Genomic DNA, 72,089 nt, shown 5'->3' with positions numbered 1-72,089 from the left:
CAAGAAATGCCCCCAACTCAGGTGGTTTACTTAAACTTTATGAAAATTCAAACAGCTTAATTAATTGATACAAAGAAGTTTAATTTCAAGAGAGATAGTATGTGAATAATGTCCTCCAAAATTTTATGTTAATCTAAGACCTTAACATATAACCTACTATAGAAATATGGATATTTTATATGATTGTGTCTTCATAAGAGAAAGAAGAGGGAGACTGCAGCATAGAATCAGCAGTTATAGACACAGGGTAGACCATGTAATAATGGAGTCAGAAATCAGGGTGATATGGTTGCAAACATGGGCACACTGAAGACTCTCTATAATTAGCAGAGGCTGGCAGAGAAAAGATAGGAATTTCCCCCTAGATCTTCCAGAGGGAGTGTGGTCCAGATGACACCCTCATTTTAGATTTCTACCCTCCAGAACTGTGATGAAATATATTTTTTAAAAATTAAGCCACCTAATTTGTGACAATTTCTATGCCAGCTACAAGAAACTTATGTATGAGGTAGCATGGCTATAATCCCAAAATAATATAGAATAAAATGAGTAAATTATGTTGATATTATGATTTTTAGATAGAAAAAAATGTCCTTTTCCCAGAAGTATTAGCAAATTGAGTCTATAATGCATTTTAAAACTTTATGTCCATATTGGGTTGACACATGAAAATATAAATATTGTCAATTAAGAGACAAAAATGGCAATAGCTGTCTCATAAATTTGAAATGAGATTCTATTAAATTCAACATTTATGATTTGAAAAAGCAAATGCTTTATCAAAATAAACTAGAGGAGGAATTTTCTAACCTCATAAATTATATTTACCAAACATAAAGTGAATATTTAAAGGCATTGTCAGTAATATCAGGAATCAACCAAGAAATCCCTCACATCATTGTTATTTAATCATTAGATGCTATGGATAATGCAGTTTCTACATAAAGAAACGAGACCTATAAATTGAAAAGTTATATTATTTGCAAGCAATATAATTTTCTAAAAAATCAATCTGTCCATCACATTTTCTTTTGAGAAAATCTGAATCGATTTGTAATATAATGCATTTAACAAGACTTATGCACATAGGTTAAATGCATGAGATTATTATAAATCGTATATAGTAAACCATGGAAAGTGCAATATTTTAAAGGATGTTATTGATAATATTTGGCACTCAAAACGTGCAGAAGTTTTTATGTAATAAATTGAAAAAAATGTGCAAGAATTAATTGAATATTTATAAAATTGTCCATAAAATATAACCTAAATATTCTGACAGAGATACTAGATACCTACAAATAAAAAAGCAACTCATAAAATCTTAATTCTTGATAAAACTGTTGTAATTTTCATCATAATAATATCTTTCAAAGAAGTCATAAACTTATTTTAAATTCATATGGTAGTGAAAAAAAAACATTGAAAAATAACTAAAACAGACAAACTATCACAACCATATATCACAATGCTTATAAAACTGTATGAATTGAAATAGCATGGCCACTAATACAGAATTATACACATCATTCAATGGAACAGAACTAATACTGTAGAAATAAGCATAAATATTTCTACAATCTTGCTATATTTAAAAGTACAATAGTAAAGCATTAGGAAAAAGACATTCACTCTCTGACATTGAACCAATTGAGTTATGTCATACCACACATACAGGACCAATTGAGTTTACACCACACATAAAATCATTATTAAATTTGATTGAATTCTGGATATATTAAGAAAAACTTGTCATAATTTTGTAGCACCAGGAAAAACCTTATTAAACATTACCTGAAAATGACTGATGAGTAAGACCATATCAAAATATAAAACACATTTTAGACTACATTTAAGATCAAAAATTTTAAAACTTTGTATGAATGCAATAGAAATGTAAAAAGAGCCTAGGAAAAGATAATTGTATTTCATAAAACAAAGAAAACGGTTGTACTGAGAATATGAAAATAGCTTCTACAAATCAAAAAGAAAATTAAAAAGCATTATTTCACTGAATATAACTTATTTTTGACCAATACCTGTGTTTCAATATATTTGAACTTATTAACAATCAAGGAAATGAACATTAAACCATCAGGTACATTTTTTCTCATCCATTAATATAGGCAAAAATTAAAACTTTCATAGCAATGATTAGAGAAAAGATTGGAAGAAATAGAACTCTACCTCCATTTCTAGTTGTATTGTTAGATTTGTAAATTATTTTTGCAGACACTTTTGCAAAAAATTAGGAAAATATAAAAATATGCTTCCCCAGCAAACTTACTTTCAGAAAGAAAGTTTCATGGATACTCATGAATCATGTATGTGACATCAGAGTATATGTGAGAAAAGAAAATTATTTTATATATTATATATATAAAAGTCTGGAAAAATATGTACTGCACAAGAGTTAAATCTAATGTGCTACATAGATTGTATTTACTATATAGATTACATTTTTTAATGTATTTGAGAAGATATATTTTAAAATCTAAGTGTTGAGTGAGGAAATCAAACTGATAAGCAATACATACAATTTGTTATCATTCATGGACACTTAAAAACACCAATAATGTTTTATAAATTTTGCATATTAGATCATAGGAAAAAAGAGTCCTAAGTGTAGATTAAATATATAACACCTAATTAAAGACAGTGGCGTAGTTCCAATGAGAGAGGAAGAGGAATGTAATAAAAGGAAACAAGGAGGAAATCAAATTGAATTTCTACATAAATTCCAAAAGCAAGTCCTAAATTTTATGTTTTCTTTTCTTTTTTTTTTTAATATCTTTGTGTTTTTCATTTTTTCATATTTCATTTCTTTACTTTTAATATTTTTAAAGATTTTCCCTAATTTTATTATGGATTTTATGCATACTTTCCCTCAACTGACTCTTCATTTGATACTCTGTAAAACTTTTATATTTCTTGTCATTTCCCTTTGAAATCATTTTTATTTTCTCCTATGAAGGTTTTTTTTCATTTCCTTGAGTATACATAGTTAATGTTATTAAATTCTCTTTTCTTTTTTTCTTTTAAGTTTTTTAATTTAACACTGTTGAATTTTGACTCAAAATATCAGGAGAGACAAATAAAACCTGAGATAATTTTCAGATTAGTCACACATCAGTGCTTACATTCATAAACATTGTGAAAGACTGCTTATCACAAATTATTTCCAAGGAACAGAGAGACCAAAAGTCTACTAAAAGTGATAAAATAAGTGGCTCTTCCTATGACAAATGAGGTCGTTATAATGTAACCTTCCTAGGCTGCGGTTGTGGCTCAGGAGTAGAGCGCTCATCTAGCACAGCAAGGCCCTGGATTCAATTTTCAGCACCACATAAAAATAAGTAAACAAAATAAAGGTATTTTGTCCAACTAAACTAAAAAGTAAATTTAAAAAAATGTAAACTTGCTTTGACATGTGCTTACAATGCACATATATCCCCACAGACTATTTTTTTTTCAAAATTTTCATTAAAAAATCCAGATATTCCTTTAGTTAACCTAATAGGGATATATAAACACCCAAATTATATTCTATATTCTAATAGACATTTTTATTTGAGTGATTATCAAAATATCCTTATAATTTTATAAATTTTTGCATTAATTTTCTGAATACAGTTTTTATTTTGAACCCATGTATTTATTTTCCCTGTATCCAAATATGTCATCTTATACCTAGTTAATACTTTACAATCAATACTATAAATGAAGAATATTTGTTCATTCAGAATACTTTCCCTACAAGTATAAATGACTTTTAGCATATTTTTAAAATAAGATATGGTTTGCACATTAGAGCATAATGCATCATATTATAGAGTCAGTATTCAATCTTGTATTCTGCAAAATATCAAACCAATTAATTGAACCACAAATTAAGTAAAACCTCCAGTCCTTTGTTTTCCTTATCTCAATTTCTTTAAATTTTTGTGAAACCTCCATGCCCTTCCATTCAGGCTCCTAGTAATTTCAATTTTTTTTTGAAAGCATGAAGGGTGTTCTCTTAGCTTTTCTCCCTTCTTGCATTGTCCCCCAATGCATACTCTGAAATATTAACTCAGAAAAGGGGCTTTAGTACTTTCAGAATAATTGTGATAAATTTTAGAACTAATTTTCATGCTTTTTGCAATGCTTTTGTATTAAGCATATTATCTTGAAGCATGTGTCTTCTGCAGATATTTCTTTAAGCAAGATGATCTTTATCATTATAGTATATTCATAAACATTATTATCCTAAATATTGGTGATGCCTGAATAATCATACTTACATTTTCATTTTAAAATTTTACTTCTTTTTATAACTAACAAATGATATTCTAGTCTCTGTTCTCTGCTTTTCCACTAAGAATTTTTGTACTTCTTTCTCAGACATATATATGTGGAATTCATGAAAGGTATTTCTTTTCTTTTCTTTTTTTGTTTTTTGGTCTGTATATGTCTCACTTTTCTCCTAATCTTGTTTCTAATCTTTACACTGCATGATTTGCATTATGACAGAAGCTCACTCTTTTGAAATCAGAATCCATGGACTCCAATCTATTCTATCACCGGGTGTACCATTTAAGATTTTTTTCCTGAAACATTGATCATAGAAGAGATAAAAATAGCACATGGGTTTCAAAGTCTTGGGATCCATAAACAAGATTTCAAAGCTTGGTTTGACATTTATTATCATACAAATTGAACAAGGTTGTGTTCAATGAGTGTGAAAAGACTCCTGCCCTGTCTTGTGTTTCCTTTTTCTATTCTCTACATTCCTGGCAGGTGCATCTCTCCAAAACAGAAGGCTGATTTTGCCAATGCTTGTAAGGGCAGGCATATTACCACAAAGCACTCCAGACATCTGTAGCATATTTCTGCAATAGAATTATAAATGATGACTTACCTTAATTGTATTTTCCTCAAACTTAAAAGACCCCAATTAATTTTAAAATGCTGAGGTTCCTCAATGTTCAATAAATATTATTCATGTCTCAGCTGTTTTTTTTTACATTGTAGGATATATAATGAAATGTATTAGTAAATTTCCACATATGAAATAAAAATCATTTCTGACCAACTACTGCTCATAGTGAAATCTTTTTATTCATAAAATGATATCAATAAACACAATGCTCTTCTTATGGAAAATTAAGAGTTCTATCTTAATCTCTTTTTCTGTGATGGGCAGACTTTTGCTGAGTAAATGAATGAAGGAGAGAAAGAAGTCAGTGGGTGAGACCATGTGAAGTTGATATTTCTTCTCAGAAAGCCCCAATTTACTCTCCACAACAAGATGCTTATTTACTTTGTATTACTCTGATCATTAATAATTTCTCCCCATTCCCTGCCTTTTGTTCAGTCTCGTATTATTTGTAACATTAAAAATAAATAAATAAATATGAAGTAAATGATTTTAAAGAGCTCATGTTTCAGTTATTCAAATGAGGAAAAATATTTGTGCACACAATTAAAATATGATATAGAATAGCTGGTAGGAAGCAGTAGAAGCCAGAGCATTGGGTTATTAGCACTCTCTTGGGAAAGTCCAGGAAGTGCTTTATAAAGAAGAGTGCTGACTGGTATTATGATTAGGTGTTCTCCAGCCAGTTTAGCAGGAGCAAATATTCCATGTGGACCAAACAGCTATGCAATGAGGCTAAACAGGGATGTTCAATGACTACACCAGACCAAATTGCAGAAACTAATGAAAAAGTTGTGAAACTAAAATGAAGGAGCATAGTTCCTACAAGCATTTATGGGCTAGGTAACGAAGAAACTGAAGAGTCTGAACAATATTCTGTAAGTGAAAAGAAGCTATGAACATTATAGAGCATGATTGGCTTTATATTTTATAAGAGAGCTAAAAGTGAAATACATGTGATAGAATGGAAGATGAGAAGTTGAGAGCACATTGCTTTAACCAAAAATGATAAACTTTTATAGAGAAGATATCAATCCAACAAAGCCAAATGACCAAATTGTGAAAACTTAGGTGTAAATAAATACAAGAAGGTACTGATTTTAAAAAGTGCAAATATTATGATATTTTCTAGCTCTAAATATATGAATGCTCAATTCTACTGCAAAAACAAAAAAAAATTAAGAAAAAATACCTTACATTTATCTCTTCTTTATGTGACATATATATTATAGCATAGACAACTTAGATTTATTTGTTTGTTACACACTTTATGTTGTTCTTGGTTATGCTATTTATATTGTAGTTAACTTCCAGCAAGAACATACACTACACATAGTTATGAGTAGACTGTTATGAGAACCAAGATATAGGGAATGACCTTGTGACAACAGTCATTTAAAATTGCCAAGAAGCCTATAGATCCTGGTATAAAGTTAGCATTTCTATCCTACCTGCTGATAACAGCCAAAGAGGTGGCATCCTTATTTCTTCCTAGAGAATGAACATGTGGCATTGGAAGACAGAAGGATCTCAATTGTTTAATCTCCATTTTGCTAGGACCTGAGGGGCCAAATTAGTAACTCACTTATCTTCCTTTTGCATATATGAAACAAAATTAGAACTTATATCAAAGGAGATAAAGATAAAATAATATAAATATTTAGACATTTATCCTGGTGTTTGCCTTCTGAATTAACCTCTTTCTCCCAGTGTCATATGGATCCAAGCAACTACTGGTCTTCTGTTGGCCTGGATCCTTTTCCTATAAGCTGGCAACTCAGTGGAGTGAAACACTGGCATAGTGAGGATCAGATACTCCAAAAGAAAGAAATCATAAGAGGTTGGTCACATGATTTATCCCTCTCCACACTCTTCTTCATTAGGAAGAAATTCAGGAGGCAGAAAATAGAGGGACAAGTGCTCAGCTTCCAAACCCTAAGGAATGGAAGAGAACCCTTCATATCCAGTAGCTCTCTAACAGAAGTTACAACTCCATTCACTCAGAGGACTTTGGGGTATGTGCAGAGACAACTTAGGTTTGTTATCTGACTGGTGAATGCTATTGTCATTGCTTTTCTGAAGCAAAATGTTGAACCCTCTCTCACAATCTGACAAAATAAAAATTCATCTTGACCACATGTTGGGAAACATTATTAAAATCTAACTCTGAAGGGACCATTAGGCCTCACTGAAGACTACAAACTTTTTGTTATTTTCTTTGTAAACTATTTTGCCTACCACTTTATTCTTTTCCTGGATGTGTATTGTGTTTCAACTGTCTTCAATGAATTACCTGCGTTACTAGAGAGAGTCAAGAATCTTATAATCATTTTACTTGGAAGTGTCCATATTGTGTGTCTACAATTTAGATCATTCCAGACTTATGTCAGATGATTCAGAAATGTGCTTACAAAATGTGGAAACTTGAAACATAAACTGAATAAAGTATAAAATAGATTCTCAAGAACTGAAATGAATAAACCCATGAATTGAATATGGTTATATTGAACATTTGTGAAGTCATCTTTGAAAACATAGTCCATCAGGATTAACAGTAAGCATTTTGGGGAATTTCATTTGATCAGTTCTACTATCCAAATGACTGAAGTAAAGCTTTGTCATATATCTGTTGTAAAACCTGTATCATGCAGTGATAATAAACTGTTTTGAAATTAATAATAATTTTAAAAATCCTCTTAAGAATTCATATCTTCTAATAGGTACAGCTAACATAGTCATATAAAGTGAAGTAAATGTTCTTTTCTATTACTTTTATTCTGTTAAACTTCCCAGGACATTTGAGCACTTGCTTTTGTGTTTGTTGTTTGTTTGTTCCTTTCTGATGTTTATTTAAGATACTGAGATTAGCAAAGTGCTTTGTACTCCCCACCCAAACTTTTAAAAGCTTTCCTACTTTTAAGTTTTACGGTCTTATTGTCTTTAGAACTATAATTTAGATGATTTTTTGGTGATTTTAAATTATAATGCCTATTTACATTTAAAATTTGCAAAGAAAATGAACTCATATATGGGCATTCAATAACTTCTAAAATTTGATAGATAATAGAGACAGATGCATCCAAACCATATTTAACACATTATGTAAAGTTGGTAACATAATCAAGAAAGTCTCTTCACAAATAATGAGAGTTCACTAGTCAGTACATGAAAACTGCTGATCAAAAGCATAAACTACAAAAGAAGAAAAATAATTAAAAGGTGTAAGAGATGAAAGATACAAAATCAACTAAGCAAATTATATATATGTATATATATATATATATATATATATATATATATATATATATATATAAATAGAGAGAGATAGATAAATAAGCTTTTAAAAGTTCCTAATGAAATTAGAATGAAGTTAATATATAAATATAGGATAAAATTAGTAATATGGAATAGAACACTGAGGTTTCTATGATCTTGCATATTTTATCTTCATTTTATTTGGCAAATTAAAAATTATATACCAAAGGATGTAACAGAATGATAACAGTAAGAGTAAAATGTTTGACAAACTCATATATATATATATATATATATATATATATATATATATATATATACACCTGTATATCTAGCAACACTTTTTTTCTTAAATATTATCAAATGACTTCGCATTTTTGGATTTATTCTGAGTTTATTGCCAGAAATCATAATGAGTATTTGCAGTCACTAAATCATAATAGTAGTTGCTCATTACCTATACAGTTGTTTGCAATATGACAACCATATAGTTAATGAGCAACTACCATTATGATTTAGTAGTTTTTGTTATTGCTTTTGATTTTTTTTCTTCAGTACTGGGGATTAAATCCAGGGATGTGCTCGTGCTAGAAAGCATTCCACTACACCTCCATGCTCAGGGAAGTTTCTATTACAGAAAATTAGAAAAGATCACATCAGTACTATATTTTTTATAAAGATATACTCTGTTTTAACAATTTAATCTGTGAAACAGCAGAAATCTTAGAAATCTCAAGGATCAGAAATAGGTTTAATCTCTCTCAGTGTGTTAATTTTGCTTTCCACGGGTTAGACACTCTGAGAAATAACACTTCTCAGTTGAGTAGCATTGGAGTAGTCACTGGACTGAGGCTGTGGCTCAGTGGTAGATCATTTACCTAGCATTCATGACGTCATGGATTCCTTCCCCAGAACCACAAAAATGAAAGAAAAAAAAATCAAAGCAGTCACTGAAGGTCAAGCTCTACTAATTTGTCAAGATCCCTGAGCCATGTGGGTATTTATAAGTTAGTTTACACTCACTTCTCAGTGAGAATCTTTTCTATTACTTACATAACAGAGTAAGAATACACCTCAGAGATTCAGATTTTTCAAATCTTCACACCTGGATAAGTCCCTATTTATCACAAAATTTCCAAGATACATGTTCATTACATGATCACCAAAAAATATTCTAAACAACTCTATGTTATATTTATTTGGTGGGGCAGAATAGTGGGTTTTATTGTGTCATATTTATATATGTACATAATATAATTTTTATTGGTTGCTCAAAACATTACAATGATCTTGACATATCATATATCATACATTTGATTCAAATGGGGTATGAATTCTTATTTTTACCACGTGTACAAACTGAAGGATCACATTGGTTATACTTCCACATTTATACATACTGCCATACTAGTGTCTGTTGTATTCTGCTGCCTTTCCTATCCCCTTCTTATCCCCCCTCCCCTCCCCTCCCCTCCCATCATCTCTCTCTACCCCATCTACTGTAACTCATTTCTCTCTCTTTTTTTCCCTTTCCCCTCACATCCTCTTATATGTAATTTTGTATAACAATGAGGATCTCCTTCCATCTTCCGTGCAATTCCCCTTCTCTCTCCCATTCCCTCCCACCTCTCATCCCTGCTTAATGGTAATCTTCTTCTCATGCTCTTCCTCCCTACTCTGTTTTGAGTCCCCCCATATATCAAAGAAGACATTCGGCATTTGTTTTTTAGGGATTGGCTAAGTCCACCCTACCATTATTCAGGCTCTGCAATCCTGTTCTTTGTAGCAAAAAACATTCTAATGTTTCTGCTTACATTTAAGTTACTTACCAACTTTGATAGCTTAGATGCCTAGAGAAAACTTGAAAATCTTTCTAGGGTACCCAGTGGTTAGGCACATGTGAACACTGAAATTCCTATTAACTCTATGCTATTTGGAAATGTTCTTATATTTAACAAATGCAAGTCTTTACATCATATCTCATGAGCTACCGAAGGCTAGATCAATGATTCTTCTGGTACAAATTGTTTATTAACCATTTACACTAAACAAATAAAAGAAAAGTTAAGGAATATTTGATGTTTTATTAAATAGCTTGCAGAGCAATTTAGGTATTTTAAACCTTTCATAGTGAGTTATGTGGGAATTGGTTTCTAGTTATAGGCAGTAATATGCATGTCAATAATCAATTCATCAGAAAAATCAAGTATCAGTCTTTCACCAGAGATAGTTTGAGAAACTCTTATCTTTGACTGTAGTGAGTCAATTTTAGGATGCCACACAATATTCTGTGTTTAAATATTTCAACTCTATTTCAAAATGGAAAACTAATTGAGAGAGTAAAAAATAGATTTATGAGAAGAGTAGAGAGGGAGGACAAGGAAAACCAAAAGACAATATATTAAATAAAGATATAAGTAGCTTTCCTTAATGAGGATATTTGATGAGTTGTTAAATTTTTAATGTTACAAAATGGAATTATAAAATATTTGTTGAATCATTATCTCTATAGCTTTTAAAGTACAGATCAGTCTTATCTATTTTATCTTGTTTATATGTAAAATTCATGAAAACTAAGAAGTACATGGGGCACAAATATCATATTTTTATATTTTTGTAACATGAAGCTAAGCATATGTCATTTGTATTTTTACAATCCTACCTCAAATGGTAACTACCATTTTTTAAATATACAAAATTGAACTACAATCATCCAAAGGTAAGTGTATTCATTTCATAACATTCATTGCAGAGGTTATAATGGTTATCTATATGGTTGGTACATTTTTATTAACAAACAACTATTAAATGTTATTTCATATGATCCCCACAAAAATTATGTTAAGTAATAAAATATTTTCATTTTGTAGAGTAAAAATTAAGCACTAAGCATATAGTTAGTTTGTGGCTGGAAAGAAAATGGTTGAACCAACATAAAGCTTATTAAACTCCATCAACTGACAGCATAGTGCATATGCTTTTCAAGCCCTCATGGAAATATTCACTGAGACTGAGAATATTCTGGACCATAAAAACATGAAGAAATTTAAAACAATTGAAATCATGCAGGTTCTATTCTATTCTCTCATCATAGTTGAATGTAACTAAAAATCAATAAAATGAATGCCATAAAAATTCTGTATGCACTTGGAAATTAACATAATTTTAAGTGATCCATAGCTCAAAGGGAAAACCTAAAAATAAATGATAGAATAATTTAAACTGACTGATGTGAATACTAAGGCATATGAGCTCCAATTAAAGCAGTGCAGAGAGGAAAATATATAGCATTTAGCATTTACCCTTCAAAAGTCTCAGTTTAATAATGTAAGTTTCCACCAAAACAAACAAAAACAAACAAACAAAAAAAAAAACACCTAGATAAGAAAATAAATCCAGAGAAAACAGAGGGAAGGAAGTAATGGACACATTAGAAGAAATTAATTCCATTACATGTTATTCCATTTATATAATATTTTTGAAATGATAGAAATTTAGAGGAAAAAAACTCAATGAACCAAAATGCTGATCTTCAAATAAATCAATAATGTTTATAAAATTGATAATGCAAGGCTAAACAAAGGGGAAAGAAAAAGACATAAATTATTAATATCAGGAACAAACTGGGATATAACCATAGATTCTGAAGTCCCTAAAGGTATTAAAAGCAAAATGTAAATAACTTTGTGCTCATAAATATGACAACTTTAAATAAAAAAATGGATACCTGTATAATCACAAATTACTAAAACTCAACCAATTGAAATAGGCAACCTGAATAATTCTATAACAATGAAAGATATTTAATTTGTAATTTAAAACTCCTAATAAACAATTATGTAAGTTCAGATGGTTTTACTGAAGAAGTATTCAAAGTAGTGAAAGAAACATTCAACTAATTTTATGCAAACTCTTCTAGTGAATACAAAGGGAATAATTACCTTTCAACTCATTTTATGATAGTAATTGGTATTGTCTTGATAGAAAACCCAAACCAGAACATCTTATATACTGAGTTACAAAATCCTCACCAGAATATAACTGTTCAAATCTATCAATGAACAAAAACAATTATACATCAAGATTACAAGAGATTTGTTCTAGGTATGCATAAAAATTTCAACTTTTGGAAATTAACTGATGTATTTTAACACAACAAGCTAAAAAGGGAAAAATTATGTGAAGAAAAGCATTTGACAAAATCCAATACATATTCAATATAAACAATCTTGGGGACTGCCATAAACAAGCCCTCTCCCCATGCGGTAGCCTTGACCTTGGGACAACAGATAGGGACTGAAGACAGATGCATCACTGAACAGGCAGCCCACACTTTCAGCCCCAACTCTGAAAGTGATTGCATCCATCTTTGGACACCCCACAGATCTTGAGTTATTTCCATTATTGCCACCACTACCTTTAGTTGCAGTAGCATTAATTGGGACACTGGCTGAGGTCTAGAAGCCCAACACAAATGTAAGGTACAGGCAATCTGCAGAGGCTCTACAAAATTATGAGGTAAAAACTCTAATACCTTAGATCCACACTGCAAGAAAGGAGGACACATAGACAATATGAAAAAACAAGGGGAAAAAGTGCCCCAAACAAACCAAGGTGCTACTATAATAGAAACATGGGCAGTGAAGTTGATGAAATGTCAGAGAAGGAGTTCAAAATGTACATATTTAAAATGAGCTACAAATTAAATAATGACCTAAGTGAGCAAATATAGGCAAAAAATTGTTCACTCCAACAAAGATAAGAGAGCAAATATAGGCAACCATTGATCACACCAACAAAGAGATAAGGGAACAAATACAGGTAGTAAAAGATTGCTTCAAGAAAGAGAGATTCTTAAAAAAAAGAAAGAAATCCTTGAAATGAAGGAAACAATAAACAAAATAAAAAACTTAATAGAAAGCATCACCAACAGACTAGACCACTTGGAAGACGGAACGTCAGATAATGAAAACAAAATATATAATCTTGAAAATAAAATTGACCATATAGTGAAGATGATAATAAACCATGACCAAAACATCCAATAATTATGAGATAACATCAAAAGACTAAATCTAGGATTTATAGGGACAGAGGAAGGTGAAACCAAAGGAATGTACAAGCTCTTCAATAAAATAATATCAGAAAATTTCCCAAACATGAAGAGTGAATTGGAAAATTAAATACAAGAGGCTTGCAGAATACAAAATGTTCAAAATTACAACAGATCTGCACCAAGGCACATTATAATGAAAATGCCTAACATACCGAATAAGGATAAAATCTTAAAGGCCACGAGAGAGGAATCAGATCACACATAGGAGGAGCCCAATTTGTATCTCAGCAGATTTTGCAACCTAGACCCTCAAAGCCAGGAGATCCTGGAATTACATATACCAAGCTCTAAAAGAGAATAGATGCCAAAAATAATCTTATATCCAGCAAAATTAAGCTTCAGATTTGATAATGAAATAAAAATATTTCATGATAAACAAAAGAAATTACAGTGAGAAAACTTGCACTAGAGACCAATCTCAGCATAATATTCCAGAAGGAGAAAATGAAAAACAGCAATGAAAATCAGCAAAGGGAAGAACTACTCTAAAAGAAAGGACAATCAAAGAAGAAACCATGTCAAATTAAAAACCAAAAATAAACCCAAAATGTCTGGGAATAACAAATAATATTTCAATAATAACCCTGAATATGAATGGCCTAACCTCATCAATCAAAAGACATGGAGTGACAGATTGGACTAAAAAAAAAGTCCCAACAATAGGCTGCCTTCAAAGACTCATCTCACAGGAAATGACATCCACAGAACTGAAGGTGAAAGGGTGGGAAAAAATGTAGCATCACATAGATCACATAAAAAAGCAGGGGTTTCCACTCTCATATAAGATAAAGTGGACTACAAACCAAAGCTAGTGAAAAAGGATAAAGAAGGTCATTTCATACTACTTGAGGTATTCATACATCAATAAGGCATAAAAATCATTATTATCTATGTCCCAAATAATAGGGCATCTCTGTGTATCAAATAAACCTTTCTCAAATACAAGAATCATATAGACCACAACACAATAATATTGTGTGACTTTAATACACCTCTCTCACCACTTGGTAAATAAACCACACAAAAACTAACAAAGAAACTATAGAACCTAATAATACAATCAACAAGTCAGACTTGTCAGACATACATAGAATACCCCCTCCATCAATGAAGCAAATGCACTTTCATCTCAGCACACATGGATCCTTCTCCAAACTAGTCCATATGTTATGCCATGAAGCAAGTCTTAGCAAATACGGAAAAATAGAGATACTTCCCTGAATTCTATCTAAATGTAATGAAATGAAATTAGAATTCAATGATAAAATAAAAATAGGAGCTTCTCCAATACCTGGAGACTAAACAATATGCTATTGAATGATGCATGGGTAACAGAAGACATCAGGGAGGATATTTAAAAATTCTTAGAAGTAAATGAGAACTCCAATACAACTTATCAAAATCTATGGGACACTACAAAGGCAGTGCGAGGAGGAAAGTTCATTGCATGGAGTTCATTCATTAAAAGAAAAACAAATCAACAAATAAAGAACCTGACATTCCATCTAAAAGCCCTAGAAAAAGAAAAACAAACATATACCAAAATACTAGAAGACAGGAAATAATTAAAAATCACAACAGTAATCAACAAAATTGAAAAATACAAAACAATTCAAAAACTTGACAAAACAAAAAATGGATCTTTGAATAAATAAATAAAATTGACAAACCCTTAGCTATCCTAACAAAAAGAAGGAGACAGGGAACTCAATTACTCAATTTTTGTAAATTTGTGATGAAAAAGGAAATATTAAGACAAACACTATTGAAATAGAGAAGATGATTGGAAACTACTTTGAAAATTTATAATTCAGTAAAATAGAAAACTTTAAGACACCAACAAATTTCCACAGACCAATATTCCAGATGAATATTGAAGCAAAAATTTTCAATAAAATTCTGGCAAATCGCATACAAAAACATATTTAAAAAATAGTGCTCCATGACCAAGTGGGGTTCATGCCAGGGATGCATGGTTGGTTCAAGATAAAGAAATCAATAAATATAATTTATTATATCAATAGACATAGAGATAATCATCATATGATTATATCAATTGATGCAGAGGAAGCATTTGATGAAATACAACAACCTTTCATATTCAAAGCACCAGAAAATCTAGGAATAATAGGAACATACCTCAACATTGTAAAAGCTATCTATGTAAAATCTAAGGCCAAAATCAATCTAAATGGAGAAAAATTGGAAGAATTTTCTCTAAAAACTGAAACAAGACAAGGATGCCCTCTTTGACCACTTCTATTTAAAATAGTCTTTGAAACTCTAGCCAAAGCAATTAGACAAAATAAATTAAAGGGATAAAGTAGGAAAAGAACTCAAACTATCATTATTTTAGGATGATATAACTCTATACTTAGAGGATCAAAAAAACTCCACTAGAAAATTTCTAGCCTTAATAAATAAATTCAGCAAAGTAGCAGGATACAAAATCAATACCCATAAATCAAATGCATTTCTATACATTAGTGATAAATCCTCTGAAGCAGATATTAGGAAAACTTGCCCAAACACAATAGCCAAAAAAATAATAAAAGAAAATACTTGGGAATTAATTTAACAAAAGATCTAAAAGACTACCACAATGAAAACTACAGAACACTAAAGAAAGAAAATGAAAAGACCTTAAATGATGAAAAGATCTCCCATGCTCTTGGTAGGAAAAATTAATATTATCAAAATAGCCATACTACCCAAAATGCTATACAGATTCAATGCAATTTCAATTAAAATTCTAACATAATTCCTTACAAAAAAAAAAGCAATCATGCAATTCATTTGGAAAAAACAGGAGACCCAGAATAGCCAAAGCAATCCTTAGGAAGAAGAGTGAAGCAGGAAACTTCACAATACCAGACCTTAAACTATACTACAAAGCTATAGAAACAAAAATGACATGGTATTGGCACCAAAATAGACATGTACATCAATGCTACAAAATAGAAGACACAGAGACAAACCCACATAAATACAGTTATTTCATACTAGACAAGAGTGGAGAAAAGATAGCCTCTTCAACAAATGGTGGTGAGGGAACCGAAAATCCATATGCACCAAAATGAAACTAAACCCCTATATCTCACCATCCTAAAAACTCAACTTAAAATGGATTGAGGACCTAGGAATTAGACTAGAGACCCTGCACCTAATAGAGAAAAAAGTAGGCCCAAATCTACAACATGCCATTTTAGGACCTGACTTCTTTAACAAGAGTCCTAAAGCATAAGAAATAAAATCAAGAATTAATAAATGGAATGGATTCAGACTAAAAAGCTTCTTCTCAGCACAAGAAACAATCAATGCATTAAAGAGAGATCCTACATTTTGGGAGCAAATTTTTGCCACAAATATATCAGATAGAGGACAAATCTCCAGGATATATAAAGAACTCAAAAAACTTAACACCAAAAAAACCAAACAACCCAATCAATAGGTGGGCTAAGGAGCTGAACAGACACTTCTCAGAATAAGATATACAGTTGATCAACAAATATATGAAAAAAAAATGTTCGACATCTCTAGTAATTAGAGAAAGACAAATCACAACTACTCTAAGATTTTATCTCATACCAATCAGAATGGCAGTTATCAAGAATACAAACTACAGTAAGTGTTGGTGAGGCTGTGGGGGGGAAAGCCCACTTATAAATTGATGGCGGGACTGCAAATTGGTACAACTAATCTGGTAAGCAGGATGGAGATTCCTTTGAAACTTTGTAACCACCATTTGACACAGTTATCCCTCTCCTTGTTCCATACCCAAAGGACTTAAAATCAGCATACTATAGTAATGTAGCTAATGCACACAGATGGCTATAGAAGCTCAATTCACAACAGCTAAACAGTGGAAACAACATAGATGCCCTTCAATAGATGAACGGATAAAGAAACTGTGGCATATATGCAATGGAATATCACTCAGAATTATAAGAGAATAAAATTATGGCATTTAAAGGTAAATGGATGGAGTTGGAGAATATCATGCTAAGTGAATAAAGTAAGCCAATTCCAAAAATCTAAAGGCCAAATCTTCTGATAACAGGATGCTGACCCATAATGCGGGAGAGCATGGGAAAAATGGAAGAACTTTGATTGGAATAAAGGGGGAAGAGGAGTGGAGGGGGTATAGAGGCAGGAAAGATGGTAGAGTGTGATGGACATTATTACCCTAGGTACATGTGTGACTGCAGATATGGTGCAATGCTACACAGTGTACAATCAGAGGAATTAAAAGTTGTGCTTCAATCATGTACAATGAATCAAAATGCATTCTGCTGTCATATATACCTAATTAAAATAAGTAAATTAGTTTTAAAAAATCAACATATTAACCATCAATACAAACTTTCTTAATCTACAAAAAGCACAGTGCTGACATAATAAATAGATGGAATGCTTTGTCAATGATTTTGGGAACAAGGACGTTTACACTCAATTCTCTTTTTTCACATAATTACGGAAGTTCTAAACAAGGCAATTTAAAAAAGAATAAGAAAATAAATACATGTAACTGTAAATTGATACATGAAGAAATTTTACATGCAGCTGACAGGATTGTCCATATAGAAAATTCCAAGGCACCCACAAAATACTTTATAGAAATTATAAGTTAATTCAAAAATTTGGCATCACACAAATCCAGCCTTAGGCTGAGTATAAAGAATACTCTTAAAAGATTGTATTTATATTACAGGAAATGAAATAGTTATTAAAATGACAATGTTACAGACATGGGGAAGAGAGAGTGATTTTAAGGATTTTATAAATGGTGGGAGGTAGGAATGCAGAAGGAAAAATGGCTATAAAAATTAACAAGATTGATGCAATATAACATAACTTTTCTGTATTTTGATTATAGTGGTGGTCATGTGGATCCACAAATATGATAAAACTTTATAGGACTGAACACATATATGTGCATACATATCCCCAGACACACACAAACATGAATGTATATAAAACTTGTGAAATTTTAGTAAGGTTGATGGATTGTATGTTTCTATGGCAAGATGTTACTATTGACTGATGAGTATACCTGATTACTCTTCATGTATTCTTACAACTGCCTGTGAACCTAAAATTATATAAAATATAAAGTTAAATGTAAAGGAAAAATTTTAAAGGAAATTTGAGAAAATAATACTGTATAATCTAACATAAATAATCATATGCTGACTCTACTAATATATTTGCATAATAATTCTCACAGGATAATTTATTATTTTTAATGTAATACTGAGTAACATGTTTACTAATTGAGTAATAAAATATTTTCAATCTGAATGATGAATGTGTTATCTGCAATCATTACATTTGAGCTTTTATAAATGAGTCCTAATTTGAATAATAATTACTGAATTCACCTCCCCTCCAGTAAAAATGATTCCTGTTCCTTCTTACATGAAAAAATATTTCACAATATTGTCCTGCATTGAAATTCTAAAAACAACTATGACTGTCAACTTTCCATTGGTCATGTGGCTAAAAATTAATGATTTATGGGATTTGGGTTTTGTGAATTCATTTCATTTATAATTTACAATATAGAACAAGAGCAAAATTAAGTCTCTGGTGTGTCAATTTTAGTGGTTGCATAACAGGAGGCCATTTATATGTGTAAGCTGTACCTTTTTGTAAGAGCATGTGCTATAAGACATTTGCCTGTCACTCTGACACTTTAACCCCTCTACTAAAATATTGCAAATTGCTTAGTTAGTGAGGCTCTCACTGTTATGAGCTTCTGTTTATAATTCTATTGGAAGTCAGAATATTTCCCTCAGGAAAGTGGGGTTTGACCCACATGTGGAGAAATAAAAAAGCATCTTGATAATTTAGCCATATACAAAATATTTTTGTTAGAATTAATGTTAGTAAGAGATTTTCAGTGTTTTGAAAAATAGAGATTTAAAATCACTTACACATTTATATAAAAAACTAGGTCTTTTCATAGAAAAGTATTTGAGTATAAATGAGAAACCTACAATGATTTAAAGGCATTTAAGTCTAATGATTATTAGAGAAATATTAAAATTATTTTCCTTAGCCTGATGTTTTGTTCCCATTTATCTCATGTAAGATAGTAATAAAATTACTTGGGAATGATTTTTTTTCTCTAAGGCTCTAACCCTCAGACAACTAAATAACCTTAAATATTTCTAATAAAAGTAATAAGAGTCATTTTTGGGCCACAGATTTAAGATGTATCTTATTTTCTCAGGCCAAGTCCATAAAGATTAGAGGTTTATCAGTTTGCATTCTTTAGAAAAGTTGAATTAAAATGTTATGTGCTTAGCACCAGGTGATGTTTCTCTTTTTGCGCTTTAGAACTTTTGTAACTTCTAAATGCAATTTCCATATGTAATATCCATAAATATTTTTAAGTCATGAACCCATCATCTGAATATACACAAAAAGTTCTAGCATGCCGAACTGTGGAAACCACTGAGTTAAGTAGACTCACCATTAGTTAAAACAATACCAATTCTAGGACACTTGTAAATACAGCACAGATACATGAAGAAAGAATGTTCCTTGTGCTAGGAGGTAAGCGGATCCCTTGAACAGACAGCACTTACTGTGTCCACATGGGCTTGCTGTGCATTTAACACTTCCTGGATGACAGCATCTTAGTCTTCAGGCTAGTATTACTAGTTATTAATTAAACTGACTGTCTATGGGAGGAGCATTGCATATTACTAAAGAGGAATGACTAAATCTAATAGAAAAAGGGGAACATTTTTACTCTGGTTATCAACTAAAGACTGAAATTATCTTTCTCTCAAAAAGCAGATACTGGCTTTATTTCCTTTTTTCCTTCCTCTTTCCTTCCTTCCTCCTTTGATTCTTTATTTCTTCTCCTCCTTACCTCATCCTCCCTCATTTCCTAGTCTGTCTCCTCTTGCTTTTCTTCCTCTCATCCCCCTCTCATCCTTCTTCCTCCTCTTCCTTTTTTGTTTTCCTACTGAAGGATTCTCTTCTCAACATTTCCAATATCATCACCTCTAAAGACAAACCCAAGTAAATGGTAGACACTAATTTTAAACGCTGTAACTATGATCCTGGGTATGAGGATGAGGAAACTGTTCATAATTTTTAAAAGTATATGATGTAAAACATATATGGCAGGAATAATTATATAAATCTTTCTTGGAAATTGGTGCATTTAAGTTATGTTGCTATCCATAATTGTTAATTAAATTTGTAGAACAATTTAAATAAGCATTTATTTGCTCTATCTAGATAAAATAAAATCTTTATAAGAGCAAATCAATGAATCAGAAAAGCACATACTTATATCACCTACTAAGTTAGCTCATACATACAAATTAATAATAAAACAGGCAGTTTGAAGAGAAATATCATGTTGAACAGAAAAATATTACAGGGTTTTTTTTTGATAGAGAGAGAGAGAGAGATAGAAAGATAGAGAGAGAATTTTTAATATATATTTTTTATTTTTTGGCTGACACAATATCTTTATTTGTATGTGGTGCTGAGGATCGAACCCGGGCTGCACGCATGCCAGGCAAGCGCACTACCGCTTGAGCCACATCCCCAGCCCAAATTACAGGTTTTTAACAATCTATACTATATTACTTTAAAAGACAATTGTTGCTTGCAACTTTCATAAAAACAATACAGCATTGCTTACCCTAAATACAGATACAAAATTCTTTCTACTATATTGTTAATACTTGTAGAATAAAAACTGTTGATTTTCCTATGTTATATTTAAGCAAAAGATGAATTTGTTCACATTCTTTAATGAATGTTTTCGTAGTCCCTTCGTGGTAGATGGTCACTCGGCTACCTTGTCTCAGGGGGTAGAGACGCGGAATCAACACACAGACTCTGGGAGTTGGTGAGAGAACTGGCTGGAGACCTGCCTCAGGTCGTTGTCCAGTGGCTCAGTTTATGTTTGGAATGCACACAACTGTTATAGGGTTCGAGTGGGGCGTGCCTGTCAATCATACATAAATAAGACAATATCCATAAGCCAATCGTCTTCTGCCTAACCTAACCGCACTGTGAGGAAACTCTAAATATCGCTGTCTTGGCAGAAAGCAATCTGGAAGGGTCTTTAGCCCTTACTGAGTCAGGGGTTTCATGCCCTGAAGCCCCTGACTCTCAGTTTCCTGGCTGGGCAGTTTGGCAATGCTAACCACAAGTGCTGAGGATGTGGTTTCACTCCATCCTGCAGGCCCTCCTGTCAGGCTTGAAGGAAGGTGGATATTTCAGGCACTTCCGAGCTGCTAGTAGCTGCTAGCTGAGACTGAAAGTTATTCCAACACTTTAAGCCATTTTAAGTGATTTTTCAGAAGAAGAAACTTGGGAAAAACAAAATGTGTGTGAAAAGTCAGTGATGAATCCTCTGAATGAGAAATTAGGGGGCTTGGGATGTGGCTCAAGGGGTAGCACGCTCACCTGGCATGCGAGCGGCCTGGGTTCGATCCTCAGCACCACATACAAACAAAGATGTTGTGTCCGCCAAAAAATAAAAAATAAAAAAAAAAATACTAAAATTCTCTCTCTCTCCCTCTTCCTCTCCCCCTCCCTCCCTCCCTCTCTCTCTCTCTCGAAAAAGAGAGAGAGAGAGAGAGAGAGAGAGAGAGAGAGAGAAATTAGGAAAACTATCCCATTCACAATAGAAAAAAATAAATAAATAAAAAACCCACTTGGAAATCAACTTAACAAAAAAAGTGAAGAACCTCTATAATTAAAATTACAGAACACTAAAGAAAGAAATTAAAGAAGACATTAGAAGATGAAAAGATCTCACATGCTCTTGGATAGGCAAAATTAATATTGTCAAAATGGCCATACTACCCAAAGTGCTATTCAGATTCAATGCAATTCTAATTAAAATCCTAACATAATTCCTTATAGAAATTTTTAAAAAATGAAATTTATTTGGAAAAATAAGAGACCCAGAATAGCCAAAGCATTCAATGCAGATATAAACTCAGATTTTCTTTCATAATCATATGTAGAGGGTTGGGGAAGATGGCGGCGAGGGGAGTGCATTGTCCCCGTGTGCTGCTTCACTGTGTGGGAGTATGACAAGTCAGGACGGCTAAAGGATATTTTGTTAGGAATTTCCAGCAATAGTGGGGTGCTCCGGAACCTGGAGGAAGGATTTCCATCACACGAGGATCGGCTACGGGGACTCAAACGCGAGAGGTTTGTCGCACGGAGGGTAACACTGCTTATTCAGCAAATCGCCCCGTGGCTAAAGTCTGCAGAGCGCGCTGGGATAGAGATGCAGGGTTACAGCGCTGCAGTTTCTGCCAGCCACGCAAGCACCTTAATCAGGGCTGAATTCTGGGTTCGAGACAGGGGAAGGAAGCGGTCCATCTCGGTTCTCCACACCGGTCAGACCACAGAGGAGGCCAGCAGCCACCAAGTTAGTAAACTGACGTCACCACCCCTGTTTTCGACTGACCGCAGCTCATTCAGCCATAGATCAGGTAATTTCAGGCTGCAATTCGCCTGCGGCTTGCAGACAGATTGCTAGGGTTCAGCGCCTGGGTGCTTCTTAGAACCTGATCCTATCGGAGCGAACACCGAGCGCGGGGCGGCCGAGTTCCGGCTCCCGGAACCGTCCCGGAACCGCCCTGGCCCAGGGCTACGGAGCCTGCGGAGGCTGCTTCTTGGACCCTGCGCCTATCAGAGCATACACCAAGCACTAAGCAGCCGAATTCCAGCTCCCGGAACTGAGCCCGCGGGGACTGCTTCTTGGAGCTTACATTTATAGGAGCTTACACAGAGCATGGAGCGGCCGAGTTCCGGCTCCCGGAACTTCCCTGGCCAGGGGCTAGGAGCCCGCGGAAACTGCTTCTCGGTCCGGGTCCTGCTGAGGGCTGGTCATGACTCACCCGTTGCTTTGGTTGCCTGGCAAGGGGAACGAAATGCTGCCATTCGCATAGGATACCAACATGGCAGAGATCTGATGTCAGCAGAAAGCGGTGGAGGAGAGAACTTCATCAATACCAGCGGTGACATAAGCAGTTGGTCTCCCGGTAGGGGGGGTGAGGCACAGTCACCCGAGTCTCCTCAATTTGTCGTCGAGCCAGAGGGGAGGAGCCGGGCCGCCGCCAGTGCCCAGAGCAGGCCCAGCGGCTCGCCAGCGTGGTGACCGCGTGACCCCAATTGGAGAGGGGGCGGAGCGGAGCCGCCACCCGCACCCACAAGGTGGGCAGACCCGCGACCCAGTGGTACATGGGCATGGTAGGAGGGGCAGGGCAGAGCCGCCGCCCGCGCTTGCAAGGTAAACAGACTTGTCACAGACTGGCGGGTCAGGCCCAGTGGCCTGCCAGTGTGGTACACACGTCACCCCAACTGGAGTAGGGGCAGAGCAGATCCTTCTGCCACGCCCGGATCAGGCCCTGCCGGTGTGGTGGTCACGTGACCCCAATTGGTGTGGGGGCGGAGCGGAACCGCCACCCGTGCCCGCAGGGTGAGCAGACCAGTGATCAACCTGCAGATCAGGCCCAGGGGTCCGCAGGCGTGGTAGGAGGGGCAGGGCAGATCCGCCGCCCGCGCCTCCAAGGTAGGCAGACCTACAACAGACCGGCGGATCAGGCCCAGGAGCCTGCCGGCGCGGTACAAACACCACCCTAATTGGAGTAGTGGCAGAGCAGAGTCGCCGCCCGTGCCAGGAACAGGCCCAGCGTCCTGCAGGCGGGGTAGTCACGACACCCCAATTGGAGTAGGGGCAGAGTAGAGCCGCCTCCCGCGCCTGCAGGGTAGGCAAACCTGCAACCGACCGGCGGATCAGGCCCGGTGGCCTGCTGGCGTGGTACACTCGTCACCCCAATCGGAGCAGGGGCAGAACAGAGCTGCCGCCAGCTCCCAGAACAGGCCCAGTGACCTGCCGGCGTGGTAGCCACGAAACCCCAATTGGAAAAAGGAGAGAGCAGAGCCGCCGCCCGCACCTGCAGGAAAGATACGCAAGCAGAATGAAAAGACAAGGAAAGAAAGGACCACAAGCAATGCAGGTCAACGCAACTTTAGAAGAGGTAACAGCTGCAGCAGATGGAATGTCAGATAAAGAATTCAGGATATACATGCTTCAAATGATCTGGAGTATCAAGGAAGACATTAAACAGCAAAATCAGACAATGAAAGATCACTTCGACAACGAATTACGCAAACAAATCCAGGAAGCAAAGGATCAACTATACAGGGAGATAGAGGTTATAAAAAACAAACAAACAGAAATCCTAGAAATGCAGGAAGCAATAAACCAACTTAAAAACTCAATGGAGAATACTACCAGCAGAGTAGAACACTTAGAAGATAGAACATCAGACAATGAAGACAAAGTATTTCAACTTGAAAAGAACATAGACAGCTCAGCAAGACTGTTATGGAACCACGAGCAGAACATCCAAGAAATATGGGATAACATTAAGAGACCAAACTTAAGAGTCATTGGGATACAGGAAGGTACAGAGCTCCAAACCAAAGGAATGAGAAGTCTATTCAATGAAATAATACAAGAAAACTTCCCAGACTTGAAGAATGAGACAGAATCCCAAATCCTAGAAGCCTACAGGACGCCGAATGTGCAAAATCATAAGAGATCCACACCTAGACACATTATAATGAAGATGCCCAACATACAGAATAAGGAGAGAATTTTAAAAGCTACAAGAGAAAGGAAGCAGATTACATTTAGGGGTAAGCCAATCAGGATAACAGCTGATCTTTCAACACAGACTCTGAAAGCTAGAAGATCCTGGAATAACATATTTCAAACGCTGAAAGAAAATGGGTTCCAACCAAGAATTGTGTATCCAGCAAAATTAAGCTTCAGGATGGAAGATGAAATTAAAACCTTCCACGATAAACAAAAGTTTAAAGAATTCGCAGCTAGAAAACCATCTCTTCAAAACATCCTCGCCAAAGCATTACAGGAAGAGGAAACGGAAAATAACAATGAAAACCAACAGTGGGAGGTAGGACAGTAAAGGGGGGGGAAATAATCAAAGAGGAAAACAAACCATGTTTAGTAACAGAAATAAACAAATATGGCTGGAAGAACAACCCATATCTCAATAATAACCCTAAATGTTAATGGCTTAACTCACCAATTAAGAGACACAGGCTAGTAGAATGGATCACAAAACAAGACCCAACAATATGCTGCCTACAGGAGGCGCATTTGATAGGAAAAGACATACATAGGCTGAAGGTGAAAGGTTGGGAAAAATCATATCACTCATATGGACTTCGGAAACAAGCAGGAGTGTCCATACTCATATCAAATAAAATAGATTTCAAGCCAAAGTTAATCAAAAGGGATAAAGAGGGACACTACATACTGCTTAAGGGAATCATACACCAACAAGACATAACAATCATAAATATTTATGCCCCAAACAATGGTGCAGCTATGTTCGTCAAACAAACTCTTCTCAAGTTCAAGAGTCTAATAGACCACCATACCATAATCATGGGAGACTTCAACACACCTCTCTCGCCACTGGACAGATCTTCCAAACAAATGTTCAATAAGGAATCTATAGAACTCAATAACACTATTAATAACCTAGACCTAATTGACATATATAGAGTATACCACCCAACATCAAGCAGTTACACTTTTTTCTCAGCAGCACATGGATCCTTCTCAAAAATAGATCATATATTATGTCACAGGGCAACTCTTAGACAATATAAAGGAGTAGAGATAATACCATGTATCTTATCTGATCATAATGGAATGAAACTGAAAATCAAAGATAAAAGAAGGAAGGAAAAAGCATACATCACTTGGAGAATGAACAATAGGTTACTGAATGATCAATGGGTTATAGAAGACATCAAGGAGGAAATTAAAAAATTCTTAGAGATTAATGAAAACACAGACACAACATATCGGAATCTATGGGACACATTGAAAGCAGTTCTAAGAGGAAAATTCATTGCTTGGAGTTCATTCCTTAAAAAAAGAAAAAACCAACAAATAAATGATCTCATACTTCATCTCAAAATCCTTGAAAAAGAAGAGCAAAACAACAGCAAAAGAAGTAGAAGGCAAGAAATAATTAAAATCAGAGCTGAAATTAATGAAATCGAAACAAAAGAAACAATTGAAAAAATTGACAAAACTAAAAGTTGGTTCTTTGAAAAAATAAACAAAATCGACAGACCCTTAGCCATGCTAGCGAAGAGAAGAAGAGAGAGAACTCAAATTACTAGCATACGGGATGAAAAAGGCAATATCACAACAGACACCTCAGAAATACAGAAGATAATCAAAAACTATTTTGAATCCTTATACTCCAAAAAATTAGAAGATAGTGAAGGCATAGATAAATTTCTTAAGTCATATGATCTGCCCAGATTGAGTCAGGAGGATATAGACAACCTAAACAGACCAATATCAATTGAGGAAATAGAAGAAACCATAAAAAGACTACCAACTAAGAAAAGCCCAGGTCTGGATGGGTATACAGCAGAATTTTACAAAACCTTTAAAGAAGAACTAATACCAATACTTTTCAAGCTACTTCAGGAAATAGAAAAGGAGGGAGAACTTCCAAATTCATTCTATGAGGCCAACATCACCCTGATACCTAAACCGGACAAAGACACTTCAAAGAAAGAAAACTACAGACCAATATCTCTAATGAACCTAGATGCAAAAATCCTCAATAAAATTCTGGCAAATCGGATACAAAAACATATCAAAAAAATTGTACACCATGATCAAGTAGGATTCATCCCTGGGATGCAAGGCTGGTTCAATATACGGAAATCAATAAATGTTATTCACCACATATATAGACTTAAAAATAAGAACCATATGATCATCTCGATAGATGCGGAAAAAGCATTCGACCAAGTACAGCATCCCTTTATGTTCAAAACTCTAGAAAAACTAGGGATAACAGGAACATACCTCAATATTGTAAAAGTAATCTATGCTAAGCCTCAGGCTAGCATCATTCTGAATGGAGAAAAATTGAAGGCATTCCCTCTAAAATCTGGAACAAGACAGGGATGCCCTCTCTCTCCACTTCTTTTCAACATAGTTCTCGAAACATTGGCCAGAGCAATTAGACAGACGAAAGAAATTAAAGGCATAAAAATAGGAAAAGAAGAACTTAAATTATCACTATTTGCAGATGATATGATTCTATACCTAGCAGACCCAAAAGGGTCTACAAAGAAACTATTAGAGCTAATAAATGAATTCAGCAAAGTGGCAGGATATAAAATCAACACGCATAAATCAAAAGCATTCCTGTATATCAGCGACAAATCCTCTGAAATGGAAATGAGGACAACCACTCCATTCAAAATATCTTCAAAAAAAATAAAATACTTGGGAATCAACCTAACAAAAGAGGTGAAAGACTTATACAATGAAAACTACAGAACCCTAAAGAGAGAAATAGAAGAAGATCTTAGAAGATGGAAAAATATACCCTGTTCATGGATAGGCAGAACTAACATCATCAAAATGGCGATATTACCAAAAGTTCTCTATAGGTTTAATGCAATGCCAATCAAAATCCCAACGGCATTTCTTGTAGAAATAGAGAAAGCAATCATGAAATTCATATGGAAAAATAAAAGACCCAGAATAGCAAAAACAATGCTAAGCAGGAAGTGTGAATCAGGCGGTATAGTGATACCAGACTTCAAATTATACTACAGAGCAATAGTAACAAAAACAACATGGTACTGGTACCAAAACAGACGGGTGGACCAATGGTACAGAATAGAGGACACAGAAACCAATCCACAAAACTACAACTTTCTTATATTTGATAAAGGGGCTAAAAACATGCAAGGGAGGAAGGATAGCATCTTCAACAAATGGTGCTGGGAAAACTGGAAATCCATATGCAACAAAATGAAACTGAATCCCTTTCTCTTGCCATGCACAAAAGTGAATTCAAAATGGATCAAGGAGCTTGATATCAAATCAGAGACGCGCCGTCTGATAGAAGAAAAAGTTGGCTACGATCTACAGTCGGTGGGGTCGGGCTCCAAATTCCTCAATAGGACACCCATAGCACAAAAGTTAATAACTAGAATCAACAAATGGGACTTAATCAAACTAAAAAGTTTTTTCTCAGCAAAAGAAACAATAAGAGAGGTAAATAGGGAGCCTACACCCTGGGAACAAATCTTTACTCCTCACACTTCAGATAGAGCCCTAATATCCAGAGTATACAAAGAACTCAAAAAATTAGATAATAAGAGAACAAACAACCCAATCAACAAATGGGCCAAGGACCTGAACAGACACTTCTCAGAGGAGGACATACAGTCAATCAACAAGTACATGAAAAAATGCTCAACATCTCTAGCTGTCAGAGAAATGCAAATCAAAACCACCCTAAGATACCATCTCACTCCAGTTAGATTGGCAGCCATTAAGAAGTCAAACAACAACAAGTGCTGGCGAGGATGTGGGGAAAAGGGTACACTTGTACATTGCTGGTGGGACTGCAGATCGGTGCAGCCAATTTGGAAAGCAGTATGGAGATTTCTTGGAAAGTTGGGAATGGAGCCACCATTTGACCCAGCTATTCCCCTTCTTGGTCTATTCCCTAAAGACCTAAAAAGGGCATGCTACAGGGACACTGCTACATCGATGTTCATAGCAGCACAGTTCACAATAGCAAGACTGTGGAACCAACCTAGATGCCCTTCAATAGACGAATGGATAAAAAAAATGTGGCATTTATACACAATGGAGTATTACTCTGCATTAAAAAAATGACAAAATCATAGAATTTACAGGGAAATGGATGGCATTAGAGCAGATTATGCTAAGTGAAGCTAGCCAATCCCTAAAAAACAAATGCCAAATGTCTTCTTTGATATAAGGAGAGTAACTAAGAACAGAGTAGGGATGAAGAGCAGGAGAAGAAGATTAACATTTAACAGGGATGAGAGGTGGGAGGGAAAGGGAGAGAGAAGGGAAATTGCATGGTAATGAAAGGAGACCCTCAGGGTTATACAGTGGAGGAGGTAGAGAGAGAGGAGGGGAGGGGAGGGGAGAGGTGGGGAGGGGGGAGGGTGGAGTACGGGAGAGGCAGCGGAGCACAACAGACACTAGTATGGCAATTTGTAAATCAATGGATGTGTAACTGATGTGATTCTGCAATCTGGGTATGGGGTGAAGGTGGGAGTTCATAACCCACTTGAATCAAAGTGTGGAATATGATATGTCAAGAAATTTGTAATGTTTTGAACAACCCACAATAAAAAATTAAAAAAAAAAATCATATGTATTTTCAGCTCAAAGAAACAACTATTAAGTTATAGCTTATTTTTAATTATTTTTATATAACTCCTGAGTGTGGATGTCAGAAGTTTGCAAATTTGCTTTATCTAAAAAGAAAAATCTGAGTAGGAAGAGAGAGAAGACAAAAATGGGAGGAGGAAGAGATAAAGAATCAAAGTTGCCTAGTAAGCTGCTCTATGAAACAGGATTTATCCTTGTTTATATTCTTCCCACATCTTCAGTTCCTATCACCCTACCTAAAATGTAAATGATCCTCCCACTGAAGGGCAGCACACAAGGGAAATGTGATACTTATCACTGTCATTTAGAAGACACACTACACAGAATTCAATCTATTCTAAAGAATTCCCCTAATCTAGTTATCAAAATATTGCAAATCTCATTTAAAGTATGTCCAACAGCTGAAGGTAATTTAAAAATCAGACAAACACATTAGTGGCATAATATGCTTTACTCATTTTGAGATAAATGCCTGTACAACATGAGGATACTGTTACTTTATGGAGGAAAAATTTTTTTAAAGTAATGTGGTATAAAAAATGGGATTGCTCTAAAGAATGCTTACCTCACTATTCCATTACAGTGACTAAGATCTGGCTATGATTTGGATTTATATATTTATTTTTAATACTTCTGGGTAATAAAATATATTTCTTCTTGCACTTTTATATTAAAAGGGAGAGCTTTTGGTGAGAAGTCTGGGGAGCTCATAAGCTATGCTTACCACTAGCCTTGAACCACACTAATCTACATGCTGACTGGTGCTCAGGAAGCATTTAGGACATCAGTTATCCTGGAAATTATACAAAACTGATTCCACGCACTTGCCCTGGTACACATACTTCCTCACAGTAATGTGCTCCCTGCCAGAACAACTTTCTTATGATTGTGTTTTTAAATCAGTATAAATTTGAGTTTTTCAAAACCAGTGAGGACCTATTAGGAAAGACTTGGTGAAAGAATAATAAAAATACAAGTATGGGTATGCTTTCTATGAACCTAGTAGCTTGGTTTTTAAAACAGATATTGAAAGGAGTTTTGGAATTATTTTGAGCATCGGTGTTATCATTGAGGTAAATGCTTGAATATAAAAGGCTAGAAAAAGAAAATGATAAACATTTACTTGATTACTATGAAGAATATACAAATCCACTATCTTTTAATTTTTTTATTTGTTGATAGACATTTATTTAATTAACTTATCAATATGCGGTGTTGAGAATGGAACCCAGTGCCTCATGCATGCTAGGCAAGTACTCTACCATTGAGCCACAAACCCAACCCCAAATCCACTATCTTTATTGTAAATATATTATTAAAATACATGCTTGTATTCAATTACATTGTCATTAATGACAATGACATTATAAGAATTTTATTATATCCTCTCAATTTTGAAAACTTGTATATTTTATCCCAATTCTGTACACTACTATTTTTAAACCTGAATAGTATTTTCTTTGAACAAATTGTTTTTAAACACTGCATAATGAATTCCAAAATGACTTCTTAAGTATAAACAACATGAAGTCTGTATTTATTGGGTAAGGAGAGGAAATTTGAAGTTAAGTGTTCCACAGCAAGCATATGACACTGAGATCTATAAGAGTCATGAGGAAAGAGTACTTTGCTTTTCAGTCATCAGAAGATCTTGTCAGAGCAACTTAGTGAATGAAGAAGTTTATGCTTACAGCTGATTTCTGTCATTTATGCACCATGTTCTGTGTTTCCTCTAGGAACATCTGGAACAAAAATGAGAAAGCACTTTCAAATAAAACAACAAACATTTGAGCCGAAATCAGAAAGCTTTTCAATGAAAACAAAATATATCCTTAGAAATGTGGTTTCAAGCAATTCTAGGACACTCAGACACTGGTGTTAACATGTCTCTTTTGATTTAGATGACATTTAGCATAAATATTAATGACAGTGACATTAAATTCTGGTTTCCTACACAAGTGGATTATTCTTTTATTGATTTTTGCAATTCAAAAGTGTTATTTCCTGTTGAATATGCACAGTATCATTTGAAATTGCAATGTGTGGCATATAGTTTATTACATGCATGAAAAAACAAACATTTTTCAAATTATAGCAAATTACAAGTAACAAGAATAGACCAGACCCACATTTGATATCATAAGTATCAATGTTTATGCAACTCTATAAAATACTATTGTGAACTAAAATGTCAATTGAACAGTTGGGAGATCATATAATTTCACAGTTAAGCATACACAGATCGTATCTGTGATCTCCTGAGTTCTTTCTTCATTGGGATTATTAATTATTAGGCACACACATTTACGTGTATTTATATTAATTAATTCACATTAGTTTAAATACCCCAAAGAAACTCCCCACCATTTAGCAAATTAGTTCCAAATGAGGGATCTCCTTATTGTGTCAGTTTTAATGGTCATATTTCAGTATAATAGTCTTACTGTAAGTTATCTCTTTACTGAAAACATATAAACATGATGGTTCCCAGCATTATGATGTCATGGCACCTATAAATACAAAGGGAAGAGAAATACATCCTGTTAAATTGAGACTTTATAGTTCTCTTGTGGATATCTTCCAGCTGAAGATGAGCACCTATATTTTTTCTTTGACACAATCAATTAGAAACCTATCATTCTTTTTAGATATGATAGAAAATTTTGGATAGTCCAATGCCTATGATACTGAGTTGATGAGTAATTTGACTTAATTTTTATTTTTAAACTACTGTTGGCAAACAGAAGACACACTAACAAAAGAATAAATCTTGCTCAATGACCATAAACTGGGTAATTACTGCCATTGTAATATGTTCTTATATTTATCCACCTAATGCTACACAATAATAATTGAAATCACATATTAGGCTGAAGAGAGAAAATAATGGAGTCTTCTTATTGGGCTGTCCCATAGGAGATCATGATTTTCCCCTGATTTAGAAGCCACATTGTTTCTTATCACAGGTTTGCTATTTGGAGAAAGCTAATGAATATAGATAATGTTCTATATTCTAGAAGGTACCATTCTCTGAATTTCTTCATTTATTAGTTACTTTTTCTAATAACCATTTCTGTTTTTGAAATGTCACGTTAAAAATCTGATTATATGTTTAAAATATCAAGCAGCTTAATATCATATTTGTTGCATAACTACTTAACACCCTTTTCATAGTGAGCATAAAGAAGTTATTGATTAACCACATAAGATGCCAGTTCCCCAGTAATGTGTTCAAGTGCATGAGTGACCTGTGTAGCCTCTGCCATATGCCATTATATTGGTCAGTTTGCTTGGCAATTGGCTATAGAACAGTTTTGATACATATCACTAGATAATCTTAAGTTTTAAGTTTTATTGAAATAACTCTTATTCTTAGACTAATGGTAAAAATATCAAAAAGACATGTATATTATTTCCAGAAACTGGGATTTAAAAAAAAAATTTCTCATTATAAAGGGTTTTGTTTGATACACACAAAATAAATTTGAACTTGAATCCAGATCCCAGAATAAAGATGAATTTCACTGTGTTTCTGTGATGTGTGTGTGTGTGTGTGTGTGTGTGTGAGAGAGAGAGAGAGAGAGAGAGATTCTAAGCTATTAAGAGACACTCTAAATTGTGTTTTATTATAGGAATTAACACTTTGAAAATAACCAAGACTATTTTACAGTCTCCTTTTGAAAGGCAGTACACTCTGAGTTTCAACATCAGTGGTAGTCAGGGATGCTGTAAGAAAGAGAACAAAATATCAGCCTTTATTTTAAAGTTTATGACCAGTGTGCTTTTGCCTATTATGGTGTGAACAAAATACTAATTTTCCAAATAGATGTTTTGCCCTGCTCCATTCATTTATTGGAATTACAAAATGATGATCTTTAATTTTCTTTTTCATTTGTTTACTTAGATATTTCGATAAAAATAACCTCTAGTTTTTGGCTACTATTTGTTACCAAGTGGTATAATTTATAAAGAAAAGGCAGGATTAAGTGCTTTATTCTTTTCCATTAATGATTTCTCAAATGAGTGACTTTCTCCCTTATAGTTTTCAATTATGACAAATTAGATTTTTTTTTGTCCTATTCTGATGTCTGTGGTTTAAATATACTTGACATATTTAACCCATTGTAGTTTTCTTATTAATGCTAAAAATTATCTCATGTTTAGTGTTTGGTATCACTCTGATTGTCTGAATGTTTCCTCAGTTTTTCTGATATGGCAAGAGTGATATTTGATAGTTCTTGGCTTTCTCCATTTTCAATATGTTCCATGTTTATATTATATATTTAATATCCTAAGCCTGGAATGAAATTTGTTCTTTTTTTTCCCACTCACTAACATTAGTTGTTTTGGTGGAAAATGTTGTGGTATTTAAATGACTTCAAAATATCTATTCTTATTCCAGTGTTGAAACTTAGACTTATTATACTATAAACACCTAATATTGATATATGCCACCTACCTATTTAGAATTTAGCACATCCAAAACTTATCTTTTTTCCAACAAAATCGAAACAAAAACATCATTTTTTTCTGTATCCTTAATACAAGTTAAAGTCACTAACTTACACCTAATTATATCACAAACCTGAGAATCAGTCTAATTAATTTTTCTTGCTCATACTATGTTTAGCTTTCAAGTACAATTAATTCATTTCCAAAACATGTCAATTAATTCATTTCCAAGGGTGTCATTATTCAATCTCTTCTAATTCATTCAATCATTTTATAATCTCTTACTTATAACATATTTAGAAATTTTTATAACCCCAAACTCAATAGAATATATAGAACATTCTCTCTCATATTAAGGAGAATGGTCTTTTCTATAGGAAGTGGAGATGCATTCAACAAATATTCAATGTGTTAGTCAGTTTTATGTCACTGTTACCAAAATACCTGACCTAACTTAGAGAAGAAAAGTTTATTTTGAGGTCATGTTTTTAGATATTCAGTCCATGACTGATTGGCTGGATACATTGCTCCGAACCTAAGGTGAGAGAGAACATCATGGTGGATGGGCATGGAAGATGAATACTGCCCAGCCCATGACAACCAGAAAGCAAAGAGAGAAAGAAAGAAGCCAAGAAAAAAGACATAAAATCCCCCTAAGCAAACCCCCTATAACCTAGCCATACCCGATCTGCTTGAAGTTATCACCCAATAATCTACTCAAATTATTAATCAATTGCTATGGCTTAGATATTAAGTTTCCCACAAAAGCTGATGTATGAGATAATACAAAAAAGTTTAAAGGTGAAATGATTACGTTATGAGAGACTTAACATAACCAGTGCATTAATATTGTAATAACGATTAACTAAGTGATAACAGTAGGCAGGTAAGGTTTGGATGAGGGAGCTGGGTCATTGGGCGCATGCTTTTAGAGCTCTCTCTCTCTGCTCCCTGGTTCCATGTCTTGAGTTACTTTCCTTCACCACAATCTTGCACCATGATATTTTCCCTCACCTCTGGTGCAGAACAACAGAATCAACCATCTATGGGCTGAAATCTCTGTAACTACGAGCCCCAAAGTAAACTTTTCCTCCTCTAAAATTGTTCTTGTCAGGTGTTTTAGTCATGGCAGTGAATAAACTGAGTAACATAGAAATCGGTGCAAATAAGTGGAGATGTTGCTGTGACTAACAGTGAGATTCAGAAGCTTTTGAAGTTTTGGGGATTTATGGGAGAAATTTTGAGATGTTTAGAGATACAAGCTGGAAAAGTTTTTTGTTATTTTAAGTTGAGTTTAATGGATGATTATCACCCAGAGTTCAGGAGAGCAAAGTATTGATACAACTGTGGAGATAAAGACTGCCTCATGGGGTTTTAGAAGAGGAGAGGAATCAACTGGAAATTGGACTAGAAGCCATTCATGTTACATTCTGACTAAGAAGTTCTGTACACTTTCCCCATGTTCTAAGACTTTCTGTGAGGCTGAATTAAAAGGTGATGGACTTATTTATCTGGCAGAAGTAATTTCTGGGCAGCATATTATTCAGGTGGTGTCATGGGTATTGCTGGGGCTTTTAGACAAATTTATTGTAATAATCAGGAGCATAAATCAAAGGAGAAAGATTTGAAAAAAACTTTCAGTTTGTGCAGAAAACTGAGTAAAACTGCAGCTAGAAATATGTGACAGTTAAAGATAATATAGCCATTAAAGAGATGCTGCTAAATAATTTAACCAGAAACAATAGGCTCAAGGGCATCTCACAAATTGGCAAGACCACACCCATCTAAGGCTCAAGGATGTAAACGTAAAAATTATTTTAAGAGACCAGTGGAGCACCCTGCTTGCACAATTGTCCTCGAAAGTTGTTTCATCATGTTTAGCCATCCAGTCACTCAGAGGCTGCTGCCGCCATGGTCCTTGGAGGCTTAGCTACTATTTTTAGATGGTGCAGACATTGGTGGCAACCACGTGGTTCTAGTTCTACAGAAATGCAGGATGCTGGAGTTAGGCGTTCATGTAGGCTTCCACCAATATTTTAAACAAGTCTTGGGAGGACAGGCAAGGTGCAGAAGTGCTGGAGTCACTGTAGACGGCCCTGAGTAGATAATTCATGAAAATGTGATGAGGAAACCAAAGCTGCAGCGATTAAGATTAAGAAATGTCAGTAACATGGAGCATCTACTGAAGAAAGTTACAGGAATTGAGCAGAAACAAGCCAAGAGAGAGGCCATATGGGATTCAATCAGCAAAGCCATAGGGACAGAGTTACCTAAGCCCTTGGAGAGAACATTAAAATGACATGTTTCCCAGATAATAGACATGGAACTACAGGACTTATTTGCCCAATTTATTTGGTCTTGCTTCAGTCCCATTCTTTATTTTTGTTCCCCTATTTCTTTCCTTTGGAAAGGAAATGCTTATTCTGTAACATTATGTATTGTACATTTGTAATTTGCTTTGTTTTGGGTTTTTAAAGAGACTCATGCTGATAGTTTGTCTTGAGTTTCACAGGAGACTTTGGACTTGGAGTTTTCAGCAATGTTAAAACTGTTAAGATTATAGAAACTCTTGAAAATGAACTAAGTATATTTTGCTGGCATGGAATATTATGACTTAGATATTAGGTGTCCCACAAAAGCTCAGGTGTGAGTTAATGCAAAAAAGTTTAGAGGTGAAATGATTGGGTTATGAAAGCCTTAACACAATTAGTGCATTAATTCCCTAATATAGATGAACTGGGGTGTACCTATAGGCAGGTACGGTGTGGCTGGAAGATGTGGGTCACTAGGGGCATTCTATGGGAGTTTTATAAGTCTGTGGTGAGGGGAGCTCTCTCTTTGCTCCCTGGTTCCATGTCCCGAGTCACTTTCTTCCACCACCCTCTTGTACCATGATGTTCTTCCTCACCTCGGACCCAGAGAAAGAGAATTAGCCACCTATGGACTGAGATCTCTAAAACTGTCAGTTCCCAAATAAGTTTTTCCACCTCCACTATTGTTCTTGTCAGGTCTCTTATATAGAGAAGCAAAATAATTGACTAAAATATGCATAAAATGGATCAATCCACTGATTAAGTTCTAGGTATCTTAATCTAATCATTCCATCTATGGACATTCCTCCATTATCTATTACATTTGTTTATTAATATCCAACTCCTACTCACCCCCATATTTATATCTAATTTTGCATTACTTTCAGACTATTTGGTCTAAAATTCAAGTAAAACAATCACTCATCATAAGAGACCCTCTATTAATTTCTTATTCCAAGAGAATGCTATTAAAGGTCAATATATTTTTAATACTTTCTTAAATTATTCAAGTGATAGTCTTCAGACACAAACTGAGGCTTTTTGGTTTTGGTTTGTTTTCTTTTGTTCCACAGATGTCTCCTACACTAGAAATGTCTCATCAGTAATGGTGTTTGCAGAGCCTGGAAGTAGGCAAAGTAAATATCCTCAGAAGAAGTCCTTAAGTAATAAGTAAAGAAGTAGGAGGAAATTTCATTCTTATTCCTATCAATTTCTGAGGCAATTGTAAGGTACCTCCTATACAAATTTTTACAGCCATCTAAGTAAAATTGACTCACTATTGTCTTCTATAGTAATCCGCACAACAATGATCCTCTTGACATTTCTTCCCTCCTCATCTCACTTTCTTTCTCTATTTCCTGGAACATCTCTTGCAAAACACCTATCTGTCTTCCCCATCTCCTACTTTTGTGTCCCAGTCTCTACTTTTATTATTTATTCATTTGTTACAGGTTCTCCCTAGGTTGACTAGGTTGGTCTTGAGCTCATGGGCTCATGTGATTCCCCTATCTCTGCCTACCCAATAGTTGGAACTATCGGTGTGCATTACTATGCTCTTTGAGGGATGTGACTAAAACAATTTATCCTTTTAGGCACTATGTCTGCCAGTAGGCATTTCTTCATCCTTTGTATCTATACTACTCACTGAGGGAAGGTATCTAGCTGGCCAAAGATTAAATCAAGCATCTACAAGAAAGCACTTAAACTAGTACTGAAGAATAGGATTTTAAATAAGAAAATATTGATGATTATTTATTTAAACTTTTAAAAATTATTTTACATGATAAAACTCAGACAAGAAAAAAGGTTAGAATTGTCTCTGAGATGACAGAATTATATATGGAAGATTGTATCTGTGAGTCAATATTATTTCTCCTAATATTGAAATGGCTTTGAGAATTAAAATCAAATAAATAAATGAACAGAATATATTCTCCTGCTTAAAATGCACCAATGACTTTTTACTGCCCTTAGGATAAAATATTTATGGTGCCTAAAAGTCATATCTCCACTTATCTCCTTACACTGCTCTTCTCTTTTATCTCTCTATTAGAATTCTTCCATTTATTTTAACATAATCTTGCTAATTCTTAGGACCTTTTCCATGATGTTCTGCTTGAATGGTCTTTCAACTTTCTCAAACTTATTCAATAATTTCTAGATCAAAATTTTAATAATATTTCTGTCAAGAGGTCTTTATGGACCATAAAGACTAAGTTATACACTGTTGTAAGTACTTCACAGAACTCATACATGAGTTGGGAGTCATGTATAAGTGTTTGCTGAGTATTTAATCAATGTCCACCACTGCTCCAGCTTACAGTATATAGGACACACAGAAAAGATAATCCCAAACTCAAGGAATTTATATTCTGCTAGATATTTGATCAAGGTGTGACCTTTAGCAAAACACTAAGCTATAGCAAAAGAGAAAGTATCTGCCTTAACAACCACATAAGAGGTGGCTCTATAAAGAGTTGCTGAGATTTGTTGATGTCCTTATAGTCTTTGGAAATATGGTGAAGATTCAGTTTCTAGAATCTCTTTTATTTTTCTTTATGATTTTATATGAATACACATATTTAAATGTACACAAATTTTGAAAATACTTGGTAAAATATCAACTATGTTAGGGCATGCATGGACAAAGAGCAAAACTTTTTTAGATGGGAAGGTTCCCATCTCAATCTATGGTCTTGTCAGTGAGCTGTATTCTCAGTTTGGCTAACTAGCATGTTCCTCCAGGATGAGATAAGATGAGTTTTTATTTGTGTTCAGAGGAAATTCATTGTCATTTCTGCTGCAATAATTTCATGCTTAATGCCATGCAATGCTTGAAGCTAAGTATTTGAATAAATATGTGATCTGCAATATAGAGGGACCACCCTTGACTCTCATTATTTCTAAATAATTATAATTTCATCATTCAGTGTTTTTGATGGATGCAATTTTCAACATGAGATAACACCAGGTTCATGTGGGAAAAAGCCATTTTTAGATGGAAAATGGAAGAAGTAAATTGTGGGAACGACAACTCACTGAGAAGTAAATTGTATTACTCTGAAACAAATGCAATAATGGAACATTATGGCATTCTTTTTTCTCAAAGCAAAATTTTAACAAAATAATTAATCCTGGTTTCAATAACTTATTCTGAAATTTTCTTTCTCCAAGTCATTATTTGGTTCAATCAGTAGCTTCCTTGATCTCACATACTCCAGAAAAACAAAAACAAACAACAGGAAAAGAAACAAAATATTAAGAAGAAAGTATACGTAATTTCTGCTCCATTTTGTGTCTTTTGCGTATAAGGGGAAAAATGGGGCTTATCTGAGTTTTATAGGCATTCTGGGAATTGGCCCACTTTGCAACACTGGATCTGTCTTTTTATGAAGTGTGCTCTAGCACATAGAAACAGCTGCTGAATCACTCTCCTGAGTCTTAGCAGCAATCAGGAATTCATCATTTGGTCAGAAGCAATGACCTGACAAATGCAATTTTCTAGGGCTGTGAGCTCTTGGAAACTACATGGAAGACTCTCTGAGTAATTCTAGGTGGGCCACATTCATCTAATTGATGACAGGTCCCACCTAGGAGTTGGAGTGCTCCCTGATGGGCGATGGTTGCATCTTGGCTCCAAGATCTTTGAACATGACCACCTTATTTGTGTGTGTCCAAAAAGATTCCCACAGACTTAACAATCCACTCTGCTCTCTTAGGTGTCCTCTGAAAAGTAAATGCTTTTGAGACACTTTATAATTGTATTAATTAAACAATTTGGGAAGGGTTAGTGATTATAAATGATGAATACACTGATAACATGCCCTATAAAGAATAGACTTTGGGGGGGGGGCACTGGGGATTGAACCCAGGGGTGTTTAACCATTGACCACATTCTCAGTTCTTTTTATTTTTTTTCTATTTTGAGACAGGGTCTTACCCACTTGCTTAGGGCATTGCTAAATTGCTGAAGCTGGCTTTGAATTTGCAATGCTCCTGCTTCACCCTCCAGAGTTGCTAAGGAATAGACTTCTATCCTGAGTCTGCTCATTTTATTCTGAAGTGGCTTATTACATTGATTGTTTTTCATAATTTTAATTATGCTGTGGTAAATCTCTTTGAACTGGCTTTTAATATTGTCACAAAATGTCCCTATAAAGTCACTCGCAATTTTTGTCTAGCACTGGCAAAATATACATCTTCTTTTAAATAACTTAAAGTTGCTTAAATAATTCATTTTTGAATTTTATGTTAGCATCTTCCCAACATATATATTTTTTTCTGTCTCAGAAATTCCAAAAATGCAAGATGGGTAAGACATGACATCAACTTCATTTTTACATCATGCACACAGCATGATGTACATCAAATGCTTACTAGTGTGAGGAGGTTGAATTTTCTTCCCTTGAAAATTTTCTGTGATATAATTGAAGGAATAAGAACTCTAGGATGCCTGAGACCCAAGTTCAAATTTCCTTCCACATCTACCAAGTAGTTGGCATTTGAATCCTGCATGCCACTTACCTTCTACTAGTCTTGATCTCTAAAACCATTGCTTTGTTTTAAGGATATAAATTATTTTTAGAAATACCTGGCTTATTGTAAAACATTAATAAGTAGAAGTCATTATGACTATCATATATTAAGGAATTCTGTGAGAGAATTTGGATAAATTTCTCTAACAAGAGAACCACAAAATTCAATATCTTAAAAGGATTAGGCAACTGTGGAAAAGTAAGTGTAATTGGATTTGGGAGGCTTCTCTGACATCTTTTGCCATTTTCTAGGTGAAATGTGCTAATCTAGTTTCTGTCATCTTTTTGCCAGTAGGAGAGGGTAAGAACTAATGTAGGAAATATTTGATTTTTATATGAATTAGAACCAATTTTATTACGCTATCAGATTAGCCAAAAGTCATGTATGTGACCACACCTAGAAATAAGAAAAAACGTGAACATAGTATTTAGCTGGGTAGTCACATAGCTATCCAAAGTCCATCACTGAGAAAGAAGAAGAGATATGCCCAGATATTTAGTAGTATGCTAAGCTTGTATTCTTTCTGGTTCTATTTTCTAATTTTCTCCTATTATTTTCCAAAAATAAACTCTGATTTTGGAAATTATAGGATTTCCCTTCCTGTAGAACTTATAGCCTTAGGATAATCACTAATATTATGATTTTGCTGTTATGCTACATATGGCATTTGTTATGAATACTGACTTCAGTTACAGTGGGCAGATTTAAAATGTGTAGTTATTATTATTCATAGTAAAATCTCATAGCACTTGTCCATCTTACGCCAGTCTATGTGCTGACAGCAGAACTGGCAATAGAGTAATGACAAGCATGTCATACTTATCAAAAATAATGACAAAATAAAGTTTAATGAGCTCCATTTCATGAATCAGCATATTCATTTCTATCCATATATTTCGACCCATAATATGTGGAAAGAAAATGATACTCTAATTAAGAAAACAATTGCTTCAGTTTAAATATTAATTAAAGGGATATGTCCTTTTTTTCAATATATACTGGCAGCTTTCAAACCTACTCACATTACAGTATATAGGTCTCTGCTATGCTGAATTCTTTTGCATCTCCTTCAATTTTCTCCTCCCATATTGCAATACAAATACCTATTAAAATTATAATTAATGTGCTTACAAATCTCTTCCTGTTATCCATATGAAAATATAGTTTTTATTGAGTTTAATTTTCCTGTTGAATGTTGTCATTTTCAAGAGTTTTGATTTCATTTCATAAGAGCATGTTCTCATTTCCCAACTATAAATTTTAGTCCACTTATATCTAACTACCTTCATTACCACTTCCTTTGCAATGTTTATTTTTTAACAAAAATAATGAAACTTCCATTTGTACTTTGAATTCAGTTTTAATCTTTGTTATCAACTCTCTCCTTCAACTTCAGAACCATCATCAAAGTTTGATTCTCTACCAATTTATGCCCATCAACATTTAAACACATCTACCAGATATTGACTGTTTTATATTGTGTTTAGTTTTTATTTTTAACATGTATACAGTGTAGAAATCACATAAAACAAACTTTATAGTGTTCAAGTTTTGTATGCATATACTCATGAAACCATGACCACAATCAAGACAATGGATTCAGACATTATTTCCTAAATATAAATATATAACCTGTTTTTGACGACTCTTTGTACATGCATCTCACCTACCTTCAAGATCCAACCCCACATTGAATTCACCATTTATTTGTTCTCTGTTACTACAGATTACTCTCTGGAATTTTGTATAAATTGAAACATGCAGGGCCAATTTTTTTGTCTTGATTATTTTTTAATTATTTTAACTATTTTTGTAGTACTGGTAATAAAATGTCAGGCTATACATATTGCTTGGAAAATGTTCTACCGCTGAGATACAACTCCATTTCTGTTTGGCTTATTTAAGTTAGTGTAACTATTCTGAGGTACATCCATGGTTTTATTTGTATCAGTAGTAATTCTATTTTTACTCATGAATAGTATTCCATTGTATTTGTATGTAAATATTTGTCCATCCATTCATCAAGTGGACATTTGAGGTTTTTTTCCATATTAATTTAATTTACCATTTATTTGGAATGAAAAAAATGCTATTTCCTTGTGGTGTTAATTTGAGTTTCTCTATGACTAATGATGTAGATCATTTTTCATGTTCTTACTTTTCATTATCATATCTTCCTCACTAAAGTGTCTATTCAAAATAATTGCTATCTTTTAATATTGTTTGCTTCCTTATTATTGAGATTTTCATTTTCTTATATATTTGAGAGACAAGTCATTGTTCCTTAATGATATTTTTCTTAGGTACTAGGTGTGAATTGAAGTTTTTTTGTTTGTTTGTTTGTTTGTTTTAACGTAGGCTTATTCAATTTTACCAGAAACACTTAATGAGAAGATTATTATTTAACTAAACTGCCTTTAGATAGTTCTCTAAATTCAGTTTTCCTTTCATGTATGTTTGTTTCTTAATTTTCTATTACATCAGATATGTAGATTAACTTGGAAACCATTACTATTTTAACTCTAATTTGTTTCCCAATACATTAATGTACTGTATTTATCCATTGATTTAGGGCTTCTTTAAATTCTTTTTAGCTATGTTTCCAGGTTCAGGTCATGAGTATCTTCAGATCAATTTATAAGTGGGTATTTCAGATTTTGATGCTATCATGGTTACTGTCATTTAAAATTCTAATAGTTGCAGTAATTTAGAATTGATTTATACTATAAGAAGCATAAAATTGATATTTTCATATTGGTCTTGTGACAGGCAAAACCATTCTAAGAGCTCTTTTGTAAATTCTATCAAAATTCTATAGACAACTTTTTCAATTTTGCGTATAGGCACATTTATATATTATTTTAATTATATGTTTTTTTTTAAATATTTTCCTTATTTGCTTGCATTGGCTAAGTCCTGCAGTTGAATATTGAATAGACATGGAAAGAGTGAATGTTATTCATGTCTTCCTGACCTTATCCTTAGATTCAGTCTTTCATTACTAAGCATGATATAAGCTGTAGGAGTTTTGTATATGACCTTTTATTACGCTGAAAATAATGGGTTCAATTCTTAATTTTCTAATACTTTTTATCAGGAGTGAATGCTGAATTTTATCAATTGTTCTTTCAGTATCTATTGAGATGATCACATACCTTTTTGTTTTTAGTTTGTGACATGATAAATAATACGACTTGATTTAATAACATAGCACTGCATTCTTCATTTAAGTACCACCTTGTCAAGTTATTCTATCCATTTATATATTTTTAATATAATTTGTTATAATTTGACAAGCTTTTTTAATCTATGTTCATAAGAGATATTGTTCTATAGATTTTTAAACTTATTTCTTTGGAGTGATTTCTTACTGATTGTACCTTCATAGAATGAGTTGTGTAGTTTTTCTTTCTCAATTTATTGGAATAATTATGTACAATTGATTTTTTTTCTTAAATGTTTAACAGAATTTCTCAGTAAGACAAAATAGGATTGGAGTTTTCCTTGGAAGAACATTAAATTTTTCATTTCTTTAGTAAATATAGAATCATGTAGGTTATACATATCTTAGAATAAAACTTTTAACAGTTTTTATCTCAAGAAATGTTTTCCATTTTGAGAAAAAAATGTCAGTTTTGTTGCTATACAATTTTCACATTTTTCTGCATTATAGATTAAATATCTACAGAATTTATAACAATGATAATTTTCTCATTGTGCTTTCTTGGAATTTGTGAATTGATTTGTTCTGAGCAGTCTGTCTGGAGGACTGTTAATATTATTGCTTTTCTCAGAAAGCCAGGGTTCAGGTTCATAAATTTTTCTTTAACATTTGTTTTCTATATGTTTATTTTTATTTAGTATTATTTATCAATTTTTTACTAATGTGCTTTTTTACCCTAATTTTAAAATATGTATTAGAGGTAATTGTTCTGAAATATCCCATGTTTTCTATCAGAGGCTGTTATTGCCATAAATTTCCCTGTAAGTGCTGATATAGTCACACACTCAAAATTTTATGTGTTCTGTTTTATTGGTATTCAATTTATACTGATTTCTAATACCAATAGTATTTCTCTAGTGTTCCATGAATTACAAATACTTTATGTAGTTTGCAAATAGTCGTAGTTATTCTTTATATATTTGTTATTGGTATGAATTCTAAATGCACTGTGGCCAAGAAAATACTTCTCCTGAGCCTGATCATGATATATATATTTTTAAAAAATAGAATTTGTTTTGTAGCCTAGAAACATTAATTTTCTGTATAAGTATATTTGAATTTCTAATGAATATATATTCTTTTTTCTAAGTTGTTGGTAGAGCTATATTTATTTATTTTACTTATTTATATGTGGTGCTGAAAATTGAACTCAGTGCCTCACGCATGCCAGGCAAGTGCACTAACGCTGAGCCATAGCCCCAGCTCCTGAATGTATATTCTTCATTGTTGAATTGACTGTTTTATAAATGTCAATTTATTAGATTAGTTGATAGTGTTTTTCAAATCTTCTATGTTATTTTTCTAGTTTTATAATCAATTATTGAATATGGAGCTCTGAAATCTGTAACAGTATTTATGGATTTATCTATTTTTATTTAATTTCAGGTTTTGCTTTATGTAGTTTAGGTTATATGATTTTATGTATATATGTTTAAAAGTACTGTGATCTTCATGAATTTATTTCTTTCTAATAATGTATTGACTTTACATCTAGTATTATTATTTTCTCTGTAATCCATTCTGTGTATAACCTTTCATTTTTCTTTCTATTTTATTACAATATGGTATCTTTACCAATTTGGTTTTTACTTTTAACCTATTTGTGTATTTATATTTAAAGTTGGTTTATAAGTACTTAGCGTACAGATATTTCAATTATTGAACTTTAAAAAATAGATATTTGTTCTCTAATAAAATTTTTCATTAATTTTATTTTAAATATATATATTTGTTCTCTAGTGAAATTTTCCCTTAAGAGCACATTATTCACAGTTATTTTATAGCCTCTATATATTAACTATAATATGTGTAAGGTTTTCATTGCCATGACCAAAATACCTAATAAGAACAACTTAAAGGATGAAAAGTTGATTTTGGTTCATGGTTTCAGAGGTTCATTTGATAGTCATCTGATTCCATTTCTCTGGGCACAAGGTGATGCAGAACATCATGGTGGAGGGGTATGGTGGAAAAAAGCTGCTTAGTTTGTGATAGCCAGGAAGCAGAGAGAAAGTGAGGGGGGATCCAGGAGCACCAGGTATGATTACTAGTACGCTCCCAGTGACTTACTTCCTCTCGCCACTCCCCACCTCTCTACTGTTACACTCAGTATAGTAATTGTTTTAAATTACTATTCCATTAGATGGATTAATGTACTGGTTAGATTATGGCTTTTGTAATCTAATCATTTCACCTCTGAACATTCCTGTGTTCTGTCACATGAGCTTATTGGTGGATACTTATTTTCAAACCACAGTAGTATATCACTTCTTCTATCTTTTTGTATTGCTGTCTTTCTTTCTTACTCATGTGAAGTTTTTAGTGAACACTGGATTTTTAAATAAAATTTGTGGTTTTAAAGATATGACATTTTTTGTGTGGTGACTTATAATAATCTTTTCAAGAGAACTACACCTAGGCTCAAAGACATAGCAAGACAAAAATTCTAAATGCTGTATAAACTCAATCTGGATAAATAAACAATATTCACATAAGCAAATCATAAGTAAGCTCCTAAAGACCAACTGCAATGGAGTTCTTAAAAGCAATTAGAGAAAATAAATCATATCCCATGATTGTACTAATTGGACTGGAAGACAATATATAGAAATTAAGATTATTAAAAACAAAGAATAAAAGTTGGTATTGCAGTAAGTAAATGTTAACAGGGACATGTTCTGCAAGATGCACTCATAACAAGTGTATTTTAGGCCACAGTAGTTGCGAAATCCAGTATTATTTCAGGATTAGGTTTTGATAGAGTGGTGGCAAGATTTCTAAGTAAACATTCAAGAAACTTCAAAATAAAAGGGTAATGAATGACACATTACGAAGTTTCAATGTTAAATTTTGAAAATTAAAATATTTGCCTCTTTACAGAAAAATGCCTTTGAATTTGTAATGAATAGGAAATTTGATTGTCAAAATCACCACCTTGATTCATATGTTCTTTTGAATGAAAATATATAACACTAAATATAAAGGCAATCAAAACATAGGAAGGTTTAATTTTCAAATATGAATTACACAAAAGAACCCCTGTTTCACAGTCCTCTAATTCCTCCATAAAATAATTGTTTATCCTTTCCATCTGTGTTTATCAAGTTTGAAAATTATATAACTTTCTATTTAATTAAATGCATACTATAGATTGTGAAATGCATAATTATAACATGAAATATGTATGTACTCCGGAGTAGAGTGCATGCATCATTTACTACATAGTGAAGCAGATGCACTTTTAATTAAACTTTATGATGTACAATATATGACCTGAAGAATTATGCTTTAAATGGCCAAATCTATACACATTCACAAAGTATATTGTATCAGTGCCTATAAATCATACGTTGAACACTCCCTTCAGGGGAGCAAAAGAAAGAGATGTATGATTTTAACACTAATTTTATGTTATAATTTTACTTTTGTTCTAAGCAATGCAACAGTTGTGCATACCTCTAAGGATACAACACATTATTGATACTAAATAAGAAGGCAGGGGTGATCTAGCTCTCTCCATCTGCTGACTAACATACTGTTCCTGGCAGGATAGAATGAGAGCAAAAGAAATAAAATAAACACAATTCTTAGTCATAGATTTAGGAATTGGAAGGAGTGTCATCTGCACAGAGTGCAGGACATCTGCTATTGATGCTCTGTGGACCAGCTCTGTACTCGTTTCCAGGTGTAATTCAAGATGCTAACCACCCAGGGGGCTGTAGATGTTTAAGGAAGCAATTTTCATACTTTGGAATGTGTAAGAATTATGTAGCTTCTGCTTCAGCATGAAAGACTCTGTTTGGGGACTAAAAGTATGAATGTTAACAAGTCACCAGGTGGATCTTGTATAAATAAGACTGTAGGACAGAAAGTATACAGAGGTGTAGACCATCTTTGCTTAATAAGTCAATAAGGTATGGCCAACAAGCAGAATGCGAATTGGGGCAAAGATTATTGATAATTATTAATAATTTAAACAGAAGCCTCTTACTGACTCTTCCCTTCTGTTTAATATGAAAATAAAGTACTCCACACTTAAATAGAGAAAAGAAGAGTTTTCTCTTTCACTATGAAAGGTGGGTTCTTGTGTATATATTTATCATTCTGGAATATTATTTAAAAATACACTGACATTTAATTCATGAACAGTATGCTAATGGTATCTGTTGAATTGTAAAATTTTGGACAAGATAGCATATATGTGGAAATGCACTGAATTTTACAGATGATTTTCCTGAGTTTATTTCTGTCCATTTCTTATTTTTCCTATACATGATCTGACAGATGTCAGTTTCTAAGAAGAGAAGTTTTATTATTTGCTTGTGTGTCTTTGTTGTACATAAATGTGCAAGTGAAAATAATTTCATATTTATTGGGAAATAAGAAGCAAAAATATGCACTTTGAGAAAAGAATATTTTCCTTTATTTTGCCAACAAATATTAATATGAAAAATTTGAGATAGCTCATAAAATCAAAGGATTTATAATTATAAAAATTTTAAAAAGTAGCACAATAAAAAACAAAATTGCAAGTTGTTGTTATTAATCCCATAGGGCAATTTAATAAAACATTCTGAAAGAATCACAATTTTTTTTTATTACTGAATGTTCTGGCATCATATTATTATGCTAAAAAATACTGGCTAACATATTATGTAAGCAAAATTATATAACCTCCATATGGCAGAATTTGTGGAGAGATTATTTAATTTTTTCCAAAAGGAAACTTTAAAAAGTTTATTATCCAAGTTTTCACATCTATAAATTCGGATATTGGAAGAAATACTTTCAAGGGACCCAAGAGATAATTTTCTTTTTTCACGAATTTATAAAAATGATGGCCTCATATGAATAATTCTGAACTCCTGATTTCAATCTAATCAAACTCCTGGAACTGTGATATGTTGAAGCAGTGACAGCCTAGAGCAAGTCTCTTGATGGAGGTCATGTGGAAAAGACAAAAATGTGCATATGTATGTATGTGTATATATATATATATATATATATATATATATATATATATATGTATATATATACATATATATATATACACACACACACACACATGCACACACACACACATGCACACACACACACTTATATATTCTCTTTGTGTGAGCTGTGTACATATTATATATGTAGTATATGTACATTATTTAGTACTATATACAAATATTTCCTATATAATATTTACTGATATTGTGGTATATGTTATACTATGTATACTAGGTAGCCATAAACAAATATATGTTTATATATAGTATTATAGTATTTTTATGGTATGTGTATATATATAATGAAAAAAAAATATATATATAAAATAGAAAATGCATATCTAGGTGTATGTATGTATGCTTTTCTAAAAAAGGAAAATTTCCCTAGGGACAGCGATTAAATGTTAAATTGTATGTTTCAGCCAGCTTTTTTGTTGCTGTGACCAAAATATTGAACAGGAATAGCTTAGAGAAGGAGAGTTTATTTGGGGCCTTAAAGTTTCAAAGGTCTCAACCCATAGACGGCTGACTTCATTTCTTTAAGCCCAAGATGAGGTAGCACATCATGAGGAAAGTTTCCAATAGTGATGAGGTCCTCTGCTCATGATGGGATAAGAAAGGAGAGGGAGAGACAGAGACAGAGATAGAAAGACAGGGAAAGAAAGAGAGAGGGGCAGGGAAGGGACCAAAGGAAAGATTCACTCTTCCAGGCTACCCACAGTGACCCACCTCCACTAGCCATGTCCTATCTGCCTATAGTTAGCATCCAGTCCGTCCATTCAAACTGTATCTGTAACCTAATCAAGGTTACAGATCTCACAATTCAATCATTTCACCTCCAAACAATCTTTCATTAACACAGGCACTTTGTCGGGGGACACCGCATATCCAAAGGATAGCATTGCTCTTACAAAATATCCTCTCATATTTTATAAAAAATAAAGCTTCACTAAAAAGATGAAAATTGTGTCTTACTGAACTTTGAATTATCAACACATAAAGTCTTTTATTTCTAACATCTAGTTCAATGACAAACATAAAATAACTGAAATTAAAGACAAGAGAGAGAAGTAAAGTTAGACTAAGGTGAATGAGGAGGAAGATGGGAAGAATCTGATGGCATTAAAGGGCTTAAAACTTTGAATTCTGGACATCAAAAATTCCCAAGTTCAATCTATCATTTACTATTAATCCTTAGATAACCAATTTAAGCACCATATGCCTCAACAGATTAATAATAATTGTGGATATATATATAGCATTCATGCAATTGTATCATTTCATTATTTTGTTTTTTTATGTTTTCTTATGTAGAAACTTCCTATCAAATTATAAGGAGTCTGTAATTAAACCACAGTTAAAACTTCCAAATGTGATACTATTTCCCTTAACCTTAGCCCATACGTTTCAAGATTAAGTAATTCTTTGAGAAGAATTTATCTATATTTGTGTAATTTCTGTATTCCCACTATTGTTCTAATTGCATTGGATTAGTAGTTTATGTATATATTCTCAGACATTCCAATGTAAAATATGAGACCGGTTCTTATTTTTCTAAAAGAAGTTATTATTTTGAGGTTATTGTAAATTTACAGGTAGCACAAAATATTATTAAAAAATTGTGTTGTCTTAACCCAGTTTCTCTTGATCATAATATCTACAACAATAACTATACAAGATCACAACCAAAATATTGATATAAATTCGGGCAGACACAAAACATTTTCAAAACCATAAAGATCCATTTACATTTAAAGTAATATAATACATATTAAATTATATTGCAGATGGTATATTAGGTCATAAGTCTGTAATTTTACTTTTATTTCCATACACTTTATTTTATGTTTTGCTTGAATACTATGGGTGACATGAGCATTCTATTTTACTTTCATTTTGATTTGTCTGTTTTGTTGTCAAATGTATTTTTGCATAGATTTTTTTTCATTGGGTAATCTAGGTATTACATTATATACATGTAGCATCCTATAATCTACTGCTGTCTTCACCTTACCAGGTCAAATGAAGTATGGAAACTTCAACTCTCTTTGTATCTATTTTGCTCACCATTATTTACAATGCAATTGCCCTAAATATTTCTTCTGCATACATTTAAAATCACAGTAGACAATATTACAAACTTTATTTCAACCATCTAACAATTTACAAGACTGAATAGAAGAAAATCAATTTCACTTTCCTGTGTTTTTGTTACTTTTCTTGATGCTTCAATTATTTTTCTTTTATTTTCCCCATTGTATTTATTTATTTATTTATTTTTATAATTTTTTTAGAAAGAGAGAGAGAGAGAGAGAGAGAATTTTAATATTTGTTTTTTTAGTTTTTGGCGGACACAACATCTTTGTATGTGGTGCTGAGGATCGAACCCCGCACGCATGCCAGGTGAGCAAGCTACTGCTTGAGCCACATCCCCAGCCCTTCCCCATTGTATTTAGATAACATGTCTTAGACATTTTTTTTTAATGGCCAGTCTTCTAATAAAAATTTTTCTCAGTTTTCCTGCAAATAATAACTTCCATAACACCATTGAAGCCAAATTTCGCCAGATATAGAATCTATGGTTGATAAAGGTTTCCTATCATTGCTTAAAAATATTATCCCATTTTCTTCCAATCTCCTTTGTTGCTAAAAAAAAAAAAAAAAACAAAAAAAAAACAAAGACCTGTCATCTCAATAGTTTGCCCTTCATTGATAAGATGTCTCCATCTCAGTTGCTTTCGGGATTTTTTTCAGTTCAATTTTCAGAACATTAACTGTGACATGACTTACCATGGATTTGTTTGCATTTATCCTGTATGGTATTGCTTAGCTTCTTTTATCCATAGGTTTATAAATTTCACCAAGTTTTGAAGTTTCAGTTATTATTTCAAATAACTTTTAGTTCCACCTGCTTTCTATTCACTTTAGATAATCCAATAAAACAAATCTCAGATGTTGTCATAGTCCCACAGGTCCTTGAGGTTCCCATCATGTTTATCTTGTTTCTATTTTTGTTTGGTGTACTTAGTCTACTTAGTTGTTCATAGCAGTAATTTCTATTGTTCTATCCTTCAGTTCACTGATGCAGTCTGCTATCCTATTTTGATGTTGATTTTTATATTATTTAATTTTTCAGTTTAATTTTTTATTAAATTTCTTTCATGAATCCTAATACTTTATTGAAAATTCCTATCTCCTTGTTCCACTTTTCTAATAAATTTTCTATATGTTCTTAATTACTTATGGCAACATTCCTATCATTTTTTCTTTTTTTTTGTTTTCTCAGTAAAATATTTTCTTTCTGAGTAAATTTTTTTTCTTTTTTTGTTTTCTGAGTAAAATATCTTCAGATAATTTAATATCTCCATTATCACTCTTTTGGCATCTATATCAAGGCATACAACATAAGTACATACAATTTTCATGTGTCAGTTAAAATATATTTATACAGAGTTACAAAAAATTGTGCTGTGAATGAATAATTATGATTGTAATGCATTCCACTATTGTCATGTATGTAAGAAATTTAAAAAAAGAATAAAAAATAGAATTAAAGTACTTAGAAAATACTAAGAAGTGGTTACACTTATTAATTTATAAAATATTGTGAAAATCTATGTCTCTGAGAAATGTCTAATACAAAATTTTGTCTTACTCTGAGCACAGAACATAATATTTAATTAAATATTAAATATATATATGTATATATGTATATGTATATATATATGTATATGTATATATATATATATATATATATATATATATATATATAAAAGGGTGGAGACAGAGAGATAATTAAATGATATAGACATTCTCTATGAATTGCCCACCCCCAAATCTCTCCTTCTTTTCAGAAGGCCTATAAAGTGAAACATTCTATAAAGAATGAGAGCATGGAGAATAGGCTCCTTCTTCAGTTTATACAAATTCTTGGTTCTTCTGGGTCTGACCTGCTACATTCTTGCCTTTCCATAAGAAAGAAAAAAAAGATATGCACCTATTGACCCTCCTCTTAATAAGTCCTGCTGTGCAATGAAGCACATTGGCTGCTGTTAATTAGAATCATTTACTTTAAAGACTCCTCAGTCATCATGGGATTAGCTTAGTACTCCTGGTGCCAACCCAATCGAATATCATTCCTTTGTGCTGTGCTGGCAGGTTTGGGGGGTGGCAATGACCATATATTAATTATATGAATGTTTATGGGTCACAGACAAACATGATTTAGAAATCCACTTGGCTAAATTTGTGTATACAGTGTGCATTTGTTGGGGCAACAAGGGGAATTGGTATAAAGAACACACTGAATAGCTAGGTATCATTGACAAATGATCTTGCTAGTCCACGCAGTCTGACTCAAGGGTAACACTTCTTGTTTTTATATCCTTCACACAAAAAAATTAAAAGATCCCAATCATGATCAGATATACACACTGTTTTCAAATATAGACAAGATAGACATTACTTGAACATGTGTGTTGATAGAATTTTAACAACTTTTAGAAAAATCATTCTTGGCATGTTGGGATGTAATTTATCTTTGCAAACATCATTGAGGAAAGTTTGTTTACATATGTATATTGAAGGTCTTGTTTAAAATACTTCAAGGGAAGGCATTAAGAATTGGATAGATACATTTGTTTGGAAGTTTTTTCTTTTTTCCTTTTCTGAGTACAATTGAGTTGTATCTGTTACCTATAGCCAAGACTAAAACATGTGAGTAATTGGGAACAAATTACATCCAACCCAAAACAAATCCTTTAAGGAGACATGTATGATCAATTATATCATTTAATTATCCCTTTCAAGCCTTTTAAATTTATCATGTTTTAAAAAAAAATCTCCAAGTATCTCAACATACAAATATCTCAACTGTAACATCACTCACAAATTTATTTAATGTTGAATTATATGACTTTGAATACATAAGCTGGAAGTACTGCTAGTTTAATGGTGCCTCGGTTCTGAAAAATGTATTCCAAGCTGACAAATTCTTAAAGCACTGCCAAGAAACTTTTTGTTAAAAGTGCAAGTTTTAATGTGCTTATTATAGCTACTTTTTTTCTAAATTGTTAAACACAAACATGATTGCATAACTGACAGGCCTGTATTAGAAAGATTTTCCTTTTCCTTTGCTATAATAGGGGAGCCACATTTCTAGAAAGAAGAAATGATATTTAAAATCGTTCAATGGCTTTTATTTCTGGAGAAGGACATCCAGAATTGGGACACATTTACAACAGTTTTCTCATGGCTCTGAGAAGGATGACTTTGATTTCTCAGTAAGCAGAGGCATTAAGCACAGATTAGCTCCATGGTTAAAAATAATAATAATAATAATCATTGTGTGGAAGCTATTTGACTGGCAGTAGATTGCTATCTAGGGATCTTCACTCTCTGCTAAGTTCCCTCTCACTATGTAGGAAATGGCAGGAAGAAATATTTTCGCTGATATATAAGCAAAAAAAAAAACACTTCTCAAAAGACATAGAAAATCAGTCTATTATTTAAAATGTTCACTGAAAAGCTCATAGACAACATCAAATTTCCCAAACTTCCATTAGAATTGTCCCAGACACAACTTATGTCAGTAAACCTAAAGGTATTGAGTGTATGTTCTTGTTCCTGAGCTCAATGAGTCCAGGGATTTCCTTATTCACTAATGATGAGATAAACATGCCCACATCATATGTGCACAATATCTTATTGGTCATGTGCCTTTATAGAAGAATTGAAGTTATATTAAAATAGTATTATATGAAATTTATTATTATTATTATTATTATTATTTTGTACCAAGGATTGAACCCAGAGGCACTTAACCACTGATTCACATCCCCAACCCATTTTATTTTAATTTTGACACAGGTTCTCACTAAGTTTATTAGGGCCTCACTAAGTTGTTAAGATGGCTTTGAACTTGAGATTCTCCTGCCTAAAACTCAGGAGCTGCTGGGATTATAGGTGTGTGCCACCACGCCTGACCTATATAAATTTTTTCAAGACCATGATGCAAATTGTAGTATGAACTCAGCTGTCTCTTAAGAAAGTGACCTTATAACATAATATCCAAATCCAGTTACTATAGAGAATGAAATAGGGATGGATCAGTAATTGCCTTTAGGACAACAGTAGCAAACTGAGCCTTATCCTACAGAATCAGTAAACATGGTCTCCACACTTATATGTATGGTTTATGAACCTTATAATCAAGAATTATTAAAACTCAAAAATGTTCATCAACCCTGCCTAGTAAGGGAATTTGGAACCAACGGGGATTCTATAACAAATAATTGGTATAGGGTAGAGTGAAGCTGGAAGTGTTTTATCCAGTAGCTGGCTGGCATTTAAGCTTGAATAAGGCAAAGTGTGCAGTTGGTTGTAAATCTGCATGAATTATAGGAGGCTATCAACTATTTATTTAGTTAGAAATCTGAAATTTAAAGTAGAGTCTTAGCTTCCAGTTATATTTGAACTCTATTTTCACTTTAAAGTTGAAAGTACAATTTCACGTATTTAAAGGTATTTATCTGGAAAATAAGGTTAATATATTTTATTTAAAATCTCATTTCAGTTTTAATATTATTTTCACTTTACACTAATTCTATTTTTCTTGGTGTACATGAACATCCTTAAAGATACCAAAGCTTCTAATTTCAGAGAAATTATAGGGAGGGAAAATATGCAAAGTGACTAAAAGAGAGTTCAGGGTGCCATGGGGTCCTTTATATTCTGCCATAGCATCATATTCACTTTCTTTTCTGGCACACTGAACTACTTGAAATTTTCAAAACACCTCTTATTCCTTTATTTAGTCTGTTTCCTACATCAAACATGTTCTGTGCTCTTCAGTCCCTTCAACTTTAGCTCATCTAACTACTATTCATTCTTCAAACATTGATCCTCTAATGTCAGTTTGCACCCCTTTTGTAAAACTTCATCTAGCACTCTGGGCATAACTCTATCATAGCACTGTTTCCAAACTCTTTTGTTATCAATTTTATTTCTACTCTAAACTTTGTGCTGTATGCTTTTCCTTCCTATGCATCTCCAGCATCTAACCCAGTTCTTCTCAAAAGAAAGTATTCAATGAATCTTTGATTGAATGAATGAAAACAATAATTACTTCTTTAAAGAGGAGTAAAGAAATAAATCCGTAACAATTGAAAAGAAAACAATTCTTACTTATCTTACTTTAAAGAAAGAACTCCTTGAGATTCGTGACATTGAAGCTGTCACAAGGAACAGAATCCTGTGAAAAGAAAAAGTATTTTCATGAGGACCAAGACGCAGTGTTAGGCCTAACAATTTAGGGACTAAATTGACACACGTTGTTTCCAAGATGAGGATACTTCATGCTAATTTTTTTTTCTGTAGTATTTTAAAGTGCTTCATAGAACAAAAAGCGAACTATATCCTTTCTGGTTGTGTCCTCATAATTTCTAAATAAGCTTTCATTTGCTTTATTATTTGTTGTAAATCTCACTCCCCTCTCCAGCACCATATACTTGTATCTGCATAGGCAATCCAATTTTAAATAGATTTTAAACAATATTAAATACACTAAAATGTTTATTTCTGCCTCTATATATTCTCACAAAGTCATATAAAATCATCATTCTCTTAACAATTAATTTTTAAAATTTCAGTCATTTATTTTTAACTTTACTTCCTTATTAATTATTGATCTTTAATCATTTTCCATAGTTTTTGAAATTGATCTTTAATCAATTTCCATAGTTTTATATTTCTCAAAGTTTTCAATTGCTTCTTAATTTATGAACCACAGCTTGATTATTTATTGTTTCCCCAACCTCTTATGTAATTCTGCAGATGACTCATGTTAAAATACTACTTTGAGCATATCCTACTACCTAAGAGAGTCATTTTGACCCAGCTATCACACTCCTTAGTCTATACCAAAGGACTTAAAAAGAGCATACTACAGGGACACAGCCACATCAATGTTTATTGCAGCACAATTCACAATAGCTAAACTCTGGAACCAACCTAGATGCCCTTCAGTAGATGAATGGATGAAGAAAATGTGGTATATATACACAATGCAATATTACTCAGCAATAAAAGAGAATAAAATCATGGTATTTGCAGGTGAATTGATGGAGTTGGAGAATATAATGCTATGTGAAGTTAACCATTCCCCGCAAAAAACAAATGCCAAATGTTTTCTCTGAAATAAGGAGGCTGATTCACAGTGGGGTTGGAAGCAGAGCATGGGAAGTTTAGACAAATGCTACATAGGGCACAGAGGAGGGAAAGGAAGGGAGGGGGCAAGGGGTATAAAAAAGATGGTGAAATGAAATGGACATCATTACCCTAAGTACATGTATGAAGACAAGAAAGGTGTGAATACACTTTATATACAACCAGAGATATGAAAATTGTGCTCTATATGTGTAATATGAATTGTAATGCATTCTGCTGTCATATATAACAAATTACAATTTAAATTTTTTTTTAAAAAATTAAAGAGTCCAAATCCAAGCATTTGTCCTCATAAAAGCCTTCCAGAATCTGGCCCCAATGTATATTCAACACTTGCCTCTATTGTGTAATATAAACTTTAATGTTATAGGAATTAATGGTATCAAAATGAAATCTGTCCAGAAACATTTTACTTCTGTTTTCTTACAACACATTTACTCATGGCATATCTTTAGCTCTATACATTATCTCACTTTCTCTAATATCAGCTTTAGTGTTCTTTCAGCACCCACCTTGAAATGGTTATCATTTACCTCCAGTGATCATTTACTAACAGACATTGTTTCCTCAACCTCTCCAGCAGACCAGGTTGCCTTAAAAGCCTGTATATTAGATTCTTAAATTGAAATAGCTTTGTACTCTTATTGTAAGGGTTTATAACTGTGTTTCTTTTAATTATTTTGATCACTAAAAAATGTTACCAAAGGAGAAAGGTCAAAGGCAGGGCTCTTGCTTTCATGTTTGAAGGGTCTACATCATATGGCTGAAAAACCAGCACCCTGGTAAGTGGTGTTTCTTATTTTTCTTTCTTAAGTGATAACTTCAACAAGTTTCACTAAAGAGTACAGAGATGAATCCTATGCATCGTCTCAGGTCTGTAAATTTTGTCTCTTTTAGTAAATTTAGCAGTATGTTAGGCATGAGAGTGAAATAGCATGTTTTTACTTTTTGCTTAGATCTCTACAGTCTTCTATACTGTCCTCTATCTTGTCCCGAAAAACCTTTCTTTCATTCCTGTCTGAGATTAATGTTATTAAAATAAAATTAATTATGTGGTCTAATGTTAGATTAAATGACAGGAAATCCATGTTTGGCCTCATGTGTGCCATAAAATTAAATTGAGAATTCATATCTATTATTTTTTCTTTCATTGAAATGATGATTAATATTTCTCTCTCTGCTCAACTGTGACATTGTATTATTAATAAGTAAGTGTTCACTTGGGAGGGTTGTCACTTTCTCATGACATTTACTCTGTGTTTGGTCAAGTACTTTGCCTCAGCCACAAAAATGTGGGAAGACATGAAAATATCAGTTTAAAGTTTCTTGTGGTCTTTTTGTTCTTCTGTCATTAACAGACGAAGGGGTTGTGACTATGTTAGGTAGCTATAACTCTTAATTGGTCTTAAAAAGACAAACTCCACATCTATTTGAATTGACCCAAACCTAAGCCCTATGAAACTTAGCTGAGCCAAGGTTCAGCTAATAATTCCCAGGCAACCAAATGACCCATAAATTAAAAATAAATGTTTGTCTTATGCCAATTAATTATTAGATTTGTTGTTCATTCAGAATTCTTGCAGCAAAATCTGAGACATTTCTAAAAGAGTTGTGATAGTCAAAGGTCTCCATAGACAAATAATATTTATAAATATTTAGAATAAAAAAAATTGCAGCCATCATGTTGGGCAAGTGAATGAAAAATTTGAAAATACATACAATATAATTTTACTTTTATGAAGTTATAAAACAGCCAAAGCCAATCTGTGGTGATAAAGTTCAGAAAGCAATTTTCCCAGTGATGGGGAAGGGGTTTGAATAAGAAATTCCTGGTAGGACACTAAAGAACTTTCCAGAGTCATGAGATTCTAAATCTTGTTATGAATGTTAGTTACAGAGATATCTAAAATTGTTAAAATTCAAAAAAATTAAAGAAATTATTTTATTCTAAATAAAGTAAAATTCAATAAAAATAAACCGACTAAATACTTTTGACTCACCACTAAATTAGACTGGCTCCTATGTCCAAGGATTAACTAAAAATTTTTATTTGAATGCTAACAGGCACCACAGTATATCAGAAGCAAACTCCTTATTCCATTCCTCTCCTAAAACACTGCTCTTGCAACTTATGCCTCATATAGTAAACCAGAGTCCCATTTCTCTATTTTCTCAGGTGAAAAAAATATAACAACATATATTTATATTTCTCATCTACTGCATCCAGTGTATAGTTCACGCCTCATTACTTCTTCTGCTAATATTCTGGGCCAAGCCACAGTCATCTCCCCCTTAACATTTATAAGTACCCCAACTTTTAACTTTTGCTCTTTATCTTGAATACAATAATAGAGTCATATTTTTAAAAATATGTCAGACTATGCATTATTTTTCTGCTTCAAATCATTTAATGATATCCATTTGAATAAAAGAGGGGGGAAAGGGGGAGTTTGCACCATATACTGTCTAACCCTGCATATTATTAGGTACCTTTCACTTCCCGGATGTCATCTGCTACTCTCTCCTGGTTTATGTATGTTCTTTCACATGAGTCCCATGAAATTTTTGAATGTTAAAAGTATTCCATGTCCAGAGCTTTGTACAAATATTCTTTTTTGATCAGATAGCGATAATGTATATAGTAGGTTCTTAATGAATATTTCAATGACGAATGTTTATGCTTTTTGAATACTAATTTTCTCTGTTTAGTTGCATCCAGAAGCATCATGATTTCCCAGGAGTTATTCCAGCTAAAACTCCAGCTCTGAAAGTGCTGGTTGCTTGTTCAAACTAATTAGCATTACTTACAAAGGAAATGTAGAGCAGCCCAGTGCAAGTGTAAAGAAAGCATTAATCAACCTGAGTGCAAAGCTTAAAAGCAAGATAGTAAGAGAATCTACTTCTACACTCCTTTAATTATTCTGGCAGCCACAAACAAAGCAGAATGATGAGGAAGAATGGAGACACCAGAGAGAGCACTACCATGATTCTGTCCCAAGGAAGTAATTCTTTCTCCCATTTTCTTCCAAGTTTCTGGCACCTCCACCCTATCTAACTCTTCCAACTCTATATTCACCTAAATAAATAGTTCTAAATCTTTGCAAAGTGAACTAGATCACTCCAGAGGGGATCATGCCTGCAATCTAAAATTTAAAAGCCTGGCTTATTTCAATTAAACAAAAATAAAATCTCATTCAGTGTTTCAATGCACAGAGAAGGGAGCCACAATGATCCCAAAACAATACAATAATTTGCCAGTACACATGTTAAGACCAATTCCCCACCTTTTTGTCTTCCTGCTCTTCAGGTACTGAGTTCCCTTAACATCAGGCATAAAATATAATATTTAAAAGAGACAAATTTATGACTTATACCTAAAAATAAAATGAAAAGTTATCCAAAGATTTTAGTCAACACATTAGTTAATGAGTGAGCCAACAGATAGATGTTAAAACCAGTTCAAGTAGAAGTTCAATTACAAGAATTTGTGTTCTCTGCAGAATGAAATTCATTCACCATGAACAAGAATAATTTGTGTTTTTGTAAGCATTAATGTGTACTATAAGTTAACTTCTACCTTCAGTATTGTTTAACTGTTAGTCAAAGACAAATTTGCACAACTCTACTGACTCAAAAATCTAAAAAATATTGGAAAAATTTTGTTGATTTTCAAGTCATTGGCAATTTTTCCTGATGTTACAAAAATAAACTATGTTGAACTCTAACTTTTACAAGGTATACTGAAAAATCCTCAGAACAGGAGAATAATGTGGATATCTTTATTATATCAAAGAAATGGTATATACGTGTTTTCTTATAGGCTTTTCTTTGACTCTTGACTTTTAAAATTTTACTCTCTAGAGGACTTCTTTAAAAACAATTCCATTTTCCATTGCTACTATGAAACTATCATTTGTCATGAGTCTTAACTGCAGAATTGTTGAAAAGAAACAAGGAAAAGACTACAGTAATGCTTTATTTATATTTATTGTTTACCATTTTTCATTTTCATATGTCCATATTCTGAGCACTATACTAGCGAGTGAAAAGCTTTTCTGTTTGGCAAAAGTGAACACATTAAACAATGCTACATACATTGTACAATACTTTTCCTACAGTTGCACTGAAACACATAAACATAAGTACATCCATTCTCATGAGACTCCTCCTTCAATATTTCACACAAAAGTTTTCCTGTAGTCATTGGTAATTTACAGTTATTCATGCTTGCAAATTAAGATTTCTTTATAACTATAAGTATACATTAAATGCCTCACCTTAATGGATTAGGAAATATCTTCCCTTACCAACCAACCAACAGATTCCCTACAAATATTAATCATTTCAAAAAAAATTTGAAATAGGTGGGCCTTTAATACCACCACCATAAACATAACCAATAATAAAAATTAAGTAACATGAGATGCATTTTAATAGCACCCTGTTTTACATATTAGCTCTAGACACCTAAATAATTTTTCCCTCAAGATAAAATCTTACAAAGTGTTACAAATCATTATTATTTAATTAACACACTAGTTTCCTGTTTTATATTTCTAAATTTAACAGACATTCTCATCTTCTACAGCCCTTTAGGGAACTTTCCTTCAGGTATGATTAAACTTTCTGACTTCATCTTATTTTAGTTGGTCTTATGAAAATGATACATTATTGTTCATGTGAACATACATTCAAACCAAATATACAAGTAGCAAAAGCCAACTCCAGCTCTTTGTTTTTTTTTTTTTTTGTTGTTTGTTTGTTTTGTGTTTTGGTACTGGGGATTGAATTTAGGGGCACATATCCTGCCCTATTTTGTATTTTATTTAGACAGGGCCTCACTGAATTGCTTAGTGCCACTTTCAGTGAGGCTTGATCCTCCTGCTTTAGCCTCCTGAGATTCTGGAATTACAGGCATGTGCCACCACACCTGGCTAAAAGCCAGCTCTTTTTGATGCAAACATCATTTGCATCTTTTTTATGAACTTGGCATCTTACTCATTTTAATGTCCTTAGATTTTCAGTTGTGTGCTTGTTATTCAGTTCTTAAACACAATGACTATTTCAAATTAATCCTGACAGTTGTTTTTGTATAATTGAATAAATATTGCATGTGTCACTCATTATTTCTCAATATATCAAAAATACATGGTGATGATAAATATTTAAATTAGTTAAAGCATATTTAAAATGGTATTTATGGTACCATACATATTCTAATGTAAGTTAAAGCAGCTGTCCACAGAAAGTTGCAATACTTCATATGTAAATGCTGACAATTGTAAAAATCTATGCTATATTTTTAATATTTTGTTTGAAAAATACCTTAATTTTAAGAAATATGTGATGAAAACCTGTGTTCATATGAAGAATAAAAATTCAAATTTTCTATTAGAAACATTTGATATGATAGAGTTCCTATTCTTACTTGTAGCAAATATTTAGAAGATTGATCACTAAAGGTATGGTACAGAAGGCAAAATACTCAGCAGAGATAAAAATAATGAAAATACTTTGAATTATTTGTATTTATAAGTTAATTCATTTTAAAACAATCAAAATGTAACATTTTGTGGGGACTACTGAACTATAGTTTTCTAACTGGCCTAATTCATAAAAAAAGGCAGTAGACAACAAAAATGCTATGAATTGAAAGTAATGATTTAAAAAGATATTGTGTGTTTTTAGATTTGCAAAATAGCTTCCTAGTTTATTAGCAATAGCATCTAAATTTAATCTTATAAATACATTGCTCTTTGTTTAAAATTTAATACTAGATAAAGAATAATAAAAAGTCATTTCTAGTTATAGAACCATGGAATCATTTAAACAGGGTTGGCAATTCTGTTATCTAAAATTTATGTGACAGTATCCATGAAACTTCCAGGATATCCAGGTAAAGTTTAGTAGAATGATTAGCACAAGATTTTGTGTCAGTATATATTTACTTAAAATTCAGTGATTATAAAATAGATTTATTTATTAATATATCTTTCAAGCAACAAAACAAATTTCACATTAAATATAAATGATTGCAGAAAACCAACCAATTTCAACTATTATGAATTATTTAACGTGGTAGATTTGTTCTCCCTGAAACTAATTCACTAATTTGAAATAGAAGTTTAAACAAAAATTCCAAGTACAGTTCTAGTTTTTTTGATTCCACATTTAAACATTAGCAAATTTAAGGCTGAAAATGCTCATCAACATAGGTATACTGTGTAAATCATTATTAATAAATTAAAATGTATTTTCTACCTCAGGAATAATAACATATTACCTTTAACCAAAACTTTTCCTATAAATAGCCTTCAATGTCTAATTTTAAGAAGATATCTCTTAAAATGGTCTCATTCATCTGATGGTACATATTGCTCTATTGCTTCACCAAATTTTCATTGAATGGGTATATAATACAATTATTGCTAGAGTTAGCATATAACATCTATTCATTTTATATTGACCAAAATGCTTATTATCAATGAATTCTCATGTTTATATATTAAAAAATATGATGAGCACATTATTTGTGAGTAATGTAATTGGAGTATGGACAATAATACAATAGACTGTTTTGCTTTGATATATTTCTTCCAGACATGATATAATGGCTTAATTTTTCAATACATTTTTTTTCTATTTGAACTATTGAACTAACCACAATTTGATGAATGTACTTTGGTCCTATACATGCTGCAAAAATGATAGTGATCTTGAGCTAAGCAATTTACAGAGGTGCTTAATGATTCAATATTTTTCCCAGTAATGCATCATGCTATAACTGATGTCCAAGGCAAATAAAAAGCTTTGGAAGTTTTTGCAGGGAATTCATTAACCATTGATCATTTATTTAATTATATTGACTAGCACAAAATCTCCAGTTTGAAAACTACTCCTATGAAATAATAACTATATATATATATATATATATATATATATATATATATATATATACCCACACATGTATTATATAAACAGATAAATTCCCATTTTACATTGATGATAGTTGAGATTGTGAGAGAATGAATAGGTCAAAAGGACAAGATACCAGCACATAAAAAATAAGGGTGGTGACAAACATATGTCACAGAAGAATCTCTGGGAAAACAAAGAGGGCTTTTGTGCATGAAGAGGATAACAAGACAAGGGGAAAGATGAAAGAGAGTAACATTAGTGTAGAGAGAGAAAAAAAGAAGTTACTTTTAGCCTAGGGTAGACTCTGGAGCATTAGCCAATTGCCAATTGTTTGAGAATGATTTGAGGAAAATCAAGACTGTAGTATATTTTGGAACTAACTTTTTTAACTAAACAGAGTTATATTTTAAGTTAAAGAATCAGCAACTCTCATCTTTTACACTTCTTCCTGATAGAATCAAATCTATTTTCCTCTGATTGCCTAAAACAATACTTTATAATGATGGAAATCAGCTGAATTATGTAGAATTAATTAAACATAAGTATAATTAAATGGAAAAAAGAGTCCCTGAAATAACTTTTAACTTCACAGTTAAAAAGAAAGACAGTATTCAGGTCAACATTTCTGACAGGATCTATATTAAGAAACTATTGAATTTTAAGAGCTATTTGACCATCTGTCTTTTCTTAATCAGGTTCTAACAGAATAGGTTGTAGGCAAAGGAAATAGAAAATAAGAATGTGAGGAGATGTTTGAGGAATATAAAGGTAATTCTGGGTCACTTGTTTCAAAAGGTTATAAAGTAAAGCAAGAAAAATATCTTTCTTCTTCATGTGTTTTTCTTTCTTTTTATTTTTGTACTTTGATACTTTCATCTATATTATTAGATATCAGAGTAAAAATTAAAATCATCTAGCCATATTTTCTAATAAATGTTAGTGATTATTTGGGGTCACGAGATGAATGGTATTACTATTTCCCCTCCTAGAAAGGAATTTTACTTCTTTGTTTGTCACACAATTATTTACATTGTGCTTTAGTTGGAATCTGAGATGTCTCCTAAGGTCCCCAGTATGACACTGTTGGAAGGTGGTAGAACCTTTAATGGGGCCTACTGAGACTTCTTTAGTTCTTTTGGGTTGATACCTTTCAAGGGTTTGGATGGTCCTGGGCTCTTCTTCTGCTATAGGCTCCTATCATGATATGCTGCCTTGACACAGGCCCCAAACAACATGATCAGTCAATCATAGATTGGAACATTCAAAACTGAGCCAACATAAAACTCACTATCATTCACTGAATCCTTCTGGGTTCAGGAAATTCCTCTTTTCTAAATCTATGAATAAAAATGAAGAAATAGTCATCATGGGATTTTCAGTGTCTTTGAATTCACACTCTTGAATCATCTCTTGGCCCTATTATTTAGTATTTCCTAGGTTCTTCTCCCACATAACGATGCATATAAATGTCTGTAATTCAGCAATGCCATAGTTAGTCATTAATTTTCTAAAAGCACCAAACCAAGTTTTTTTTTTTTATTTTTTTTTAAATTGCTTTTATCTTTTAAATACATGACAGTGGAATGCATCACAATTCTTATTACAAATATAGAACACATTTTTTCATATCTCTGTTTTTATATAAAGTATGTTCACACCAACTCATGTCTTTATACATGTACTTTGGATAATGATGTCCATCCCATTCCACCATCATTGCTAACCCCCTGCCCCCTCCCTAACCCTCCTACTGTCCTATCTAGAGTTCTTCTATTATTCCCATGCTCCCTCTCCATACCTCACTATGAGTCAGTCACTTATATCAGAGAAAACATTCTCCATTTGAAGTTTCTTTATTTTAAATAAAAGTTTCTCAAAGAGCTGAACAACTAGAATTACATGATAGATTGGCACTATTTTTCTTAAAATCCTAACTATCGTAACATTAGCATTCCCTTAACTTTTATAAAATCTTTCTATGAATGACAGGTCAAAGAGACTATCATTTTTAAACCTTATGAAGTGCCCTTTATGTAACAGCTAAACTATTTCCCAAAAGGTGGATGAGCCTCATAAATGTGTGATGAGGGCATTGACTCTGGGATGAATATGTTAGTTTAGAGACAACTACTTATTCTCTTCCCTTCACTATCTGCATTAATTTCCAGAAGAAACTATTAATTTCTGGATTTATTGCTTCTTATTATTGCTTCCATAATTATACTGTTGCAGTCATCAAATGTTGAAAAGCTCCTAAGATTTACCATAAGGAACTGTGAAGACTCACACACACACACCTTGGTCATTTTTCTCCTTTCTCAATCATTCTCAGGGACAAAACAACATATAACCATGCTTATATGTATGGGTTCTGAAGTCAAACTAGTTGTTCTTTAGTTTCTATTCTGCTATTTATTACCTCTGGGACTTTTAACACCATGATACAGAGAAAGTTTACTTTCTTTACAATAGCTTTGAAAATTTATTGTTAAGAATAACTGAGTATAAGCATAACTAACTTAGAACATTTAAAAGAAAGTTAGCAAGTCCTACTGGTTATACCCTAGGCATTTTCACAGCTTTTGCTTCCAAGACCCTGGTCCAAGTCATCATTATCTCTGATTTGGATCATTACAAAACTACCTCTGTCCTACTAAATGCTACCAGTATCAACACCCTCCTTTTTTTTCATCAAAGTCTAAAGTAATGTTCTTAATATAATGGACAAAAACTCTCCAGTGAATTGCTATATCATTTGTAATACGTAACCCAATATTTATGACTGTAGGCAAAGCTTTATCTTATCTAGGCACTTTTCTATAGCTTCACTAATCTCTTTCCTTACTGTCTCATCAGCACAAACTCACTGAATTTTGTCCTTTCTTGCATACCATGCTTCAAACTCCAAGAATTCCTTCTACTGTTTCCTCTACTAAGAACACATATGCCTCAGATATATTACTCTTTTGCTACTGGTAGTCTTAGATTTTTTTTATGTTAGCATATGAGTGAGATTTTTCTTGGTCACTCTAAACAAGTCTTCTGCAGGCAGGCAATATAACAAATGGGGAAGGGCACAAGTTAATGTATAGTCATGTATCACCTTACAACAGGATACATTCTGAGAGTTCATTTTCACTCAGTGACATCCTTGTGCATGCATGATAAAGTACACTTACACAATCTGAGTTGACTACAAAATCACTACACAAAATAAACTGGTATCACTATCATATATGCAATTTATTGTTGACAAAATACCCCTCTATGGTGCATGACTAAATCCGAAATGAAAGACTGAGTTCCTGAGCATCAAGAAGATAATAAAGGAACATTGTAAACAACTCTGCTTACAAATTTTATAACCTATGTGAAATAAACAAATTTCTTAGAAGCTGCGATCTACCAAAACTGATACAGTACAAATAGACAATTTTAATAGGCCTATGTGTGTCTATTAAAGAAAGTAAATCAATAATGAATAACCTCTATGCAGAAACTATCAGCCCAGATGAAGTCACCAGTGACATCTGTAAAACAATTAATGACGAAATTTTATCAGTTGTCTACTGTTTATTTGAGAGAATAGAAGCAGAAGAAAACTTCCTAATTCAGTATATGAGTCTGGCATTATACTAATAAAAAAAGAAAAAAAAATATAAAAACCTATAGACAAATATATCTTATGATCTTAGCTACAAAATAGTATCCAATAATTTTTAAGTTGGGAAATTAAACACCATTTATGAGCTCTCACTAAGATAAATTTTTTCAAGTATAAATCTAACTAATTTTGCAGAAACTCTATATGAGAAAATGACAAAAACATCCCATGTTCATGGAAAGAAAAATTAAATATTGTCAAGATTTCAATTCTTCCCAACTTGATCTATAGATTTAGTCTAAACCCAATAAAAAATCCCCAAAAGTTACTTCATGGATATTAGCAAAGTTATTTGAAAGTTTGTAAGGATAGGTAAATGTTTCAGAAGAGGAAAAAGATATTGAAGAAGAAAAATGTTGAAATATTGACACTCTCAAACTTCAAGAATTACTATAACATGGCATTAATTAGGAGAGTATTCTCTCAGTGAAACAATAAACTAATGAAATAGAACAGAAAGTCCAGAATGACACACATAAATATAATTAATGATGATTTTACAAAAACAAAAGCAACTTGATGGTTCTGATTGGATATTCGCATACAAAAAACAAGAAAAATAAGAAAAAAGAGAAGTAGAAAGGATAATGCAGGCTTAAAGGAAAATAAGAAAACACGACACACCTTCAACATTGTTAAAAGTACACTGTCAAAACCAGCTTTTGGCAAGGTTATGAGACATCAGGGACATTCATTCAAATGCTACATGAATGTAAAATGCTACAGGAAGGCAGGCATTTTACAAGATGGTTTGACAGTTTCTTTCAAAACTAAATATATTCTTACCATACACTCTAGTAATTGTCATTCTTGGTATATATCCAAAGTACTTGAAAATTTATATCCACATAAAAACTTGGACATAAATATTTATGGCAGCTTTACCCATAATTGTTAAAGCATGGAAGGACCAAACATGTAATAGCTGGTTACTAGGGGTTATGTTGGAGGAAAGGATGTATAGGCATAGCACAGAAGATTTTTATGGTAGTGAAACTATTCTGTATGAGATTAAAATGGTAATTATATATCATGGTGTATCTGTTCAACCCATGGAATATACAACACCAAGAGTGAATACTAACATAAATTATGTACATTAGGTGATAGAGATGTGTAAATGCAGATTAATCAATTATAATAAATGGACCATGCTCCTGGGGGATGCTGATAATGAGGAGCCTGTGCATGTGTGTGTCAGGGGTACATGGGAAATATCTCTACCTTCTGCTCAGTTCACTATAGACTTAAAACCTACTAAAAACTCCTCTATTTTGAAAAGTTTTTCTCCAATACCTCATCATTGTCTATACATTTTCCATTATTATTTATTTTTGTAACAATTGTCACTTTTTAAACTATTATATATTTTTCTTTTCTGTTTTATTCCAACATTTTTCTTTCAATGTATGTATCATGAGGCTAAGCACTTGTTTTTTAATTGCTACATCCCTCTTATTCAGTATTTGGCAATACTAAGTGTGTGTTTACTTGTCAAAAGTTAAATAAATAAGTATGTGAATAAAATTTCATTGAAAACCTTTAATATATTTTTCAAAAAGAGAGAACATTTAGAAAAGAAGAAGAGAATAATGGTACCAGTATCTTAAATATTCAATGTAACTGAAATTGCTTCAAATGACATATATATATATATATATATATATATATATATATATATATATCAGAATACAATTAATAATATATATATATATATTATTAATTGTATTCTGACATTAAGCTCAAATATTACATGCAGTCACTACCCCTCATAAAAAATATATGAACTATTTTCAAGTTTATATTAAGTGGAATAGTAAGCATGCAAACTCAGACAGATCTGGCTTCAGAGTGAGTACTGTTATCCACTGTTCCACCCTGCCTCATATCATGTTCCTGATTTATAAGTGAGAATTAGCCCAACAATAGGAAAGATGAAGAAAGATGAACAAGAGATATTTCTCTGTCCTTAAAATTGGAACATTTTGGTTTTTAAGGGAAAAGAATGACAATAATATTAACATTGTAAATAAATTATATAGAAAAAATGCTGAATTTGATTTTATTTTAGGAAATTTTAAAACCATTAGTGGAATAAGATATCAGACAGTAGAACACTTTTACCAAATAGTATCATAATACACAAATTAATACCAAAATGTGCATTTTAATCTTAAATTTGTGTATACTTTTGTTTGTTAGATATTCCTCAATATAAGTAAAAAAAATAAGTAAAATTAAAAATAACAAAATATACAAGTACAGGTACATACATTTGTCCTTTCTTCATTATTTCCCTCTTTCCAATCTTCTTTCATCTGTCCCCTTCTCATTTTTGTCTCCTCCTCCTCCACCCCCTTTCTCCTCCCCTCCTCACCCTTTCTCCTCCTCCTCCTCCTTCTCCTCCACCTTCTCCTCCTGCATCTCCTCCTGCTGCCCCCTTCTCCTCCTTCTCCTCCTTCTCCTCCTCCTCCTCCTTCTCCTCCACCTTCTCCTCCTGCATCTCCTCCTGCTGCCCCCTTCTCCTCCTCCTCCTCCTTCTCTCTCATACTCTAACTTTCTCAATGAAATCATGATAAGAAACTGAGGCAAATAAATACAAGCAGAACTGTTGCTGTTATATTATGGTGAGGAACCTAAAATTTTATGTACTCTTTTGCCCTCCAGAACCACCATCAAATTCTCCCCAGAAACAGAAACAGCCCTGGAGCATTGAATTATAGCAACAACTTGTTACAGAGCAAGTATGTACCATGGAGCTGAGGTAACCACAGCAGTCCTCCCTCACTAGTTCTTGTGATCACACTAGGCAGATCACTCAGACTAGCAGGCATGGGTTTATTAGAATGGATAGGAAAAGAGAATAGGGCGGGGGACACTCTCAAGGGAGAGAGTGTGCCCTCTTAGAGAGAATGATTGCATAACCCTTCTGCCTTCTAATTTTATTAGTGATCCTGGGAAAGTTTTCAGAGAGTTTCCCCAACATCTGCTTCTTGACTTTTGACTGACAACAAAATCAGATTAGACTTTTAAGTCCTCGCTATGCATTACAACTCTAGGCCACTTTGGCCTATGCTGAGAAGTGGTAATTTGAACCTATTTTTACAGGTTTTATGGTTAGGTGGAATTATCCTTATTCCCTGCTGTTTTAGTTACCTTCTTTTGCTGCTTCAACTAAAGGACCTAATCAGAACATCTGTAGAGGAGGAAAAGTTTATTTAAGGGCTCACTGTTTCAGAGGTCTCAATCCATAAAGAGCCAGCTCCATTCTTCCTGTTTCAAGGTGAGGCAGAACATCATGGCAAAAGAGTTCAGCAGAGAGAAGAGGCTCACACGTTAATCAGAAAACAGTCAGAGAGTCTCCACTGGCCAGATACAAATATATATCTCAAAGCCACATCCCCAGTTAACCACCTTCTCTAGACACACCCTATCTGCCTCAAGTTCCCACAAAGTGAATCCCATCAGTGATTAATTCACTGATTAGGTTATGGCTATAGCCCAGTCATTTCTTCTCTGAACCTTCTTGCATTGTCTCATACCTCACATCCAAAACAACACCTGTGTTCTGCAACCTTGTAAGCATTAAAATCGTCCACACTGCAGGATAACTTGTGTTCTTTTTACTATTTTGGACCTGCAATTCTCCTAAAGATAGCAGGTTGTTTGATGAGGAATATAACACATCTTATTGATTTAAGTCAATCGGGTCTGCAGGTAAATCTCTTTTTAAAAAAAGAAAGCATGTGGGGTCAGCACAGTGGGCTCAGTGTATAGAATAATCTTCTTATCCTCATATTCCCACCACTCACATCTGTCTGTTGCCTATCCATTTAAGATTAAGTAAGAGTCATACAGTATTATTTATGACCTACAATCCTCCATAGGTCTAATGATTACTTTTATCCAGCTAACACTGCAGTAAATCCCCTGAGTTTTTATTCTTTTTCCTGACCACTAGACATCTTTACACCTAGAAAACCACATACATTCTCATGAAAACTTGTACTTTACCTATTATCTTAGGTCAGGCCACCCAAATCACTGTGCTATATTCAATTTCTTCTGCTTTATCTCATATACTACCAAGTGCCTGATTCATTTTTCAAGTTTTTCTACATACAGTCACTTTCATTTTTCTACATTTTTCTGTCTTCAGTCCCTCTGGATATTAATCTGTATTA

Source organism: Marmota flaviventris, chromosome 8 (assembly GCF_047511675.1).
Source record: "Marmota flaviventris isolate mMarFla1 chromosome 8, mMarFla1.hap1, whole genome shotgun sequence".
Lineage (NCBI taxonomy): Eukaryota > Metazoa > Chordata > Mammalia > Rodentia > Sciuridae > Marmota > Marmota flaviventris.
The sequence above is the reverse complement of the archived record's forward strand: the minus strand, read 5'-3'. Positions refer to the sequence as shown.